The sequence below is a fragment of the Lolium perenne genome, chromosome 4, assembly GCF_019359855.2.
Source record: "Lolium perenne isolate Kyuss_39 chromosome 4, Kyuss_2.0, whole genome shotgun sequence".
Classification (NCBI taxonomy): domain Eukaryota; kingdom Viridiplantae; phylum Streptophyta; class Magnoliopsida; order Poales; family Poaceae; genus Lolium; species Lolium perenne.
In genome coordinates, this window is record NC_067247.2 from 58019572 (window position 1) to 58091660 (window position 72089).

Sequence of the window (72089 nt, forward strand, 5' to 3'; positions counted from 1 at the left end):
CGCGGAAATCCTTTTCCCTAAACCAGCGGGCTTCAAACCAACGATGCCCCGACCTCATATTCGATGCCTCCAAGTGAAATTCGGTATCAATCATGATTGGTCTATGGTCTGAGTGTGCATACTCAAGATGCCTCACCATTGCATTCGGGAATAGATGAGACCACGAATGATTAGCCACAGCTCTGTCCAGGCGTTCTCTCAGACGCTCCCTCTTCCACGTGAAACTATCCCCTGTGAAGCCAAGATCAACAAGGCCACAATCATCTAAGGAATCACGGAATGCCTGCGTCATGTTCTGGGAACGTGGGTTACCTCCATCTTTTTCATGAGAGAAAATAATCTCATTAAAATCACCTAGAACAACCCACGGCAAGTCGTATTGGCCATTGAGTTCTCTCATTTTGTCCCAAGATTTATATCTATCTTGCCATTTTGGCTCCCCATAAAAACCAGTGAGCCTCCAAACAGAATTGTTTCCATCTAGCACTTTGACATCAATGTATTTAGGCGCTGAGTAGATCTGTTGAATAGTAATTTCTCTTTTCCATAGGAGAAGCACTCCTCCACTTCTAGTTGTAGTTGGATTACAGATTTTGAAGTCCATATTCATTCTCCTTCTTATACAGTCTGCCGGGAAATCAGCTAAGTGTGTTTCAGAAAGGAACATTACATCGGGATCATATTTCTTTCGGATATCCGAAAGTGCTCGAACTGTCGGGTCGTTCCCCAAACCCTGACAGTTCATACCGAATATTTTCATTGCGACCGGACGGAGTCCTCGTGAGACTCCGCCGATCCTAGTGAAGAGGAGTTAGCTCCGTCCTTCTTTGTTCGCTTGGTTCTGTCTTTCTCATTTGCAACTTCATGGATAACAGGTGCTGCTGAACCATCTGTGACCATGGCATTTCCTTCATCTACTATGGCATTCCCAGTCTGAATATTATTGTTCTTGTCAAGTTCCATGCCCATCTCCAAGGCTCTCTTGGCGGCCGGATTAACCAGGTTACTTTTATCAAGGTCCATATCTTGCCCCTTGCCTGGGCTTGTTGCTGTATCAGTTAACTCCGGGTCGGATGCGTTCACAGTTGGTATAATTTGAGCATTGTGTCTCCAGGGAACCTGCACAATACCCCGTCCAGAAGGATCTCTTCCTCTAGTACCTCCGAAACCATCTCTGGCTCCACCAGCCCTGCCTCCACCACGACCAGAACCTCGGGATCCCACCCCTCTTCCATGCCACGTTTCTCGATCGGCCTTCAGGAAATCACCCCATTTAAGTTTTGATTCATCATGCTCTCCTGAGCCACACTCCAGATATGAGTGACCAAATAATCCACAAGACCCACAGAATTTGGGAATTTTCTCATATTGAACCAGATAAATTTCTCTTTCTCCACCTCTAGAAATAGAAACAGCACGTGCCAACACTTTCCTGACATCCAATCTGACCCTAACACGAACGAAATTACCCATGCCATTAACATCCGTTACAACCTTCAGCACCTTTCCCACCTTCTTTTCAGTTAGGTTTTTGATCAATGCCTCGTTCCGATATCCAATAGGTAATTTGTGAACTTGGATCCATGTATCAAAGAAGTTTAGGTCTATAGAATCCGGTGAAGATAACCCATCATACTCCTCTATGCATACTGCGTTTTGTCGAAATAACCATGGACCACCCTCTTTCACTTTCAGCCAATCACCTAAGCAATAGCATTGAATTGTGAACATATTACCCTCTAGATGATTGAAATCAATATTCTACGCCGGCGCCCAGGCGTTTCTCATATGTTGTTCAAAGGTAACAGGGCTAAACGGATTTGCAGTATGTACCTTTACCAAAGCCATCCACTTAATCCCGAGTTTGGGAGCCGATTCCTCCTCCTCGAAAACAAGATCGTCAAACTCATCTTCCTCAATTCCCAGGCGCTGCAGCATGTCTCTGATCGCCTCAGGTTTTTTGCTACCCGATCCGCTTGCTTGATTCGTCGAGGTCGCTGGACTCGCCATGATCCAGATAAAAGACGATAGACTTCAAAAGAAGGGCACACCCCGTGGCCTGAGAGCAAGAGACGTCCCAAAAAACGCCCAGCGAGGTCTGGACCTGCGAGAAGATTGAGCCCCCACCGTAGGAGCCCAGGGAAAAACGGATCAGAACCCCACGCCGGAGCGATCTCCGGTGGTGAGGGCGGAAAAACCCTAGGTCGCCGCAAGGACGTCTAGGTCATTGCGTATTTGCTCCCGCGATCTCACATGGATACATTCCCTTTATTTCAAGTGAAGGCGCTAAATTTCTTAGATCAATCTATTGGCCATGGTCCCACCAGCCCACCCTAGTTAATCATTTTACAGTCACAACTAAAATTTAAAGGGCCCAAACGAACTGAAGAAAAATACTAAGCCAGCCAACGGGAAAAGATAGGCCCAACATGCAGCCCATTAGAAAGTAGCATAACGTTTCGTTCGTCGTCTACGTTCGACAGAAACTTCCGTCTAACTCCAATGGCGCCGCGCAAATAATTCACATCTCCTCCGCTTCAGCATAACCCTTAGAAAGTTGGGACTTGGGGCCCCTCGGATTCGAGGGCCTAGGGCGGCCGCCCCGCTCACCCCCCCTCAGGGCCGGGCCTGAGCGCGTGCTTAGTTAACATGCGTAGCTAGATAGGTTGGAACGCGAGGCGGGAGAGAGCCTACCTGCGCGGGGCGTACGCGCGGGGCGAGAGAGAGAGCGTACCTACCCGCGGGGCGTATGTGGGCATCTTTCCGTACTCGCTCACGGACACGTGTTGGCTTATCGTACGTTTCACGGGAGAACGTTTCCCTTTATGAAAGTTGGTCTCTAGTAGTGGTACCTCATCACATCACTTTGGAGCGAATTGGAAATGCAGCAAGAGTTGGGCTTAGTAATATGGGCTGTAAATGACCCATGGGCCAGAGTAATATCAGCCCAAAACTCAGTATGGCCCATATATCACAGTACAATTCATTTGCAGTCGTTTTTGGAGGGCCAACGTGCTTTACAAATTACAATGCAAAATGAGTGCTTCCAGCAGATTGTATGCTTTCACCATGAACTTTTCCATTTTCCACGAGCCAATTTCTTATCTCTCCCGGGAAGGAAGCGGGCAGTTTCTCGGGTGAAAATCGGATGACCAGCTAACTGACAAAGTTGGTCTAATCACACCTACCATTCCAAGTTACTTTCACTGTGATTCATCAGAATTTGTGTGATGGTTAATATATACATATTTTTCTGTCATTTCTTCACTGTCATTTTCTCGTGTACGGGGTTACCTCAGTTAGACATCTGCGGTCATACATAGCGACGTCTTTTCATCTCTCACGTAAATGACACCATGAATGTCAGTAGGCCAATCCTCAAATCAATAGCCAAAAAGTTATAGTCTCAAACGTCAAAAGGAAAGCTAAAACTAAGAAAACCAGCTCTAAAATAAACGGAGATCTAAATAAATAAATAAAAACTATGTGCTTGCTTACTATAAATCTCAAACTAGCTTGCCTCACACCACCGTAATCCGATACAAGTAGAGAATAAAAATTGACTCCCAGGCAACATGATGCACCGCGCTTTAAATTGTACGGAGTGTACTAACAATTAGAGCAGTACATAAGTAATAACAATATTAAGTTACCTTATTTTTCAGATAAATACAGTAATCCATTTGATTATTGCCAGTTCATATGGTTTTCAATAATAGTGATGATTACAAGAGCAAGCTCAAACTGTTAAATATACGTATCGTCTCAAACTTCTCGCATAGTACAGACCTATAATAGTCTACACCACCCAAATAAAATCTACCCTGATGCAGGCCAGTCTACATCACCAGAGTGACACGGTAGTGGTATAAAATTGATAGTGACTGAAGAGACCAAGGGAGTCAATAGGTGACAAATGCCTATGGTTTGTTTATTCTGCAAGTATATTTCAAAGCACTTGAATACAAAAAAAAAAAGGTAAATTCTTTGACTCAATTTCGCCGCAAGTGAGTCTAACGGATGTACTACATAAAAGTGAAGGTAAAAATAAAAGAATGCTTGCAGGATTGTCCGTGCGCAACCACAAAACGCAATTCATCAAATGGCTCCAAGAATGAATTAGCTCAAGTTTTTGAAGGAGCCAGTATGAACAAAACTGCTGCCAGCAGGATTCAGGGAAGATGCAATCTGCAGATCAGATCGTGCTGCCAATTAATTATTGCATAATGTGTACTATACTACTATGTTAGGACATACAGTCATAGACGGAACTTCAAAATAAAACGACATCTGATATAGTATAAGAACAATATGATGTTGTGGTTGTTGCTAGTGTACTCTACTACAAACTTATTATGATTTTACCAAATATTTATCAAAAAAACCAGTGATGCTGCCTACATAAATAAGAGAAAGATTTACCAGTATTTTACAGCACGTCCATATTTAGAAATCTCTGATGTACCATTACGGTGTTTTTTCTGAAAATGTTATTTCAGTATGTACCGGAAAAATCTTCTAGCCATTAATGGAAAGGCATAATTTTGTATTTTATAAAGTAAAGTTAATTAACTCGAATCTCAGACAACAGAATATGCAAGTGAAATATATACCAAATGGAAACAGCGCATGAACCCATGGACCTACAGAACGGATAAGGGGACTTCAGTAAAGTCCCTACGGTTCACCAAGACCAAGTTCAAGGATGAGGCCCGCAGCAAGTGCTGATGAACGCATGATGGAGATTCTAATCCAAGGGAAACAACAATTAGAAAGAAAGCAACCCAGATCACACCACCACAAATTAAACCGTATTTTATTACCATCACAGGCGGCCACCTTTTCCCGTGTCAATAATACACCTCATCTCTCCTGCCTGCCTTTTGAGCACATAAACCCACCGCCCTCGCCATCATCATGCCTAACCAAGTTTAGGCCCTAACCAAAGCTTCCCCGCCCCCCTCACAGGAGAGCCCCCAGAGCTAGAAGAGGAGGAAAGATAGCGCCATGGGGAGAGCTCCGTGCTGCGACAAGGCAAGCGTGAAGAAGGGCCCATGGTCGCCGGAGGAGGACGCCACGCTGAAGTCCTACATCGAACAGAACGGCACCGGCGGCAACTGGATCGCCCTGCCGCAGAAGATTGGTATGTGCTTATCACACAATTTCCATGCACACGATGTAGCGATGCTGCCAGTAACTCTTGTAGTAACAGAAGGAAGCTAATTAGGTGTGTATGCTTGTTTGTCTGGTGTACAAGCAGGTCTGAAGAGGTGTGGCAAGAGCTGCCGCCTCCGGTGGCTCAACTACCTCCGGCCTAACATCAGGCACGGCGGGTTCTCGGAGGAGGAGGACAGGATCATCCTCGGCCTCTACATCAGCATAGGAAGCAGGTACTGGCACAGTTGATCTTGCCCGGCCATCCTGTCACTTGTATAGTTGTATGATCAACTCAACTGTAGGATTAGCTGCAACCTGGTAGACAGGCACATGGGTGTAGTACAATCTATGATCTAAATTCTAAACAAGCCGTGCATGCTGTGGGTGTAGGTGGTCGATAATAGCGGCACAGCTGCCAGGGAGGACAGATAATGACATCAAGAACTACTGGAACACAAGGCTCAAGAAGAAGCTTTTCGGCAAGCAGTCCCGCAAGGACCAGAGGCAGCAGCAGTTCGCACTCCAGGTAGCAAATGGTGGGCAGAAGGAAGAAGGAACCAGGGACACAAACGGAACAAATGGCTTTGCTGCTGGTGCTTACAATTGGCACCAGCATGCCATGGCCATGCCGGTGCATCCGATGTCGGGATCAATAGTGGACGGTAATCGTACCGGAGAAGAAGTCGACGAGTCAATCCGGAAGCTTCTGTTTAAGCTAGGAGAAAGCCCTTTTGGAGCCCTGCCACCTCCACCAATGTACGGGGAAACTCAAACCTTTGTGATGCCATCAGTGCACACAGCTCCGCTCACCGAAGGTGGCATCCAGTGTTCCGGCGTGCTGCCGGCGCTAGAGCTTGATGAGAGCTTTCAGTTCAATCAGGTCAAGCTGGACGGGCTGGAATGCTTCTTCGGCATGGGGGACCAGAGCATGAGGTGGAATGAGGTGAGCCCCTTGGTTTGCCCTAACACTACTATGGCATCCAGCTCCCAAGGGGTGCAGCAGTACTGCCTTGTTGAGGAGCCAGTTGACCTTGGGATGCAGTAGCGGAATAGCTATTGGTTTTTGTTCTCATGTACATGCATGATTGTGGTGTAAATTTGTAGCATTCATGGGGAATGGTGAAAGATGAGAGCTTTGGATTAAGAGCAATAACTTAATGCCTCTCACCACTCCTAATTGAGAGATGCCTTGTTTTCAGGTATCTTCATCTGAGTCATGTCTTGAAATGTTTTTTTCCCACTGCCTTACAGAAATATTATAATTTTTATATTGTTACGTTAGTTCATCTGGTCTGTATCTGGTATTAGCAGCGAGTACTAACCCTAAAGGCTAGATATTTGTTTGTGTGTTCTATAACCGCATCGACAGAGCTTACTTCCTGCATGAGCAAGTTTTTGCCTAACTATGGTCAAGGATACATCGTCTATGCTTCATGAGATATTACAGAACATTAAGGCATGTCTACAAAGTATCCAAAATTGTTGTTGCAAAGTTAAGAGAATCCAAGTATAAAGTGCTAACGGTCTTAGTTCTACACATATTTTTGGAGCCTGACGCCCATGGTAAAGAACGAATTAGATTTTTTTCTCTAGAACTTTCTCTACTTGTATGAATTCAAATTAACACTGTAAGCATGTTGGCAAAATTGTATTTAGCAAGTTAGTGGAAAAAGAATTCTTTGATGACATGAAACATGAGATTAATATTTAAAGAATGCTAGTTGATCATGTTGTGTCAATCTATTCAGATTGGCAATTGAATTTGAAGTTCAGCATTTATCTGGCCAACAAACGCAATGATCAGAAGTTTGCTTCTACTTCACCCGTTTGATTCCATGCATTGCATTTCCAGTGTTCATACTCGAAATGGGATACTAGGTACTATTTCTCGCTAGCATATTGGATGCAGCACTAAACTCCTTGCGAGCAAGCAGAAAACAACCATAGTCATAGCTTGATTTTTCTTCAAATGATTAGTTGTCAGCTTGCCACTAGAGAAAAAAAAATCTATTCAGTTATGCAATTGCTTTGCCTTATGTTCTGGAAAATAACCAAGCAATGCCAGATTATGTAACAAGAAACTTAAAAAAATGTCATCAAAATGAACTAGTATTTTAAAAAATAGGTAAAATTCAAACTGACTTCAGGATTGTTGACGCCAAATATTTTTCAAGAGATAACCTTTGTGAATGTGTACGTTGCATTCCATACAAATTAATGTTGACATAAATAAAGTAATGAGCATGCAAGTTAAAGAGTCAATAGCATGTAAAGGAAGACTCAAGATACATGATACTACTCCCTCCAATTCATATTAGTTGACTCAACTTTGTCTAGATACGGATGTATCTAGTCAACAAACGCATCTAGATACATTCAAATTGAGTCAATTAATTTGAATCGAAGGGAGTACAAGTTTTGTGTAGCTAGATTCCTCTGATGGTTGGATTGAATGAAATGATAGTGCTAATTAAGTTTTTTCTTTTTCCAAAATTGTAATTCTACAGCAGAGATGAAATGACTGATGTAAAAACCTGCCCCAAATATATGTTTGATTTGCAACGGAGTTATCAGTTGCTAACATATGTTGAGAGTTTTTGCTGGCCATATATTAATCCTGAATTCCAGAATACATTTTACCTGATGAGCAATCCAGCAGCGCCCCAAGTTTGGTTTTCCTTCAGATAATTGAAGTAGTTGCGCATGTCGATTAGATGACTTACTTTATTTTCATGGTAATTAATAAAAAAAATCAATGTTAATTGACTAGTATAAATGAATAGGAATGTTGCTTGTTTGGTAAAACAAGTTAAAAGTTCAAGTAAAATGAAGTCAAGTCTGTATAGCTATTAGGATGCTTCGGGGAGAAAAAGGTTGCAGCGTGTCTGAGAAGAGTCAAAGAGGTTAACTCGGCGTCCAAAGCAGTAGAGGAGCTTGCATATATATATATATATCTAACCTCTACCAAGAAGTCAATGTTGCTTTGGTTGCCTAACCTTCACATAGGTGAGTTATAGGCATGTTTTAAAGTGGTGGCTTGATGGGACAAAGGTCATCTCATCTGTTTGTACCAGTTGGTGTGTGACAAGAAACTCGTTCAATTGAGTTTATGACTTTGATCAATCAGCAACCAGGTTGGTACTTACTACCATTTTCTATTGTCTAATGTCAGTCCTTCACATCATAGTAATGTAAACAGTTTCACCATATTTAAGTTCGAAATATCAAGTCATTGCCTATAAATCATGTACTCGATATTTATTTCCACCATATTCCATACAGAAACGATCTTAACAGACAATATTTAAACTGAATACACTGACCTCGAGGCAACATTGTCAATGTAGACCAATGATTGGTAACTTGTTAACTTGATGTTAAGTACTGCCAAAACACATCTTTAGATATATGCCTTGAAGCCTTCTTGCCGTAACATCTTAGTCTCAATCGGCAATACCCAGAACCGAGCTTAACACCTGCACAGATGGAGCATCGCTTTGCCTTATGTTCTAACAAAAAACCAAGCAATACCAGATTATGTAACAAGGAACTTAAAAAACATATTGTTTTCAACAGTAAATATCCCATTCCCATGGTCTGCTAAGACATCATAATTTGTAGTGGAACTTTCAACCAGGTTACTTAGATCAACGGGTAGTATAATATATGCACTGAAGATGTGGTCAAGAAACCCTATATGTGTTACGTAAGCAATGACATTGCAGGAAAATCACAGACAGACATGCTGACCTAGATGACCTTCTTCAATGGAGATGGAAATTAAAAGGATAGAGAATGTGTACCTATCATTTTCAAGAAAAGAGAGTCGGAATTTTTTTTTAATGGTGAACGGCAGGAGCTCTGCCTTTGCTTTATAGATATGGGGGAAACCACAATTTACAGGAACTCACTCCATGCCTAGGGCATGCAACAGAACTGAACCCAAAAACACCCATCGGCGCCAGCACTCAACACTCTAACACCCTGTACAGCCATTACAAGTCTATGTCTCTGGTAGAACCAGAGTATCTACCAGGCCTAGGGCGGAGGTTGTAGGGGAAGGAGGGGACGGCGTGCGTGCGGAGGCGAGGGCGCCGGCGGCAGGGCGCCGTCGCGCGGTTTGGGGAGAGGCGGCGCACACGGCAGGGAGGCGGCTAGGGTTTGGGGACTCCGACTCCTGAGGGTTATAAGAGAAACTGCGAAACCCTAATCTGCTAATTGGGCTAAGCCCCTAACTATGCCTGGCCGGCCGGGCCAGTGGGCCCCCTCCGGCGGTAGACCAGACCGGTCATAACATCTCTCCCCGCCTGCGCAAACAGCTCGTCCTCGAACTGGTAGTCTGGATAATGCTGCTGGAACGCCTCGCGTGGTTCCCAAGTCGCCTCTTCCTCGGAAAGGCCCTCCCACTGCACCAACAAGTGCCAAATATCAGGACATCGCTGAGCGCGGAGCACCTTGGCCGGGCTGGGAAGCAGACGACCCTCTGCCGTCGGCGGGAGTGGTGGAGTGGCCACCGGCGGATCACCGCGATAGGGCTATGGAAGACGTCGTGGATGCGGGCCCCCTCAGGCAACTGAAGTCGGTACGCCAAGGTCCCAATCCACTCCACGATGATGAAGGGCCCCGCATAGCGTGGACCAAGCTTGCGCTTGGCACGCGGGTCGAGGGACTGGTGAGAGCGGTGCAACAGGCGAAGCCACACCCAGTCACCCACCACGTATTCAACCTCGCGGTGCCACCCGTCATAGTAGTGCTTGGCGACCTGCTGAGCCTGGACAAGACGCTGCCGCACCTCGGCCAACATCTCGTCGCGGGCGCGGATGAGCTCGCCAGCTGCCTCCATCCGCGCCGTCGCCGGGTCCACCGGCAGAATAGGCGGCGGTGGCCGACCGTAGACCACCTCGAATGGCGTAGCGCGCAGGGCGGAGTGGTAGGAGGTGTCGTAGCAGTACTCCGCCCATGCAAGCCAATCCACCCAAGCGCGAGGGCGGTCACCTGTAACACAGCGCAAATACATGGCGATCACCTTATTGACCACCTCGGACTGGCCGTCCGTCTGGGGGTGGAACGCCGTGCTGAACCGGAGTTGGACCCCGGCCATGCGGAAGAGATCCCGCCATACGTGCCCCGCGAACACCGGATCCCGGTCACACACGATGGACGAGGGAAACCCGTGTAGGCGGACGATACCGTCGAAGAAGGCGCGGGCCACCGACGATGCCGTGTAGGGATGGCCAAGCGCGATGAAGTGGGTGTACTTGGAGAAGCGGTCAACCACCGTGAGGATGACAGACTTGCCGCCCACCTTCGGAAGGCCCTCGATGAAGTCCATGGAGATGTCAGCCCACACCTGCGAGGGAACGTCAAGCGGCTGCAAGACGCCCACCGGGCGCAAAGTCTCCGTCTTGTTGCGCTGGCACGTCTCACACGAACGCACCCAATCCTGGACCATGGCCCGATCGCCAGGGACGTAGAAGTCCGCGCGCAGACGGTGGAGTGTCTTTTGGACACCCTCATGACCCGCGGGATGCGCCAAGAGCAGCACCTGGTGGCGGAGTTCATCATGGTCGGGAAAGAACACGCGGTGCCCGTGGAGGAGAAGACCGTCGACGAAGCGCCAGGGGTCGTCCAGCTCGCCCGCGTCGAGCTGCTGCCGCAGAAGCTGGGCGTCCGGCGCGGACACGATCGCCTGGCGGATGCGGTCGAAGAGGGCGAAGGAGGGCCCCGAGCAGATGCATATCAGGCGTCCATCCGAGACTCCCTCAGCAGCGTCGGTATAGGCGTCGCGGCGGGACAAGGCGTCGGCCACCGTGTTGAGGCGCCCAGGACGGTACTCCACCGTGAAGTCGAAGCCAAGCAGCTTGCTAATCCACTGGTGATGGGGCACCATCGACAGCCGCTGGTCCAAGTGGAACTTAAGACTGTAGTGGTCCGTACGTACGCGGAACAAGTGCCCCCATAGGTAGGGATGCCAGTGGCGGACGGCCTGGACCAAGCCAATGAGTTCCTGCTTGTACGCCGCAAGCTTGAGGTGGCGTGCAGCAAATGGTCGGCTGAAGTAGGCGAGCGGCCCGTCGCCCTGGTGAAGGACGGCGCCGAACCCCGCCCCGGACGCGTCGCAGTCGACGATGAACGGCCTGTCGAAGTCCGGCATCTGGAGGACGGGACCCGTCGTAAGGGCCCCCTTGAGGGCCTTGAAGGCAGCGGTAGCCTCGTCGTCCCAAGCGAAGGCATCGCACCACATCAGGCGCGTGAGTGGCGAGGCGATGAGGCCAAACTCCCGGATGAACTTCCGGTAGTAGCCGACGAGGCCCAGGAACCCGCGTAGGGCGCGTGGTGAACGCGGCGTCGGCCAGGCGGCGACAGCCGCCACCTTGTCCGCATCCATCGCCACCCCGTCGGCGGAGATGACGTGACCGAGATAGGCCACCGAGGTCGTCGCAAACGAGCACTTCGAGCGCTTAAGGTGAAGTCGATGCGCTCGAAGCTCGTTGAAGACGATGGCGATACGCTGCAGGTGCTCCGCCCATGATGCGCTATAGATGAAAGGGATTTCTATTTTCGTGCCCTCGGTTCCTTAGTTGTGCTCAGTTTTCCCCAGCTCCTTAGTTTTTCCTCAGTTTTCCCCAAGACCTTGTCTGAAACCATCACAGATGCTGTAACGGCCGGTTGCCCGACGGTTGACCGTTATCTTCTGACTAGTGGGGCCACATAGAGCCCGCAAAGACACGTCAGACCATCCATCTTTGTTTGACCGTAAGCATCGCTGTATCCCTGACCAAAACGCGCACGAGTGGGGCTTCGGTATATCGAATGACAAGTGGGCCATGGCGCTGATACAAGGGGCAATACACGGGTAGGAATAGATTTTTAAACGGAGCTCTACAGCGATGGCACGGAGGAGGTGGCCTGCGGGGTGCCGAGATGAGATCGACGTCCACAAAGAACTGCATGAGGCGAGACCAGACGCATTAGATAGATATGAACTAGACGTGTTTAACCATGCAAAGAAGAGAAGAAATGGTCGACGACATCGACGACTACCTCAAAACTTTGACTGACCGTGTCCGACACGAACGCGAGCAATGTAGAGAAAACTAGTGTCTCTCCTTTCTGGCGTGTATAGATGGGTGCTAGAAGAGTGTGGTGGCGAAGGGAAAGACCTCGCGGTGGTCTGTGGCGTCCAGCATAGCGGGGCGGCGTGGCCGTGCCCACATCGGCGTGGATGCATGTTCGGCATTGGCATCAGCATGTACGTTTGGCATTGGCCTCGGAGGTATCTCTGGTGTGTCAGTGATCGAATGAGGGGACGGGATTGAGGGTGCATCCCGACGGTGACCTAGCAGTGGCGTCGAGCATAGCCGTTCTGACCATGCCGATATCGGCATCGGCAAAGTTTGGAGGCTGTGGTGCTCGAATCAAGGAGGGATTTGTTTCTTGTACGCCAAAAGTGATTTAAAACAAGTTTCGTGTTGAAGGTTAGGTAACGAAAGTTTGTAACTAAGCCCAAAATTATACTAGCGCCATGGTGAGGTTCTTTTTGATAGAGCTATACGGTTGGGCAAACTTTTTTGACACTTTTTAGATAGGGTTCCTTGTTGTTACACGTATGGCATCATGTATGGCAAATTTGGGATCATTTGGAGATGTTCGAAAAAATCACTTTGCTTAAACGCATGCCGTTTCGTCTCACTGAAACCAGTTTTTCTAACAAGGTGATTTATTCTACCTCCTCTAAATGACCTCAAATTTCATACACATGATCTTCTATACATAGATAGATAGATTGTTTCGTTTTATATTTTTCGAACTTTTTATTTCCCTTTATAATATCCAATTGATTTTCAGGTCAAAACCTCGAAAAACAGCATCATGTATGGCATCATTTTCGCCATAAATTTCAAATTTTGTGAAACTTTCCCTTTTAGATATTCCTTGTTGTTATAGATATGACATAATGTATGCCAAATTTGGTTAGGTCCCACTGAAACCAGCTTTTGTAACAAGTTAGGTTTTTTCGACCTTCTCAAAAGGGATTTTTTTCTACCTTCTCTAAATGACCTCAAAAATCATACAGACGATCTTCTATACAAAGATAGGTAGATTGTTTCGTTTTTACATATTTTTGAACTTTTATTTCCCTTTAGAATACCCATTTGTTTTCAGGTCAAAACCTCGAAAGTTAACATAACTAGATGGTGAACCCTTCCAAACTTCAAATACAGAGATAGATAGATTGGTTCGTTTATCATTTTTACCGTGAATAGTAATGGCTACAAGAAATCGGTGATGGTCTATCATTTTTTGCGTGAAAAGTAATGGATACAACAAATCGGTGATGGTTTATCATTTTTTACGTGAAAATTAATGGCTACAACAAATCGGTGATGGTTTATCATTTGGGATTTTCGTGAAAATTAATGGCTACAACAAATCGGTGACGGTTTATCATTTTTTGCGTGAAAATTTATGGCTACAACAAATCGGTGATGGTTTATCATTTTTTGCGTGAAAAGTAATGCCTAAAAGAGTTTATAATTTTTAGCGCGTGAAAATAAATACAGAAAACCGCCCTTTAGCATACTTAGAGAGTGGAAGGTAACCGCCGACAGAGAGAGAGAGAGAGAGAGGGGTTATCCTGCCCGTTAGATCATACGATCAACGGTCGGCGAGCACGATCCGCGTGACATGGGCTAGACCAATCAGGGCAATGTTGCACGTGTGAGAGAATTTGTGGAGGGAGAGGGCAAAACTGAGTAGTATCAAGAAACCAAGGGCACCTATGTAATAAACAGACTAAGGGATTCAAATATGAGATTTAAAAAATGGAAAATGCGTGTTTTGTATAATAAAACCCATCTTGGCCTATCTCAAACTATTTGCAATACAAATATACATGAGTGTGAGAATTGTGGCCTCATTTAGACAAAGTATGTTTTGGGGAAAGCTGTTTTGGGAAGGGCTTATTGTGGAAAACCATGCACCTTCATAGCTACTAGGTGATTTGAGAAGGCCTTTGAGAAGTGGCAATTTGTGGTAAAACTTGATTTATCTATGACTTATCTATGTTTTGAGAACTGACAATTTGTGGTAAAGACTCCATGAGTATGTGCCACTATTTTTCGGAATTTTTTGCACATTAAATGACTCATTTAACTAGTTAATCCCATTTGTTGACTGTCTGTTGACCAGCTACTTGAGGGTAAAACTGAGCATATTGCACTAGCCAGTATTAGCACTCAAGGGGAAAACTGAGCACACAAAAAATGCTAGTATAATGCTCGAGGTTATACCTGAGTATATCTAAATTTCCAGGGTTAGACTCGAGGACGCATGTTGCGGTGCAGAAATGAAAGACGTGCAATTGTTGACGCGTAGACGCCGGTCGCGGTGCAGAAGTTGAAGACGTGCAATCGTGGACGCGTGGCGCATTGCAGAAGTCCAAGACGTGCAGACGTGCACCGGTGGACGCGTAGGACGCGGGTCGCATTAACCACCCCTTGCCTTTATAGACGCCTCCTCCCACTATCTCTGTCACTCTCACTCGCCTACGCAACGCCGCCTCTCTCACGTCCCATCATCTTCTCCAAAGCAAAAAAACCCTCTCCCTCTCCCTCTCCTCTGCCGGCGAGATGGACAAGGAGAATGCTAATCCCATCGTCCACGGCGCCGTCGGCTCCAAGCGCGACGCCTCCCTCTTCGACGCCGTCCCCTCAACGGACGTCGCCGCCGCCTCCGCCGGTGCATCGGAGGCTGCTGCCGCCGGTCACGGTCAGATCCCGCCGGGATGGGACCCCTACGAGCCGGTGCCGTACGTCCCGCCCCCGAACCGCTACGACACCTCCATAGAGGATCCATGGAACGAGGTAACTACGGTTTGCTTCCTTTTTTGTTCCCCATTCCTTTTTGAACCCTATTTGTGCTGGTGTAGATGGATCTGTGGATGGATGAGTATTGGGCTAATATTTGCGCCGATTTTATTCCATTTTGCTTTGATCCCTCCTTGATTTCGTTTAAGATTTGGGGTTCGGCCGTTCGGTTAATTTATGCAAGTAATAATGGGATCTCAATCAGTTAATTTATGCAAGTAATCATAGGATCTCAATCAGTTATTTTATGCACGAATCAAAAGATATCAACCGTTTAATTTTGCAAATAATCTGGAATGTGTTCAAGTTCAGATCTGGAATCTGTTTCTTTGCCTATGATGAATCGGTGGGCACAGATTTTTACAGGGAGGGTTCAGCGAACCATTTCTGTGTACAAATCTGTTATGCATGAGCTTTGGTTCGCTTACACCGTCCCTGTAGACATATAATCGTGTCCACTCTAACTGAGGCTGCCTCTGTTTTTCCTAACTTTGTTATCATGCACGTTTGCAACTCATTCACTAATAAATTCCCGTTTGATATGGATCAGCTGTCTGGCAGCGACGTCGGCAGCGACGACGAGCACCATGACGTCAAGACTCGCCAGGTGCTGCGGAGGCTGCAGGTCGGCCAGTACGTCTCCTACCTCGACGTCGCCAAGGGTGTCTACAGGTGCCCCTTCTGCACTAGGAGGCTCGGCGGCACTGACTTCAACTGCGTCCTCACGCATGCCGAGAACATCGGCCACACCAACCCCAAGGTCGGTGCGTCGGTGAACCCCAACTCCTTCCGCGCCAAGCACTTGGCGCTCGGCATGCACCTCCGCAGCATCCAGCGGGTGGAGATCTCCGGCGGGCGCATGCCTCCGCTCAAGCCCAAGGCTCCCAAGGGGAGCAACAAGTGGAGGCAGAGGCAGATGGGGTAGGCGGAGTCCTGGACGTGTGCTGCTGCTGCCTCCTCCATTTTGTTGTTGGGATCCCTTTGTTGTTAGCTAGGGATCCCTCGTTGTTATGTTGTTAGTATGATGGTGCTGTACTGCTGTGAAGAACCTCGAACCCTACTATGTTTGGCTGCTGAATGCAGCTTATTATCTATATTATCTATCCCTATTCTACTATATGACCTTGTGAATTTATCGTACATTCCCTGTAGATTTGCTTCTAGATTTAACTACATACATATGGACCAGATGGAGTACTAGATTGGGCTCCCTACTAGATTTGCTGCCATATTGGGCAAACAACGAGGGCCAAAAGGTACAAATAATAATTGAAGAAAGACAGAAATGCAAACTTCTCTAGATTTGATACTAAATAGGTGAAAAAAGGCAAAGAGAAGGAGGCAGAAAAGGTACTCTTAAAAGGGAAATGCCAATGGCCGAGAGAGACAAAACCCAGCTCCTGCTCACGTGCAACCAAACGCTATCTCGTCCTGTCCCACGCGGTCCCTTTCTACCATCCCCACGCGACGCGGGCCCACACGACGCGGCCCCACACGTCAGCACGGAGCGGTCAACTTAACGGGAATCCTGCCGTCTGAGCTGCCTTCTGCGGGTTTCAAACAAGCACTTGGGGAAAACTGAGGAAAAACTAAGGAGCTGGGGAAAACTGAGCACAACTAAGGAACTGAGGGCACGAAAATAGAAATCCCTAGATCAAAATATCATCGAAAAAAACCAGCACAAAACGGCGTAAGTATGGGCGAAGTACGTCGTTCATCAGGGCCTGGAAAGTCGCGGGCGCGTTGGTGAGGCCGAAAGGCAGCACCACGAACTCGAAGTGGCCATGGTGTGTCCGGAACGCCGTCTTGGCGATGTCCTCCGGGTGCATGCGCACCTGATGATAGCCTGAACGGAGGTCGAGCTTGGCGAAGAACCGCGCCCCGTGGAGCTCGTCAAACAGCTCGTCGACCACCGGGATCGGGAACTTGTCCTTGAGCGTGAGGGCGTTGAGGGCGCGGTAGTCGATGCAGAAGCGCCACGTGTCATCCGACTTGCGCACCAACAGCACCGGCGCGGAGAACGGGGACGTGGAGATCCTGATGATGCCTGCCGCCAGCATGAGCGCGCACTGGCGCTCCAGCTCGTCCTTCTGCAGCTGAGGGTAGCGGTATGGGCGTACCGCCACTGGCTCCGACCCCGGGAGCAGGTGGATGCGATGGTCACACGCTCGTGGGGGTGGCAGGCCCTGCGGCTCCTCGAAGATGGCGCCGTGCTGCTGCAGGAGGTGCGTCAGGAGGGGGTGCTCGGCGTCGTCGGCCCCGGAGACGAGCTGAAGCTGCGGTGCGGGGGAGGCCCCCACGAGACCCTCCCAGCGAATGTGGCGCCCTGAAGGAGATATGCCCTAGAGGCAATAATAAAGTGGTTATTATTTATATCTTTATGTTTATGATAAATGTTTATATATCATGCTATAATTGTATTAACCGAAACATTAGTACATGTGTGATATGTAGACAAACAAAGAAGTCCCTAGTATGCCTCTTAACTAGCTTGCTGATTAATGGATGATTAGTTTCATAATCATGAACATTGGATGTTATAAATAACAAGGTTATATCATTGTATGAATGATGTAATGGACACACCCAATTAAGCGTAGCATAAGATCTCGTCATTAAGTTATTTGCTATAAGCTTTCGATACATAGTTACCTAGTCCTTATGACCATGAGATCATGTAAATCACTTATACCGGAAAGGTACTTTGATTACACCAAACGCCACTGCGTAAATGGGTGGTTATAAAGGTGGGATTAAGTATCCGGAAAGTATGAGTTGAGGCATATGGATCAACAGTGGGATTTGTCCATCCCGATGACGGATAGATATACTCTGGGCCCTCTCAGTGGAATGTCGTCTAATGTCTTGCAAGCATATGAATGAGTTCATAAGAGACCACATACCACGGTACGAGTAAAGAGTACTTGTCAGGAGACGAGGTTGAACAAGGTATAGAGTGATACCGAAGATCAAACCTCGGACAAGTAAAATATCGCGTGACAAAGGGAATTGGTATTGTATGTGAATGGTTCATTCGATCACTAAAGTCATCATTGAATATGTGGGAGCCATTATGGATCTCCAGATCCCGCTATTGGTTATTGGTCGGAGTGAGTACTCAACCATGTCCGCATAGTTCACGAACCGTAGGGTGACACACTTAAAGTTGGATGTTGAAATGGTAGAACTTGAATATGGAATGGAGTTCGAATATTTGTTCGGAGTCCCGGATGAGATCCCGGACATCACGAGGAGTTCCGGAATGGTCCGGAGAATAAGATTCATATATAGGATGTCATTTTATGTGAATTAAAATGATGCGGAAGGTTCTATGGAAGGTTCTAGAAGGTTCTAGAAAAGTCCGGAAGAAACCACCAAGGAAGGTGGAGTCCCAAGTGGACTCCCCCTTAGGGGGCCGGCCACCCCCCCATATGGAAGGGGGGAATCCCACCCCAAGTGGGATTCCCACCCTAGGTAGGTTTCCTTTTCATATGGAAGGTTTTGGTTTCGGGTCTTATTTGAAGACTTGGAGTCCAACACTTGAGGTTCCACCTATATAATGAGGGGCCAAGGGAGGGGGCCGGCCACCCCAAGACCACAAGCTGGCCGCCCCATTGAAGTGGCCGGCCACCCCCTCCCCAACCCTAGCCGCCCCCCTCTCCTCCATATCTCCCGCGTAGCTTTAGCGAAGCTCCGCCGGAGTTCTCCACCGCCATCGACACCATGCCGTCGTGCTGTCGGATTCAAGAGGAGCTACTACTTCCGCTGCCCGCTGGAACGGGAGGTGGACGTCGTCTTCATCAACAACCGAACGTGTGACCGAGTACGGAGGTGCTGCCCGTTCGTGGCGCCGGAAGCGATCGTGATCAAGATCTTCTACGCGCTTTTGCAAGCGGCAAGTGAACGTCTACCGCAGCAACAAGAGCCTCATCTTGTAGGCTTTGGAATCTCTTCAAGGGTGAGACTCGATACCCCCTCGTTGCTACCGTCTTCTAGATTGCATCTTGGCTTGGATTGCGTGTTCGCGGTAGGAAAATTTTTGTTTTCTATGCAACGTTATCCTACAGTGGTATCAGAGCCGTGTCTATGCATAGATGGTTGCACGAGTAGAACACAATGGTTTGTGGGCGTTGATGCTCTTGTTATCTTTAGTTTGAGTATTTTGCATCTTCGTGGCATAGTGGGATGAAGCGGCTCGGACTAACTTTACATGACCGCGTTCATGAGACTTGTTCCTCGTTCGACATGCAACTTGTATTGCATAAGAGGCTTTGCGGGTGTCTGTATCTCCTACTATAGTGAAGATTCAATTTACTCTTCTATTGAAAACATTAGTATCAACGTTGTGGTTCATGTTCGTAGGTAGATTAGATCTCTCTCGAAAACGCTAAACCACGTAAAATATGCAAACCAAATTAGAGACGTCTAACTTGTTTTTGTAGGGTTTGGTGATGTGATATGGCCATAATGTGATGATGAATATGTATGAGATTATCATTATTGTATTGTGGCAACCGGCAGGAGCCTTATGGTTGTCTTTAAATTTCATGTTGAGTAGTATTTCAAAGTAGTTGTAATAGTTGCTACATGGAGGACAATTATGAAGACGGCGCCATTGACCTTGACGCTACGCCGACGATGATGGAGATCATGCCCGAAGATGATGGAGATCATGTCCGTGCTTTGGAGATGAAGATCAAAGGCGCAAAGACAAAAGGGCCATATCATATCACATATGAACTGCATGTGATGTTAATCCTTTTATGCATCTTATTTTGCTTAGATCGCGACGGTAGCATTATAAGATGATCCCTCACTAAAATCTCAAGATAATAAAGTGTTCATCCTTAGTAGCACCGTTGCCAAGACTTGTCATTTCGAAGCATCTCGTGATGATCGGGTGTGATAGAATCAACAAGTGCATACAACGGGTGCAAGACAGTTTTGCACATGCGGATACTAAGGTGGCCTTGACGAGCCTAGCATGTACAAACATGGTCTCGGAACACGTGATACCGAAAGGTAGAGCATGAATCATATGGTTGATATGATGAACACTTTGAGTGTTCGCCATTGAAATCACACCTTGTCTCGTGATGATCGGACATAGGTGCGGTGGATTTGGTTCGTGTGATCACTAAGACAATGCGAGGGATATTGTTTTGAGTGGGAGTTCATCTAGATTTTTAATTATGTTGAATTAAAATTTGAACTCAATTTGTCATAAACTTAGTCTAAACTTTTGCAAATATATATTGTAGAGATGGCGTCCCCAATCAATTTTAACCAGTTCCTAGAGAAAGAAAAACTTAAGAGCAACGGTAGCAACTTCACCGACTGGTTCCGTCATGTGAGAATCTTCCTCTCTGGCGGAAATCTGCAATATGTGCTTGATGCACCGCTAGGTGACCCTCCTGCAGAAACTGAAATCGATGAAGTAAAACCTGTTTACGAGACTCGGAAAACTCGGTACTCTCAAGTTCAGTGTGCCATCCTGTGCAGTCTGGAATCCGATCTTCAAAAACGTTTTGAGCACCACGATCCTCATGAGTTGATGAATGAGCTGAAAGCTATTTTTGAGACTCATGCGGCAGTGGAATGCTATGAAGCATCGAAACAATTCTTCAGCTGTATGATGGAAGAAGGCAGCTCCGTTAGTGAGCACATGCTCGCCATGACCGGGCATGCGAAGAAACTCAGTGACTTGGGAATAGTGATTCCTAACAGACTGGGGATTAATCTTGTCCTTCAATCACTGCCACCAAGTTACAAGAACTTTGTGATGAACTACAATATGCAGAACATGAACAAGGAGTTACCTGAACTCTTTGGCATGCTAAAAGCTGCTGAGATTGAGATCAAGAAAGAGCACCAAGTGTTGATGGTCAACAAGGCCACCAGTTTCAAGAAACAGGGCAAGTCTAAGGGAAAATTCAAGAAGGGTGGCAAGAAAGCTGCCACGCCTCCTATGAAACCTAAGAACGGCCCTAAGCCTGATGCTGAGTGCTATTACTGCAAGGAAAAGGGACACTGGAAGCGTAATTGCTCCAAGTATCTGGCTGATCTGAAGAGCGGCCTTGTCAAGAAGAAGAAAGAAGGTATATCTGATATACATGTTATAGATGTTTATCTCACTGGTTCTCGTTCTAGTACCTGGGTATTTGATACTGGTTCGGTTGCTCATATTTGTAACTCGAAACAGGAACTAAAGAATAAACGAAGACTACTGAAAGATGAAGTGACGATGCGCGTTGGAAATGGATCCAAAGTCGATGTGATCGCTGTCGGCACACTTCCTCTACATCTACCTTCGGGATTAGTTTTAAGCCTAAATAATTGTTATTTTGTACCCGCGTTGAGCATGAACATTATATCTGGATCTTGTTTAATGCAAGACGGTTATTCATTCAAGTCTGAGAATAATGGTTGTTCTATTTTTATGAATAATATCTTTTATGGTCAAGCACCACAAAAGAATGGCTTATTTCTGTTAGATCTCGATAGTAGTGATACGCATATACATAACATTGATGCTAAGCGAATTAAATTGAATGATAATTCTACTTATATGTGGCACTGTCGTCTTGGTCATATTGGAGTGAAACGCATGAAGAAACTCCATACTGATGGATTACTTGAATCACTTGACTTTGAGTCACTTGATAAATGCGAAGCATGTCTAATGGGAAAAATGACTAAGACTCCATTTTCTAGTATGATGGAGCGAGCTACTGACTTATTGGAAATCATACATACCGATGTGTGCGGACCAATGAGCGTAGCATCGCGCGGTGGTTATCGTTATGTTCTAACCTTCACAGATGATCTGAGTAGATATGGGTATATCTATTTCATGAAACATAAATCTGAAACTTTCGAGAAGTTTAAGGAATTCCAAAGTGAAGTAGAAAATCAACGTAACAAGAAGATTAAATTTCTACGATCTGATCGTGGAGGTGAATATCTGAGTTATGAGTTTTGCATGCATTTAAAGAAATGCGGAATACTTTCACAATTGACACCGCCGGGAACACCTCAACGTAACGGTGTGTCCGAACGTCATAATCGAACTCTCTTAGATATGGTTCGTTCTATGATGTCTCTTACTGATTTGCCGTTATCATTTTGGAGTTATGCATTAGAGACAGCTGCATTCACTTTAAATAGTGCACCATCAAAATCCGTAGAAACGACACCGTATGAATTATGGTTTAATAAGAAACCTAAGCTGTCGTTCCTGAAAGTTTGGGGTTGCGAAGCCTATGTAAAGAAGTTACAACCGGACAAGCTAGAACCCAAAGCGGAGAAATGCATCTTCATAGGATACCCTAAGGAAACTATAGGGTATACTTTCTATCACAAATCCGAAGGCAAAATCTTTGTTGCTAAGAACGGAACCTTTCTTGAGAAAGAATTTCTCACTAAAGAAGTGACTGGAAGAAAAATAGAACTCGATGAGATTGATGAATCTATACTCGTTGATCAGAGTAGCGCAGTACCGAAAGTTGTACTTGTACCGCCTACACCGGCAACAGAGGAAGCTAATGATAATGATCATGAAACTTCGAACGAGGAAACTACTGAACCTCGCAGATCGACAAGGGAACGTACCACTCCTGATTGGTATGATCCTTGTCTAAATGTCATGATTGTGGATAACAATGATGAGGACCCTGCGACGTATGAAGAAGCGATGATGAGCCCAGATTCCAACAAATGGCAAGAAGCCATGAAATCTGAAATGGGATCCATGTATGATAACAAAGTATGGACTTTGGTAGACTTACCTGATAGCCGAAAGGCTGTCGAGAATAAATGGATCTTCAAGAGAAAAACAGATGCTGATGGTAATATTACTGTCTATAAAGCTCGACTTGTCGCAAAGGGTTTCCGACAAATTCAAGGAGTTGACTACGATGAGAATTTCTCACCTGTAGCGAAGCTAAAATCTGTGAGGATTTTGTTAGCAATAGCTGCATTTTTCGATTATGAGATTTGGCAGATGGATGTCAAAACGGCGTTCCTTAATGGAGACATTGAGGAAGAGTTGTATATGGTACAACCCAAAGGTTTTGTCGATCCTAAAAATGCTGACAAAGTATGCAAACTTCAGCGTTCAATCTATGGACTGAAGCAAGCATCGAGAAGTTGGAACCGACGCTTTGATAAGGTGATCAAAGACTTCGGGTTTATACAGTGTCATGGAGAGGCCTGTATTTACAAGAAAGTGAGTGGGAGCTCTGTAGCATTCCTGATATTATATGTAGATGACATATTATTGATCGGGAATGATATAGAACTATTAAGCAGTGTTAAAGGTTGTTTGAATAATAGTTTTTCAATGAAAGACCTTGGTGAAGCATCGTATATATTAGGCATCAAGATTTATAGAGATAGATCAAGACGCCTAATAGGGCTATCACAGAGTACATACCTGGACAAGATTCTAAAGAAGTTTAGAATGGACGAAAGTAAGAAAGGGTTCTTACCTATGTTACCAGGCAAGGTCTTGAGTAAGACTCAAGGACCGGCTACGGCAGAAGAAAGAGAAAGGATGAGTAATATCCCCTATGCCTCGGCAGTAGGATCTATCATGTATGCCATGCTATGTACTAGACCGGATATAGCACATGCTGTTAGTTTGACTAGCAGATATCAAAGTGATCCAGGAATGGAACACTGGACAGCGGTCAAAAATATCCTGAAGTACTTGAAAAGAACTAAGAATATGTTTCTTTGTTATGGAGGTGACCAAGAGCTCGTTGTAAGTGGTTACACCGATGCAAGTTGGAACACTGATCCTGATGACTCTAAGTCACAGTCTGGGTACGTGTTTATATTGAATGGTGCTGCAGTAAGTTGGGCAAGCTCGAAGCAGTGCACGGTGGCGAAGTCTTCAACAGAATCAGAGTACATAGCGGCTTCGGAGGCTTCATCGAAGCGGTATGGATGAAGAGGTTCATTGTAGAGCTCGGTGTGGTTCCTAGTGCATTGGACCCATTAATCATTTACTGTGATAACATGGGTGCCATCGCCAATGCACAAGAGCCAAGGTCACACAAGAGGCTGAAGCATATCAAGCTGCGTTACCACTCGATTTGCGAGTACATCGAAGATGGAGAAGTAAATATTTGCAAAGTACACACTGATCTGAATGTAGCAGATCCGTTGACTAAAGCTCTCCCTAGGGCAAAGCATGACCAACACCAGAATGCCATGGGTGTTAGGTATATTACAATGTAATTAGATTATTGACTCTAGTGCAAGTGGGAGACTGAAGGAGATATGCCCTAGAGGCAATAATAAAGTGGTTATTATTTATATCTTTATGTTTATGATAAATGTTTATATATCATGCTATAATTGTATTAACCGAAACATTAGTACATGTGTGATATGTAGACAAACAAAGAAGTCCCTAGTATGCCTCTTAACTAGCTTGTTGATTAATGGATGATTAGTTTCATAATCATGAACATTGGATGTTATTAATAACAAGGTTATATCATTGTATGAATGATGTAATGGACACACCCAATTAAGCGTAGCATAAGATCTCGTCATTAAGTTATTTGCTATAAGCTTTCGATACATAGTTACCTAGTCCTTATGACCATGAGATCATGTAAATCACTTATACCGGAAAGGTACTTTGATTACACCAAACGCCACTGCGTAAATGGGTGGTTATAAAGGTGGGATTAAGTATCAGGAAAGTATGAGTTGAGGCATATGGATCAACAGTGGGATTTGTCCATCCCGATGACGGATAGATATACTCTGGGCCCTCTCGGTGGAATGTCGTCTAATGTCTTGCAAGCATATGAATGAGTTCATAAGAGACCACATACCACGATACGAGTAAAGAGTACTTGTCAGGAGACGAGGTTGAACAAGGTATAGAGTGATACCGAAGATCAAACCTCGGACAAGTAAAATATCGCGTGACAAAGGGAATTGGTATTGTATGTGAATGGTTCATTCGATCACTAAAGTCATCGTTGAATATGTGGAAGCCATTATGGATCTCCAGATCCCGCTATTGGTTATTGGTCGGAGTGAGTACTCAACCATGTCCGCATAGTTCACGAACCGTAGGGTGACACACTTAAAGTTGGATGTTGAAATGGTAGAACTTGAATATGGAATGGAGTTTGAATATTTGTTCGGAGTCCCGGATGAGATCCCGGACATCACGAGGAGTTCCGGAATGGTCCGGAGAATAAGATTCATATATAGGATGTCATTTTATGTGAATTAAAATGATGCGGAAGGTTCTATGGAAGGTTCTAGAAGGTTCTAGAAAAGTCCGGAAGAAACCACCAAGGAAGGTGGAGTCCCGGTGGGACTCCACCTCCATGGCCGGCCAACCCTAGTGGGGGAGGAGTCCCAAGTGGACTCCCCCTTAGGGGGCCGGCCACCCCCCCCATATGGAAGGGGGGAATCCCACCCCAAGTGGGATTCCCACCCTAGGTAGGTTTCCTTTTCATATGGAAGGTTTTGGTTTCGGGTCTTATTCGAAGACTTGGAGTCCAACACTTGGGGTTCCACCTATATAATGAGGGGCCAAGGGAGGGGGCCGGCCACCCCAAGACCACAAGCTGGCCGCCCCATTGAAGTGGTCGGCCACCCCCTCCCAAACCCTAGCCGCCCCCCTCTCCTCCATATCTCCCGCGTAGCTTTAGCGAAGCTCCGCCGGAGTTCTCCACCGCCACCGACACCACGCCGTCGTGCTGTCGGATTCAAGAGGAGCTACTACTTCCGCTGCCCGCTGGAACGGGAGGTGGACGTCGTCTTCATCAACAACCGAACGTGTGACCGAGTACGGAGGTGCTACCCGTTCGTGGCGCCGGAAGCGATCGTGATCAAGATCTTCTACGCGCTTTTGCAAGTGGCAAGTGAACGTCTACCGCAGCAACAAGAGCCTCATCTTGTAGGCTTTGGAATCTCTTCAAGGGTGAGACTCGATACCCCCTCGTTGCTACCGTCTTCTAGATTGCATCTTGGCTTGGATTGCGTGTTCGCGGTAGGAAAATTTTTGTTTTCTATGCAACGTTATCCTACACGCCCCTGGCGCCAGAAGGTCATCGTCAGTGACATAGGCATCCGAAATGGGCCTGCCGAAGATAGTACTCGGGATTTACTGAAGGCCCAATACCCGAAGAATAAGAAGATTCGGGAGCCCAAGATATATTAAGGAAAGTTAGAGTTGTAATAGGAAGTGTTATTTGTAAATCTGGCGGGATGAGTTAGAAACCGTCCCGGACTCTGTAACTTGTACAAAACGAAACCCTCGGCTCCGCCTCCTATATAAAGGGGGAGTCGAGGGACGAAGAGGGAATCGAATCATTGTTACAAACCCTAGTTTTCATAATCGTCGAGTACTTTTCGACTGAAACCTTCGAGATCTACTTGCCCTCTACTTCTAACTAAACCCTAGCCTACAATCCATAGGCATTCACAAGTTGATACCTTGTCAATTGGCGCCGTCTGTGGGGACTAGAGGCGTAAGGATCTGATCTCGATAGCACGTTCAAGATCTTCGACATCGTCAACCGCAAGCAACGCTATGGATCGAGGTAAACAGATCGCTGCTGGTCCTGTCGATTTTGTTCCTCACCCACCCTCCCGTTTGGATGCATATGCATATCTGGCGGAGCCCATGGAGATGACGTTCGTAAGATTTCACTTTCGCGTCGAGAAGGAAGGATCGTATCGTGTCGAAATTCCGATTTCGTCGGGATCGTCGGCGGTCGATTCCGATTTTTCAAGCTATACATCGTCAACCGAGTCAGGAGAAGAAGAAACTTCGTCGACACGCTACGTCAGCACCAGAGCAAGAGAGAAACTCGCCAAGATCTTCAACGACATGTCGTTTGAGTCATCTGCGGACTCATATACAAGCGATGGCTCAAGCAACGTCGACAGTTACGACTTCATCGACAAATCTATCACAGTGGGCAAGGTCTTCATCAATCTCAACGATGATGTCACCAAACCCAACATAGATCTGAGTACAAAGTATCATCAGATTTATGCCATTGAAGATCAAGAGGAAACATCTGAGGCTTTCGACGATCTGGGAAATCCATACGTCGATCCCTCCAATCTGCGACAAGGCCTGGGCAATAAATACGTCGGGCCGCAGCCGCGAGACAGAGTTTAGCTTTCGCAAGCAGCGTGGGATAGAGCCACGAGAGCTATGAACGGTTCAGAACCAATGGCCACCACAGCCACACCAGAGGAATTGCAAGCATATCAATATAGACTCGCACGAGCAGCAAGAGAATTGGAAAAACAGACAGCGGAATTAAACAGAAGAAAGGAAGCAGCTTCTGCATCTAGCAGGAGGAGGGCAGATCTAAGTCGACAATCTAGAACTTCGGGTGATAGCCACAGAGAGGCGCGGAACAGAGCAAGATCAAGGTTGCAACACATACCCGAAGCAGAAAGAGAGCACTTGGTCCAAAACCTCGATATGTCCTTCATGTCAATAGACACAAGAGGAAACATCATCCCTAAGACACCAGAGGCTGGGTATATGGCGACACATGCTTTTATCCTCGCATCTAAACCACCTCCAGGTGATCCAAGGGAGACACTATACAATATGGCGGTAGCAGGAGTTGGAGCTATGGGGACAGCGTTTGTATCAACGCCTCCCGAAGGAGCGGCAAGGCAAAATAGTCCACGACCTGCAGCAGCAACAGCGGCAGCACCTGAAGGACCAAGTGGAGCAAGAGACACGGCAGCACAAGCAAGGGTCGACAGAGCGCGGCAAAGCAGACGGGATCATCGGCAATCTCCGGAGCTTAACGACGAAGATATGTGCGGCTTGCCATGCTTCACGAGGAGAGTCCGAAAAACTCGAGTCCCCTCAGGATTCAAGTTACCCGACAACTTCAAGAAGTTCGACGGCCTTCAAGATCCAGAGGATTGGCTAGTTGATTATCTCGAGACAGTGAAGCTCACAGGAGGAACCAGGGCAACAGCTATGCAAAGCATCCAGGTGCATTTGAGTGGAGCCGCACGATCTTGGATAAAGAAACTCACTCCAGGATCTATCGACAGCTGGGAAAGTTTCGAGGATGTGTTCATCAAGAACTTCAGATCCACGTGCAAAAAACCTGCGTCATTAGAGGAGTTGAGAGCGTGTCGACAAAAGCCAGATGAGCCAATGAGAAAGTACATCCAAAGGTGGAATATCATCAAAAACTCGGCAGAAAATATATCTGACGAGAGAGCAATAGATGCGTTTGTCGCAGGAATCAGGCGTGGAGATTTTGTCGAGGACTTAGGAAGGACCAATCCAAAGACAGTATCTGCGTTAATGGAGATAGCAAACAGATGGGCAGATGGAGAAGACGTTGTCCACAACAAACGGCACAGGTCGCCAGAGGAAGACCATGGTCGAAATTATCAACCGAGGCGACGATTTCCTCGGCAGTACCCGAACTATGACGCTCCAGGGCAAATTTCGGCAGGTTTTCGGGCAAACACAGGAGGAAGCAACAGAGATGATTATCAGAGAAGCAGTGAACAGCAAGGCGATAACAGGGATGATTCTCGCAACAACAGACAAAATAGCGGGCCTAGGTTCCCAAGGCCTTTCGTGTCCCCTGAAGAGATGATGAATGGGCCGTGTCAAATGCACTTTTTCCTCGACAGCAACGGTAAAAGACAGTCAGGGCACCTGCAGAAAGACTGTCGAAATTTTCTGGCAATGCTAAGATATGCAGAGCACACTAATGCGCGGGCAACACAGAGAAATCCTCGAGAACCCAGAAGCGAGATTCACTTGCCGCCTCCTCCCGCGATTACAGACGACAATCGGCATCAGCTCAGAATAGCGGCAGCACCTCCACCACCACCTTATGTTGATCCTAACTCCAACGGAGCGGTGTCGATGATTCAGAAGGGAAGGCCGTCCAATAGAGCTCAGAAAGTAATCTCACGACAGGTGTTTATTGCAGAAAAAATGCCTCCACCAACAGTTGAGTATCTTAATTGGCCAGGACAAGATATTGGCTTCACCATAGCAGATCATCCGCAGCAAGTTCCTCGACCAGTAAGGGGCCAAGACTTATTCTCGCCAAATAGCTATCGCGGGATTTGATGTCTCCCGAGTGTTCATAGACGGCGGCAGCAGCCTAAACCTTATGTATGCAGATACATTGAGGAAGATGAACATATCCTTAGCAAACTTGAAGCCAACAGACATAAGGTTCCACGGCATCACACCGGAGAAACCAAGTTATCCATTGGGGAAGATCAATCTCGACGTTCAGTTTGGGACCCGAGAAAATTATAGAATCGAGAGGCTGGAATTTGAAGTCGTGGATTTTCCGTCGCAATACCACGCTCTGTTGGGACGACCAGCATATGCTAGATTTATGGCGGTGCCACACTACACATACCTGTTGTGGAGGTTGCCTGGACCAAAGGGACCAATCACAGTCAAAGGAAGCTTTGCCTTAGCCGATAAGTGTGATAAGGATTTTCATCGGCTATCGTAAACTTTCGGGATGCAAGCTGAGTATTTGGCGTCAAAAAGCATGACCGATTACGACGTCGCCGGACGTTGGAAGGCCAAATAAAGAATCAACTTTCAATACCAAGAAAAATTCTAAGGAGGTGCAGATTCACCCGACAGACCCGAAAAAGATGACATCTATCGCAAACGACATGGATATCGCATAGGAAAGCGCGCTCGTCGAGTTCCTCCGTGAGCACTGGAAAATCTTCGCATGGTGTCCAGCTGACATGCCAGGAGTACCCAGGGAACTTGCCGAGCACCACCTAAACTTGGATCCATTAGCGAGACCAATCAAACAACCTCTGCGGCGTTTTTCGGAACCAAACCGCAAAGCTATGCTATCAGAAGTAAATCGACTTGAGGAAGCTGGTTTTATCAAAGAGATATCTACAGAAGCCACATGGGTAGCTAACCCAGTGATGGTGCCGAAGAAACACACGACAGTCCTTCGCATGTGCGTCGACTTTACGTGTCTCAATAAACATTGTCCAAAGGATCACTTTCCCCTCCCGAGGATCGATCAAATTATCGACTCCACGGCTGGATGTGAACGTCTTTCCTTCCTGGACGCTTATTCTGGTTATAACCAGATCAGATTGAAAGAAGAAGACGAGGCCAAAACAGCGTTCATAACACCTTACGGCGTGTTTTGTTACAGAACAATGCCTTTCGGTTTAAAAAACACGGGAGCAACATATCAGAGGATGATGCAGAAGTGTTTGGCGACACAGATCGGGAAAAACGTGCAAGTATACATTGACGATGTCGTCATAACGTCAAAAGAGGGGGCAACACTGATCGAGGATCTCAAAGAAACCTTCGACAACCTCAACAAATTCTGCCTCAAGCTGAACCCGACGAAGTGTTCCTTTGGCGTCCCAGCAGGAGAACTTCTGGGATTTCTAGTCTCAGCAAGAGGGATTGAAGCAAATCCTGACAAAATACAAGCTATCATAACAATGAGGAAGCCAACAAAGTTGAAAGAAATACAGCAGCTAACTGGGCGAGTCATAGCTTTGAGCAGATTCGTCGCCAGGTTGGGAGAAAAAGCGTTACCATTTTACGCTCTAATAAAGCAAGGAGATAAATTCCAGTGGAACGAAGAGGCCGATAGAGCCTTCGAGGATTTGAAGCGCACAATCTCGACACCACCAATTCTGGTGGCGCCGAAGGAAAAGAAACCTCTCCTGTTGTATATTGCAGCCACGCCCCAAGTGGTGAGCACGGTGCTAGTTGTCGAAAGAGAAGAAGAAGGAAAACTCCACGGAGTACAGAGGCCAGTATACTTCGTCAGCGAAGTTTTATCGCCATCAAAACAAAGGTACCCTCAGTACCAAAAGCTAGCATATGGAGTGCTCACAAAAGCACGAAAATTGCGCCACTATTTTTCGGCACACCCGATCATAGTGGTCAATGAAGCTCCCTTGTCAAATATACTAAACAATCCAGAAGCTACGGGTCGTGTCTCCCTTTGGGGAATAGAACTTTCCCCTCGGGACATCACGTATGAAAAAAGAAAAGCAATCAAGTCGCAAGTTCTGCCAGACTTCATTGCAGAGTGGATGGAGCTGCAAAACACAGGACCCCCAGACTTATCGAGAACATGGACCATGAACTTTGATGGATCCAAGAGACTTGAAGGAGCTGGTGCAGGAGTAGTGCTTATATCACCTGAAGGCGACAAGTTAAAATATGTCCTTCGAATGACGTTCCCTAATGCATCCAATAACGAAGCAGAATATGAAGCTCTCATACACGGGATGAAGATGGCGAAAGCTTGCGGTGCAACTCGACTAAAAATCTTTGGTGACTCACAACTGGTGGCTCAGCAAGTTATGAACCAATGTGACGCAGTCAATGATAGTATGATGGCATACAAGGAGGTGTACAACGAGCTCGAGAAATTGTTCGATGGATGCGAAGTAAATCATATTAGCAGATTGAGCAACGACGAAGCCGACGTTCTTGCAAACATCGGGTCGCAATGCCTTGCAGTTCCACCAGGTGTATTCTGGGAAGAGATAACAGAGAGATCCACCAAATCGACAAAGTCAAAAAAGAAGGAGAAGAAACCCTCGGGGGCTACCAAGGAAGAGCAAGAGGAAGAAGAAGAAGATCAGGACCTGGTCATGGTGATACAGATACCATGGATGCAGACGTACATATCATACATCCTCAGGAAAGAAATACCCGATGATCCAGTTGAGGCAAGGCGAGTAATTCGACGCTCCAAAGCTTTCACGGTGATCAAAGGAGAATTGTACAAGCGGAGTATTTCAGGCGTCCTGCAAAGGTGTGTCACACCCGAAGAAGGAAGAATAATTCTGAAGGATGTACACGAAGGAATATGTGGCCACCACGCAAGTAGTCGAGCTATTGCAGCCAAGGTTTTTCGGGCAGGATTCTACTGGTTGACAGCAATCGAGGACGCCAAGGAAATAGTAAGAACTTGCGACGCGTGTCAAAGGTTTGCCGCAAAACCTCACTCTCCAGCAGCAGAGCTAGCACCAATACCATTGTCGTGGCCCTTTGCCCAATGGGGACTTGATATGGTGGGCAAGTTACACAAATCCTGGCCAGGAGGAAAGGAGTACATGCTAGTAGCTGTCGACAAATTTACAAAGTGGATAGAAGCGAAGCCGATAAATTCACCAGACGGAGCATCCGCAGTAAAATTCATAAAAGGCCTCGTCTTCAGATTTGGAGTGCCCCACAGCATCGTCACAGACAATGGCAGTAACTTCACATCCCATGAATTCAAAGATTATTGCAAAGAAGTGGGTATCAAGTTGCACTTTGCGTCAGTTGCACACCCTCAAACTAATGGGCAAGTCGAGAAAGCCAATGGCATCATTTGCAATGGCATCAAGAAACGCCTGTTAGGACCACTGGAAAAAGCTCGGCATACCTGGCCAGAAGAACTACCAAGTGTGTTGTGGAGCATCCGAACAACACCAAATACAGCGACACAGGAGACCCCGTTTTTCCTGGTCCATGGAGCAGAGGCAGTACTGCCAATAGAAATAGAGCACGACTCCCCCAGAGTCACAGAGTATAATGAAGAAACTTCCAAGATAGCATTGGAAGACGACGTCAACGCACTCGACGAAGCTCGAGACGAAGTACTATCAAGGGTAACCAAATATCAACAGGACTTAAAGAATTACCACAGTCGACGTTTGCGGCCAAGATCTTTTCAGGTGGGAGACCTAGTTCTTCGGCTCACGCAAAAAAGTCATGAAAAACTCGAGTCACCATGGCTTGGCCCTTACATTGTTACGGAAGTAATCGGAGGAGGAGCATACAGGATAAAGGACAAGAAGACAGGGGTGGAGGAGCAAAACCCCTGGAACGTGGCGCAACTCAGGCGGTTCTACGCCTAGAGTCGAAATATAGCCCTTGTAAAACTTCAATGTACTGAAACGCCCGCGAGTTTTCAGACGCACTCTTTTCCTTTTTCGGGGCACCGAGTGGGGCCGGGAAAGGTTTTTAATGAGGCGGGCTCGCGGTGCTGCAATATAATAAAGATAGTATCAATATAACTTTTCTTCATCGATACGCTCAAAGTCTCCGACACGACGAATTTCAATATAGTTCCTCGAAAAAAGAAAAGCCTCGCCTTGGTATTAAAATACCTCGCGAGTCAATAAAAATACAAAGTAGTACTTAACAAAAAAAGCTCGGGGGCTGATTCTCGCTAAAACTGCATATTCAATAAATGCCTTGGTTCAAAACCTCGCAATACACAAATACAAAAAATAGCCACCGAACACTCGGGGGCTAGACAAATATAGAAATATGATGATTGCTTTACAACATAATCACAATAATGGGTTACAAAGAAGAGTTATCTACCAGAGGAAAATAATCAGTCATGATTCAATATATCATCAAGGGTAATTTTATTTTCTTCAGGAGCAGCGCCAAGAAAATCAGCATAATGACCATCTGCAAAAAAGTCGGCATCCATCCGAAGAAGGTCTTCAATCATTTCTTTGGCTATAGGCGAAACCTTCGTGTTAATTCGGTCGACACCAACTCTTCGGTGCTTTACCTTCTCGTGAACTTTCGCAACAACTTGGGTCAGGTCAAGTTTCGAGTGGCAAATCTGAAGCATGATAAGGGCAAATCTGGCGCCAGCTACCAGTTGAGCTCTGACAAAATCATGGATCCTGTGGGCATCCTTGAATTTCTCCATTAACTCGGGAAGAGTTTTTGGTTGAACGTTCCGAGGAAACATGGAGTTATAAACCATAGACAGGGTCTTGGTACAGAAGTCAAGGAAGTCGCGAATTTGAGAGGTGCGATCCTGAAATCTGACAATCTGGCGGGTCCTCTCTGGGGTAGCCCAAAACAAAGAACCATGGTCAAGGGAAAGGTTCACAAGGAGGTTCGTCCTAGTATTTACCCTCTCCTCTTCGGCAACAGCATCAGTAAAGGAACCTATTAAAACAACGGAGCAGAAAACTTTAAGAGACGTAGCATGAAGACGGAAGATATTGAGGATGAAATAAGCATACCCGACATATCCGCACTGGCTTCATTCATTAACTCGAGCATGAAATTTTCTCGAGTAGTCGCCTTTTCAGCCTCGGAAGCAGCGATTTCCTTAGCAGCCACGGCCTCGCGAGCTTGTTGAAGTGCAATTTTTTCGGCTTCAGACGACTTACGAGATTTTTCCATCATCACAAGTGTTTGCTTCTTCGCATACTGAAGTTGCTGCCGAAGTTCATCCAATTCTCGCGGCAAGGAATCTTCGACAGGTGCAGCATCAGCAAGAGGTCTCCTTGAGTGAGAAGAAGAAGGCGAAACATTGGAAGGAGCGGAAGATGGAGTATAGTTATCAAATACCAACTGAAATTTAACAAAACAAGACAACATCAAACAACAAGCAAAGATAGAGTTTTCATTAATCTTTCGGAATAATTACAAAGGCCTTACAGTGGAGCTAATGAAGTACGTGTCGCCAAATAACAACTTTGGCGACAAGAGCAAAAGAAACAGAAAGAAAAACAAATAGGCATGCAACTAGACCTCCGGCCTTGATGAGCTAGGAGTCGAAGCTGGTTTGATCCCGAGATATGCCAAGATTTTCTTCGTGTTGGGCTTTGCTGCCTTAATCAGTGACCTCCATTTCGATTGCTCTATTTGATCGGTGTCGCCAACTTTCGTCCAATCAACAGTCTGTTGGCTGTCAGCAACCAGGGCAACAGTGCTTTCGACAGCAATCTTCATGTTTTCTTAACGCTTCTTCAGTCCAAGGTCTTCCGATGAATTGAAGCTCTTGGCAAGGGTAAGGAAAGTCGGGGGCTCCTCTTTCTTCGGGAAGAAGTAGGGGAACAGCGCCGACAATCCTGCATTAGCATTTGCCACGCCTTCACGAATTTCGGACCCATGAAGCTCCAGATAAGAAAGTGCATCAAGGAGAGGGTCATTGACGGGATTCTCCAGATCAAAATCTTGGTTTGTTTGGTCTGCCACAGGAAACAAAACATCGGTCAACAACAAGAAACAGCGGTTCTCATAAAAATAGAAGGGATCAATAATATTACTGTGAGTGCGTCGACTTTGTGATTTCAGGCGCTTGAGGATCCCCTGTTCACGAGAAGCTTGTGCAGCTTTATGCTCGTTTAAGGCAGATTCAGCATCCTCAAGTCTTTTCTGCAGTTCCTCGACACTAGCAGCTTTTGCTTTGGCTTCATCAGCCTCGGTTTTGGCTTCGCTAGCAACAAGTTCGGCTTTCTTGCGAGCCGCCTCACTTTGCTCAAGTTTTTGAGCAAGTGCGTCGGCACGTTTGTTGGCCTCTGCAAGTTTCTCTGTCGAGATAAAAATAAAAAGAAGAAAGATCAAAAATCGCGACAAACAACAGGAGCAAAAAGTCAAGAAAAAACGGCAAGTATAAAAATTGTTACCTTCGGTTCTGCTCGCATACTCACGGTACCCAATGAATTGGGATCCGATGCGGAGAAGCTCTTTGATCATGGGCTATCAAAGAAGAACACAGCAAGAGAAACATCGGCATGAAAAAAAGAGTGAAGGCGTGAAAAATCAAAATAGAGGAAATATAGATATCGACAAACTTACATCGTCTAAGAGCAGAGTCGAAGAGCTGCCCAATTGAGGGGCAGGTTCAACAATCGTTTCAATCCTTGTCCTTTTTGGTGAAGGAGCAAGGGGGCTTGCTGGCGGAGTTGTGGTGACGACGTTTCGTTGAGGAGGCGAGGATTCTTCTCCTTCAACTAGCGTGTCTGAGGCAAGTACAGTATGTGACGTGCTTGTCCGAGGAGCCACGTCAACAGTTGGTACTTCTTCCTCGTCATCACTGTTGATTAAACATCGACAGTATAAAAAGCAAGACAAGATAAACATTTCGAGTACAGAAGTAAGGAGAAATAAAAATGACTTACGAGCTGACGAGGGATTCAATATAAGGGTCATAAGCTGCCTTCGGATGAGAAGGAACAACTTTTTCGGCTTTAGAAGTGCCAGAACCCTCGGCGTCATTCCTTTTCCTTTTGTTCCTTGGGGAAACAGCAGGAGGAAGGGATTGCGTCGACTCGCTGGCATCAGATTCAACTTCTTTTTCATGGGAAGCCGCAGATTTGTGAGAACCTGCGACTTCACTTTCAGGAAGAGAAGAACCTTGGTTGTCTTCGGCAACGATAGCCTGTTCTTCGACTTCTCCATCCTCAGGAAGAGGAGGAAGGGAAGCCATAGTAGGATGGTTCTGCAGGAAAATAGTGACAACAGAAAAATTAATGAGATGCAGGGAAAGTTCGGAACAAGACAAAAAATTCGAGAAGACAAAATACCTCAGGGAGAGGATTGGCAGAGCTGTATGGTTCCACGCGGCAGGAGGAGGGAATAGGATCCTTCTTGGCCAAGCGGGAAATTCTTCGAATCAGCTTCTCCAAGTCCTTTGCAGAAAGATCACTGGAGAGTCTATTGGCGTCGTTTTCACCAGAATACGTCCAAAGGGGATTTTTGCGAGCCTGAAGAGGCTGCACTCTAATCCTAAGGAAGTAGGCAGTGATTTGAACACCAGACAGTTCTTTGCCTCGAGTATTTTGAAGCTGATGAATACGAGACATAAGTGCTTCTGTCGCCTTTTTCTCTTCTTCGGAAGCTTCAGCATCCCAGGAGCGGCGGCGCTGAATTTTGGCACTTCCGTCGAAAGGGACTATGTTGTGTTCCACAGAGTTGGCACTTTCTTCGTGTATGTAGAGCCACCTTTTGCGCCACCCTTGGACAGAATCAGGAAATTTGACGTCGAAGTAATCAACGTCAGTTCGGACACAGATAACAACGCCGCCTATGTTATAAGTGGCGTTGTGGGAGCCATTGCGGCGGAGGCAGAAAATGCGTTTCCACAGAGCCCAGTTAGGAGGGATTCCAAGGAAGCATTCGCACAGCGTGATAAAAATGGAAATATGGAGGATGGAATTGGGGGTCAACTGGTGCAGCTGAATCCCATAAACAAAAAGAAGGCCGCGGAGGAAATCGTGAATTGGGGCAGAAAGGCCGCGGATGAGGTGATCAACGAAACTAACCCGGTACTCCATTGGAGGGTTTGGGTAGCTTTCTTCGCTGGGAAAGCGGATGGCGTCCTCTTTCTTCATCAGGCCAAGCCTCTTCAGCGTGTTGACGTCTTGGTTGGAGATTTTAGATCTCTCCCACTCAAGGTCTTCAGCGGCCATCTTGGACTCTGGAGTGTTGTGGCGAGTGAGTCGCGTGCGCGGTGGCATCAATGGCACTGGGAAAGCACTGTTCGTGCGGAAGATCAAAGAGAGTTGGGCGCAGGGGAAGTTTTTGCAAAGAGGAACAGATGTGCGGCGCAAGCGAAGGAGTGAACGGAGGTTGAAGAAAGGTTTATATAAGAATCGGGCGAAGCAATGCACCGTTGGATGAAGAAATCGTGTGGTGAAAAAAGATCTTCTAGATAAAAGGGTAAAAAGGTATTTTTACTGAGATAGGCGTTACCGTACGTGCGCCAGGAAAAGCGGAGGACGTGTGTCCCCCACTTGCACGACGTGTCAACGTGGTGGAAGCAATGGACCCACAAGGCAGAAAAATCACGACTATTAACAGAGATGAAGTAAATTTGATTAAGGGAAGCATGCCGACAAGAAAAATAAAAGAAGATTGGCGACAGGAGAAGTTATTAAATACTTCGGGAGCCTTTGATCAAATACAAGTTTTTGCCCAAATGCTCGGGGGCTACTTCGACAAAAAGTAAAATTTCGAGTATGGCAGTATAGAAATTGCGGGAGCCTACAACCAAGCACAAGTCCTTGGCTGTAGCCTCGGGGGCTACTCCCATCGGGAGCGCTGTTCGCGCACCCGAGAGATGAAAAAAAGATCATATTGGGAAATAATGACAATATAGCGACAAGGTGGACTAAAATGTTGAGCCTACAACCAAGCACAAGTTCTTGGCTGTAGCCTCGGGGGCTACTCCCATCGGGAACGCTGTTCGCGTGCCCGATGAAATAAAAAAAAAAAAAAAAAAGATAGAAAAGCAAGAGAGTATATTTCGAGTTATAATTAACTCTACATATACTCCCATCGGGAGAGCAATATAAGTCATATTTGACTCGATAAAATGTGCCATTCCAACAGCCGGAAAAGCACTCGACAATATATTCTCAGAACGCCAAAGTTGCGATCAATTTCTGAATGCCGCAAATTTGCGAAGGTAAGACCCCAGATCCGTTCTGCTGGGCGTGGCATCGCCGAAGACTGCGCTCTGCTACTTTTATCCGTATCAATAGATACGAAGAAAAATCCTAACGGACGCGTTAGGTACTCGATAAATTTGACTGGGACTCGACAGAATGGTAAGACCTTAAGCGGCACCTGTCGAAGTTTACACCAGTATCCCGAGATCATGTCCAGGGACGTGATCTTGAAGTAGGTTTTTGCGGATTGCCACTAGAGCAGTTAACTAGTACCTGATCCGTCAGATGAACTAGCCCCAACTACCAGTATCCCTGTACAATATAGAATTTTATGTGAAGAAATATAAAAAAGTTAAAGCTCTCGAATAAAAATAAACAGTGGAGATTTTCCCTGACTCTATGATTCAAGCAAAATCTCGGGGGCTACTGACATAGGCATCCCAAATGGGCCTGCCGAAGATAGTACTCGGGGTTTACTGAAGGCCCAATACCCGAAGAATAAGAAGATTCGGGAGCCCAAGATATATTAAGGAAAGTTAGAGTTGTAATAGGAAGTGTTATTTGTAAATCTGGCGGGATGAGTTAGAAACCGTCCCGGACTCTGTAACTTGTACAAAACGAAACCCTCGGCTCCGCCTCCTATATAAAGGGGGAGTCGAGGGACGAAGAGGGAATCGAATCATTGTTACAAACCCTAGTTTTCATAATCGTCGAGTACTTTTCGGCTGAAACCTTCGAGATCTACTTGCCCTCTACTTCTAACTAAACCCTAGCCTACAATCCATAGGCATTGACAAGTTGATACCTTGTCAGTCAGGGCGTCGAAGTCCCAAAGGATGGGACCGAGCGTCCGCAGAAAGTCGACGCCAAGGATGAAGTCGAAGCAGCCCAAGTCGATGCCGGCGCACGTGATGACGAAGTGTTCGTCGCCGATGGTGAGGGGTACGTGCTGGGCCACCCCATGGCAGTGAAGGCGATCACCGTTGGCCACGGTCACGCGGAGGTTATCCCCACCCGTCGGCTGTAGTGCGAGGCGGCGCATAGTGGCGGCGGGGAGAAAGTTATGCGTAGACCCCGTGTCCAGCAGCGCCACCAGTGGCTCGCCCTGGATAGTGACCGGTAGCAGCATCTTCCGCTCATGGCGGATGCCGGCGAGCGCGTGTAGAGAGACGACGAAGGCCGTGGCAGCCGCGTCGGTCGGCTCGGCCGTCTCGGACGCGGAGGCAACCGTCCAGGTCATCGGGTCGCCCTCCTCCACGTCGACTGTCTCCAGGTAGAAGAGGCGGGGGCACACGTGGCCGGGCGTATATGGGTCGTCGCAGTTGAAGCAGAGCCCAAGGCGGCGGCGTTCGAGCTGCTCTGCCGGGGTGAGACGGCAGAACATGCGCGTAGCCGTGGGGGCGGGCCCGGTCGGTCCAGGTGGGGCGGGGGAGGAGGCTGGGCGGCGCGGGTGCCGCGGGGCAGGGGCGCTTGCTGAACCGCCTGGGCGCGACGCTCATAGGCGCGCGCGTAGTGCATCGCCGTCTGGAGGTCCTGCGGGGCCTGGAGCTCGACATCCACGCGGATGTGGTCTGGAAGGCCGCCAATGAAGAGCTCGGCGCGCTGTTGGCCCGTCACGCCGGGCGCATGGCATGCGAGGGCCTGGAAGCGGTCGGCGAAGTCCTGCACCGTGGTGGTGAACGCCAAACGCCCAAGTTCCGCCAAGCAGCTGCCGCGGATCGGGGGGCCGAAGCGGAGGAGGCAGAGCTCCCAGAACCGGTCCCATGGGGGCATGCCACCCTCGTCCTGCTCTAGGGAGTAGTACCACGTCTGGGCGGCGCCGCGGACGTGGTACGAGGCGAGCCACGTCCTGTCCGAAGCAAGGGTACGCTATCCCCGGAAGAACTGCTCGCACTGGTTGAGCCAGTTGAGGGGGTCCTCGACGCCGTCATACGTGGCGAAGTCCAGCTTGGCGTAGCGTGGGGGAGCGAGGCCGGCGGCGCCCTGGGCGGGGTACTCCGCGCGACCAGCGGAGGGCTCCGCGAAGCGCGAGTGCGTCGGGTCCGGGAAGGACGGGCGCGGAGGGTCCCCGGCGGCCGTGTAGACGGGGGAAGGCGCCGGTGCGGCCGAGTAGACGAGAGGGGGCTCCGTCGCGGTCACCCACGCCGGGAGCCGGGAGGGTGACGGCGGGAACTGTACCCGCCGGATGGGCACGCCCTGGGGCAGCGAGGCGGGGCCCGCGCTGGGGCCGGCTGCCACGGCGCCCACGGCGGCGGAGGCGGTGGAGGCGACGAGGCCGAGGGCGGAACGAGGCACGCCCTGGGCGGTGGGGCTGCCGGCGCTGCCGGGTAGGCGGCGAGCGGCGGCGGGGGTGGCGAGGTCATCCCCTGCGTGCCGATCAAGTAAAGGCGGATGCCCTGGACGGCGGTGGCGAGGTCGCGGATGGCCGTCGAGAGCTCCTGCTGCGAGAGAAGGGGAGCGGCGTCGGCGGCATCCGCCAGGGGCGCCGCGTCGCCCGTGGAGGGTGGCGGCAGGTGCGCGGCGGCGGTGGAGGCCGGCGGCGTCTCGGAGGTGGCGGCGGTGGTGGCGGTGGGCTGGCCCGAAGACATGATCGAAACTGAGGTCTCTGATACCAAATTGGTAGAACCAGAGTATCTACCAGGCCTAGGGCGGAGGTTGTAGGGGAAGGAGGGGACGGCGTGCGTGCGGAGGCGAGGGTGCCGGCGGCAGGGCGCCGTCGCGCGGTTTGGGGAGAGGCGGCGCACACGGCAGGGAGGCGGCTAGGGTTTGGGGACTCCGACTCCTGAGGGAGTCGGCAACAAAAGATTGTTTATTGCTTGCCTGATCTTGTCTATTACAACTTGTATTTATAAGAGAAACTGCGAAACCCTAATATGCTAATTGGGCTAAGCCCCTAACTATGCCTGGCCGGCCGGGCTAGTGGGCCCCCTCCGGCGGTAGACCAGACCGGTCATAACAGTCTCTTTGCTAGACAATAGTAAGAACTGGCATAGGAGATAATGAACATAAATGTTTGTTTCACTTTGCTAGAAAATAATTACCAAGAGGAAACAAAAAGATAAAGGTGTTCAGTGAATAGAGAACATCTTGTCTAACAAAACAAGCTTAGGTGAGAAAGCTGGTTAGGTTAATGCGCTTGCAGTGGAATTTGACAACCAAGTATCTGAGGGTATTTTTTTCAGTCAAAGGTGAGTTAAAACATCAACTATCCAGAAAATCTGGAGGTTGATACAAATCCAAACACTACTTAATTTGGTAAAGTCAGGCCTTGTTTTCTCTTATATGGCCTTACTGTCAAGCTAAGCTCTTTCAACACGAGTTGGCCTAAATTTACAAAGTTTGAAAATAACTTATCATTCGTTCCAAAGTTATCAATTGCTTGCTTAAGCAAAGAGCAATTTTCCCATAAGAAAAGGAAGTGAATTAATTTCTACAAACGCCATGGATAATGAATTACACTCATCTGTAATCCCTGCAGATTCAAACATATATATGGCATTTGTTGAATGAGTTACTTCTTCTGAAGTCTCATGGAGTCAATTCAGCCAAATGTTCAACTTTTCTAAGGAATTAGATGCCTCCTGTATAGTAGAAGAGGGGGCAATACAAGTTGCTTATAGGAGCATATGCTCCTAAGTTCAAAAGTGCATATCTGGTGGATGCTTGGCTGTTTATTACGACAATGCTTCACATAACCACTAATAGGGAGATGGTAATCAGTTACAAAGATATTTTAAATAACAATGGTAAATAATTTGAATAACATTATAAGTAAGAATCGAATTATTCTGAAGAGCGTGATAAATGGAAAAACCAATTATATCAATCAATTCGTGAAAGCAGCATGTGATTTGCACAAACACAAAACAGTCCGTTAACAAATCACGAGCCCTGAAATATATAGCAAGAACCTCCCCAAACAGGAACGTACAACAAGATAAGGTACACTCATAAAAAAAACACGCGAGCAACCTAAATTCCAGTATATAAACCATGTCTGCTGCTGTAAAGTGGTGAGAATATCCCTGCCCAACTAGGTTTCTGCTAGAAAGAGCGCCATGCAAAACGTCAAACATTCACAACTTGATGGCACATGCCATCAACACTGCTTGAGTTAATTTATTTCTAGGTAAGTACTGCCTGCACCTGAGACAAGAGGTAAGCAACCAACACTGTGATGTTAAAGAACTCAGGAAATCTGAGAAGGGCTCGTTGTTTATTGCATGACACAGACAGTCACTAAGATGGATTGTGATGATGCTCTAGCGCGAAACAAAAGTATTTTATCTACCCCCCTCCCTGCATAGTCTATTGTATATATGTAGGTCGTAATTAATTACTGGCTGGCAGAGGGAGCATGCTTTTTATTAACTTGTTCATTATTCCATTACAAGAAGAAGATGTCAGGATGGCTCTGATTATGTTGTCCAGCAAAGAACAAAGGCATAATCATAGTAGCCTCACTGGCTATCTTCTTCCTTGTGACTCTATCCTTAATATTTAAGTATGCAAACTGCTTATTTTTTATTTGGATGACAGCAAGTTTATTACATCACAAATCCCAATCAATTACCTCTTGACATGAACGAAAAGGCTGGTTTGATTGTTATTGGAACATCACATCATATATAAAGATAATTGGAAGAAAAAGTGAGACACAACATTATGCAGCATATGAAACAAAGAAGTAGGATGCATGCAGTAAAGTTCAAGTAATACAATCTTGTTGACGTAATAGGAGATACACATTACCTTTACAGCCCTCACAAGTTCCACGAGGGTCGAGGCCTTGAGGGGGATATATTGCGAACGGCAATTGTTTGTACAAACAGAAGAGCTCTATCCTCAGTTCCTACAATAATTGCAACACATATGTGAGTATGATTCATGTCCAGGAAGCTGATATGCATGGAGTTCATAATTGTGACAATTTCATAAGTATTAAAAATACAGAGCTCAATTTTTTTTTAAAAAAGATAGCTGCAGTACACAGAATACATATTTCAATATAAAATAGTCTCTGATATTGGGAACTGGATAAGAAAAGCAGTATTGTTCCACAAAAGAATTACAAAACCAATGCTTGCCTTTTTTCTAACTGGTATTATGAAAATATTGATAATGAAAAATGAGTTATCTTTACATAACTTTAAGCATAATAATATCCATCCCCGAATTTTGTTAATAGTTTTGGAACAATACATCATGCACATTTTGCTACTTATACCAACCATATTTCCATATAAATACTTAGAAATATGTTTTAGTTATAAAATAATAATTAATTGTTGCTCTAGTGTGCCTTTATTGTCGTTCCATGCATACTCATAAAATTTCGACAAGAGGCGGATTAGACAGCGTGACACCGAACTGAACATTCGATGCATTACAGAGAGATATCACTCAACAAAATTATGATTTTATATTGTTCTTGCAAACTCAAGATATGATTAACCATGTTGAACATGCTTGTGCAGCCCACCCGTTGGTCTGAGTTTTCTTATGCTGACTTCATGGCTTCTCTGATAGTCTGATGGATTAATATAACTACCCGCTGGACTCTCATTGTTCTACCATGTGGTCAAGAAAATTGTGCCAATCAAGTTCTGAATGTGAAGAAATGGAACAAAAATGCACTCTCATGCGTCCTCACTCGATGTCACCAATTTCCTCTTTAGAGCACACGTTTTACAATTGCTGACATGCTAGAATAGGGCCATGAGCTACCATTTGCTCTTTCGGCAGAAGATGGGTAACCTTTTTGAGGATCTAAGATAGAAAGATGGCCCCTACCCGTGAAAAGATAAAAGGGGGAAACAATTGCACCTTAACTCAATAAAGATGTTCCCCAACATGTACCAATTGCTGATTCGCAATTTGAGTTCAAATTTTTGGTTTTCCTGATTCTCAAAGTACTTTCGGCAATTTATTTAGAGCACAGAAGTAATGAGCATTTATGAAATATAACATAACAATGTAAACCTCCAAATATGGATACATATCCTGGTGCACCATATGGATACTGACAAGTTGTATTGCGGTGGTGTATTGATTGGATCAGGGGATTCAGAAAGGTACGTAGTTAGGCTCTACAAAAAATTCTTTTCAGCCGAATTGCAGGTGTTGTACTTATATAGTGAGACACTGAAACTTGAATCCGGTCAACTAAGTTAAAGAGCTAAAATAGTCTGCAAGGAAGGACATATAAACGTAATCTACACTTCAGTTCATCTCACGAGATGACTGAATATAGAACAAGCATTGCCAATCTACAAAAACAGGTACAGTTCAATCATTTGCTTCGGTGTAGCATCACGGTGTTGACTGAATAAGGAAAAACCCGAAGTTAGATTGCACTGCCCTAGTTGATAACTTCACGGTAGCCGAGTCACCCAAGCTATGAAATATTCATAAACAAGTAAGATGATGGTATTGTTATGGTCGGTCTGACCTATACACGTAGGAAGCCCACTAGTGGCTAGTTATGGGCTTAGCCCAAGTAAATTAGGGGCTTAGCCCAAGTAAATTAGGGTTTCGAGGAGGCCGTCCTCCTATATAAACACTTGTATCCCTTCAAGATTAATCAGACAACCCGCCGCACCAACCCTAGCCGCCTCCTTCTTCCTCCGCGACGGCGCCCAGCCGCCGGCGCCGAGCTTCCCAACCTCTCCGCCCTCACTTCCACCCTTACAACCTCCGCCCTAAACCCGGTAGAACCCTAGTCTCTACCACTTTGGTATCAGATTGCCTAGGTCTCATGGGTTCCAACAGCCCCCCGTCGACACCATCGCCGCCACGTCCACCGCCGCCACCAACATCACTTCCGCCGCCATGACCGGCGCCCACGCGCTGCAGGGGGCCACCGCCGCCGCCAACGGAGACCAGGCCGCCGCCGTCCCCACGGGCCTCGACCTCCTGCCCGCTACTTTGGCGGACCTCGCCGACAGCCTCCGCGCCATCCGCTTCGAGCTCGCGGAGATCAGGGCCGGCCAGCACCCGCCGCCCCCACCGTCCGCCGTTCCGCCGCCGCCCCACCGACCGCAGTTCCGCCACCGCCGCCACCGGCCGCCGCTACGCCGCCGCCCCACCGACCGCCGCTACGCCGCCGCCCCCACCGCCCGCCTCCGCTGCCAGCCGAGGGACGGCCCGCGTGGTGGCCGCCGTCGCCCTCGCCGTTTCCCACGTGGACCGACGCGGCGCCCGTCTACACCCATCTCGCGCCGCGGACGACGGTCCAGCCGCCCGCCCATCGCCCTGGCGGTCCTGGCGGGTTTGCGGGGCCCTTCGCCGCAAGCACGTCCGTCAACCCAGGCCGCCAGGCGGACACCCCCGAGGTCCCGCCCGTGGCACCGCAGCCGCCCCGCTTCACGAAGCTGGAGCTCGCCACCTACGACGGCGCCACCGACCCCACAGGCCGGGCGAACCGGTGAGCAGTTTTTCGGGGCAGCGGACGCTCGGCACCGACCGCACATGGATCGCCTCCTATCACCTACGGGGCGCCGCGCAGACTTGGTACTACGCCCTCGAGCAGGACGAGGGCGGGATGCCGCCTTGGGAGCGTTTCCGCGACCTGTGCCTCCAGCGGTTTGGGCCGACCCTCCGTGGCAGCCGCCTCGCCGAGCTGGGACGCCTCGCCTTCACCACCACGGTCCAGGACTTCGCCGACCGCTTTCAGGCGCTCGCGTGCCATGCCCCGGGCGTCTCGGCACGCCAGCCCGCCGATCTCTTCGTCGGCGGCCTCCCCGACTACATCCGCGTCGACGTCGAGATGCGCGAGCCAGCGGACCTGCAGACGGCCATGTACTACGCACGAGCCTACGAGCAGCGCGCCCTCGCCATGCAGCAGGTCTACGCGCAGCGTGGCAGCGCTCGTCCCGCGCCCCGCCCCGCTCCGACGCCCACCGCCCCGCCACGCCCCGCACCGGCCGCTGCGCCCGCAGGCCCTCCTGCGCCAACTCGCCCCTTCAAACGGCTGACGGCTGCGGAGCAGCTTGAGCGGCGCCGCCAGGGGCTGTGCTTCAACTGCGATGAGAAGTACGCGTCGGGCCACACGTGCGCCCGCCTCTTCTACTTGGAGACCGTCGACGACGCCGACGTTGAGGCCCTCACCGCCGAGCTCGCGGCCGCCACCATCACTGAGGCCGGTGTCACGACCTACGCGCCAGTCGACGCGTCCGCCTTCGTCGTGTCTCTCCATGCTATGGCGGGCATCAAAACGGCAAAGACGATGCTGCTTCCGGTGACGATCAAGGGGGAGCGTCTCACTGCACTGGTGGACACGGGCTCCACGCACAACTTCCTGTCCAACACCGCCATGCGCTGCCTCGCTCTCCAGCCGGCGGGATCGGAGAAGTACAGCGTCACCGTCGCCAACGGGGATCGTCTTACGTGCCAGGGCGTGGCGCGACAGGTTCCCGTGCTCGTAGGCGACGAGCCGTTCTCCATCGACTGCGTCGGCATCGACTTGGGCTGCTACGACTTCATCCTCGGCCTCGACTTCCTGAGCACCTTAGGCCCCATCCTGTGGGACCTCGACGTGCTGTCCCTCATCTTCTGGCGCGAGGGCGGCCGCCGTGTTCACTGGACGGGCGTGGGCAGCACTGGCACATCCCCGCAGCTACACCTGATGGCCGCCGCGCTAGACGAGGCGCATCCGCTCCTAGCCGCCCTACTGCAGCAGCACGGCGACCTCTTCGACGAGCCGCAGGGCCTCCCTCCCTCGCGACCCTGTGACCACCGCATCCACCTGCTGCCGAACACGGCACCCGTAGCTGTGCGGCCGTACCGGTACCCCCAGCTGCAGAAGGACGAGCTCGAGCGCCAGGTGGCGGTCATGCTAGCACAGGGCATCATACGGATCTCGACGTCACCATTCTGCGCCCACGTGCTCCTGGTGCGCAAGACCGACGGCACGTGGCGTTTCTGCATCGACTTCCGCGCCCTCAACACCGTCACGTCCAAGGACAAGTTCCCCATCCCCGTCGTGGATGAGCTCCTGGATGAGCTGCATGGCGCGCGCTTTTTCACCAAGCTCGACTTGCGCTCGGGCTATCATCAGGTGCGCATGCACCCGGACGACATCGCCAAGACGGCGTTCCGCACTCACCATGGCCACTACGAGTTTTTGGTGATGCCGTTCGGCCTCTCCAATGCGCCGGCGACCTTCCAGGCTCTGATGAACGATGTGCTCAGCCCCTACTTACGCCGCTTTGTGCTTGTTTTCTTTGATGATATTTTGATCTACAGCGCATCCTGGGCGGAGCACCTGCAGCACGTGGCTATCATCTTCAACGAGCTTCGAGCGCATCGTCTTCACCTCAAGCGCTCGAAGTGCTCGTTTGGCACGACCTCCGTCGCATACTTGGGCCACGTCATCTCCGCCGACGGTGTCGCGATGGACGCGGACAAGGTCGCTGCCGTCGCCGCCTGGCCAACGCCCCAGTCGCCACGAGCTCTTCGCGGATTTTTGGGCCTCGCCGGATACTACCGGCGCTACATCCAGGACTTCGGGCTCATCGCCGCACCCCTCACGCGCCTGCTTCGCCGCGACGCTTTCTCCTGGGACGAGGAGGCGGCCACGGCTTTCGCCGCCCTGCAGCGGGCACTCATGACGGGTCCCGTTCTTCAGATGCCGGACTTCGATGAGCCGTTCGTGGTGGACTGCGACGCCTCCGGCATCGGCTTCGGCGCCGTCCTTCACCAGGGCGAGGGTCCACTCGCCTTCTTCAGTCGCCCCTTCGCCGCGCGCCACCACAAGCTCGCCGCATATGAGCGCGAGCTGATCGGGCTGGTCCAGGCAGTGCGCCACTGGCGGGCGTATCTTTGGGGCCGGACATTCCGTGTGCGCACGGACCACTACAGCCTGAAGTTCTTGCTGGATCAGCGCCTTTCCACCGTGCCGCAACACCAGTGGATCAGCAAGCTCTTCGGCTTCGACTTCACCGTCGAGTACCGCCCCGGCCGCCTCAACACAGTCGCCGACGCCCTGTCCCGCCGAGACGTTGACGATGCTGCGGACGCACCCACAGTCGGTGCAGCCCTCTGCATCCACTCCGGGCCATCTTTCGCCTTCATCGACGAGGTTCGCCGCGCTACTGCCACGGCTGCGGATGCGCAGCAGCTGCGCCAGCGCCTGGCCGACGGCGAGCTGGCCGCGCCCTGGCGCCTGGACGAGGGACTACTCCTCCATGGCCGCCGCATCTTCGTGCCGGATCATGGAGACCTGCGCCACCAGGCCTTGTCCTTGGCGCATTCTGCAGGTCACGAGGGCGCCCAGAAGACCCTGCACCGTCTCCGCGCTGATTTTTACATTCCAGGGGATGGCGCCCTGGTGCGAGATCGGGTGCGGGCGTGTGTCACATGCCGGCGGAACAAGACGGAGACGCTCCGTCCGGCGGGCTTGCTACAGCCCATCGGACGTGCCGTCCTGTGTGTGGGCGGACATCTCGATGGACTTCATTGAGGGGCTGCCGAAGGTTGGCGGCAAGTCCGTCATCCTCACGGTGGTTGACCGCTTCTCCAAGTACGCGCACTTCATCGCCCTCGGCCATCCCTATACGGCGGCGTCCGTGGCACGCGCTTTCTTCGACGGCATCGTTCGCCTCCACGGGTTTCCATCCTCCATCGTCAGTGATCGTGATCCTGTGTTCACGGGTCACGTCTGGAGGGACCTTTTTGGGTTGGCGGGCGTGAAGCTCCGCATGAGTACGGCGTTTCATCCTCAGACGGACGGCCAGTCCGAGGTCATCAACAAGATCATCGCCATGTACCTGCGCTGCATCACCGGGGATCGTCCACGAGCTTGGGTGGACTGGCGGCGTGGGCCGAGTACCGCTACAACACGTCCTACCACTCCGCGCTGCACGCTACTCCCTTTGAGGTGGTCTACGGGAGGCCACCACCGGCGATGCTTCCCTATACGGGCGGCACGGCCCGTGCGAGACGGCGGATGACCTGCTGCGTACCCGCGACGAGATGCGGCTGAGGCGCGCCGGCGACTTCTTCGAGGCTCAGCCAGCTGGCCAGGAAATACTATGATGCACACCATCGCGAGGCGGAGTTCGCGGTGGGCGATTGGGTCTGGCTACGCCTTCTTCACCGGACGACCCAGTCCTTGGACCCACGCTCCAGGCGCAAGTTGGGACCTCGTGACGCTGGTCCTTTCCGTGTGCTGGAGCGCATCGGCACGCTCGCCTACCGCCTTGAGTTGCCTGCAGGCTCGCGCCTCCACGACGTCTTCAACGTCGGCCTCCTGAAGGCCTACCGGGGCGACCCTCCTTCTGCACCACCAGCTCTTCCACCTACTTCGGATGGGCGTCTAGAGCTTGCCCCGGCGAGTGTGGCTCGCGTGTTGAAGGCCCAGCAGCGCCGTGGTGTTTGGCACGTCTTGGTGCATTGGACCGGCCTGCCCGAGGACGAGGCGACTTGGGAGAAGCTTGAAGATCTCCGCCAGCAGTTTCCAGAAGTTCAGCTCGAGGACGAGCTGTTTGAGAAGGCGGGGAGAGATGTTATGGTCGGTCTGACCTATACACGTAGGAAGCCCACTAGTGGCTAGTTATGGGCTTAGCCCAAGTAAATTAGGGGCTTAGCCCAAGTAAATTAGGGTTTCGAGGAGGCCGTCCTCCTATATAAACACTTGTATCCCTTCAAGATTAATCAGACAATAATTCAGTATCATTACTGTCTCGTCTCCTGAAGGGAGACGGGAGAACCCTAGCCCCCGCCGCACCAACCCTAGCCGCCTCCTTCTTCCTCCACGACGGCGCCCAGCCGCCGGCGCCGAGCTTCCCAACCTCTCCGCCCTCACTTCCACCCTTACAACCTCCGCCCTAAACCCGGTAGAACCCTAGTCTCTACCAGGTATACTGTAGCAACCAAATCTGACTGGAAATAACAAAAATTAAATGGCACTATGTGTAGTATATTAGCAACCAAATCTGACTAGACAAATAGTATGACTTCAATACAAGCACTGTTCTAACCATAGAATGGAAGTCCTCATTCAAGTAGGAGGAGCCAAACAGCCTGACGTTGTTAGTCGCACCTATAGGCCTGCCCTATATATACCTGCGGCACCTAACAGCCGAGCTGACTCTGAAACAGACAAATTTACGTCAAATCCTGATTCTCAAGCACCCACTATTGCACGACTGAGAAGTATAAGAACATGTAACCGCCGTCCTGGAACCCACAATTTGGTTGACTTGAAAACTGAAAATAGAAATGACGCGCATAGAATTTCTCCACCCCAGTCTTACTTGATCTAACGCCGCAATATCATTATCATATCATAATCGCGTTAGGCCGCCCCCTCTTCCCCCGCCCTGATTGCCTGATTGGGCAGCCGGCTACCGCCATTGTCCCTAAACACGACGTCATTTGCGGCTTAAACTACAACTAAGGGGAACCGACATTGCTTCCAAATCAACAGTAATCGGAAAGAACATCTACCGCGCGAGCGAGCGCGCACGTGAGCTGATATTTCGAGGAACCGCTCGGACCATGCGATCCATGAATGGGACTGGAGGAAGAGGGCAGATCATCGGTACCTAGATGAATTAGGGCGGAACGGCGCCACGGGTTGGTACGATCGGAGAGGATCGAAGAACCCTAGAAATTGGATTCGGGTCGGTCCGCCTCCGCCTATCCGAGTCATCGTCGCCCCGATCCCCATGCCTGCTGACGGGGGAGGAGAAAATTGGCGGCACAAGGAGGCGGCACGCGGTTGCGTTGGAAACGCAGTGGGGAGTGAGGAACGGTTGCATGGGCTTTACAGGCCCATCCACGGGTGGTTTCGCCTACAAGGGCGAGCCCGGGTACTCCGGCTGATTGTGTCCGTCTGCTAGATTCTCCCGGCTTGGGCCAGCTGGGCTGCATGTGTAAGTCTTGAGAGTCCCACTAATGTGTACGGGATGATGCATTTTGTTTCAGTTGAACGCCCATTTTTCTTTTAGGATAGTTAAGTTTTGAAATAAGCAAATCCAGAAAAAAGAAGCCAGCCGAAAACACAAGCAGCGTTGCTGCGTGCAACAAAGCTAGTATTATGTCGTCGGTCAGCCTTTTTGCTTCGCTGTTAAGTATCTGTTTTTCTTATACGTCCCTGTAGCCGCCGCCTCTTGAGAAAAGCTCTAGCCGCTCCGACTCAGCCTCCTCCATAGATCGGTTCCCCCTCCTTCGGCTGGCTTTGCCGGCGTTGAGAGGAGCGGGGAACCCGATCTATGAGTGGAGTTTTCAATAAAAGTAGTCTTTTCAGTAGTCTATGTTAGGTTTTTAGTCGCCGTTTTCTTGTTGGTTTCCCCGCAATGGAGATGGCATCGTCTGCAATAAGTGATCTTCGGCCTTTCGTTCGACGATGAGATATCCTTCCCGACGTCAATGGTGCTACCGAAAGATTACAATTATCTAGGTATGGGTGTTCAGATCTTACTTCGCCAGATCGATCTTGGATCTTTTCTCATGGTTGCCGCGAGGACGATTATCCTCGCAGTTCTTGTCCCGGGTTGCTACGTCCTCGACAATGGAGATTCGTATTCTCGGCTCTCCATCAACGTCGACAAGGCAGATCGGTTTTTATTTCCTGACATACTGGTGTTGGTACTCTTGCCGATGTTGATTGACTACTTTAATGGTTGCATGCGTGCACGCAGCCTTGGCATTGCGGCTCAAATTAAAATTATGGGAGAACCTTCGTTGGTATTTACAGGTCTATGGTTTGTTATCTATCTTTGGTTGCCTTCAGAAAAGTACAAGATTATATCTTGGAAGAAGAAAGAGTTTGAAGACCTCGAAGATTTGCTAGTATCTTTTAGACTTTATTTTGTAATCGCTGGAGACAGCTCGTGTATCTCTACCATGTATTATTTGTTATTATGAATATATGTGGTATTGATTGTCAAAAAAAAAGCTAGTATTATGTCGTCAATATTTACTGTTCAATTTTGGTAATTCTGATTGTTCTTGTGCTTTCTTGGTGAGAAAATTATTTTATTTTCTGAGCTAGTCTTCAAGCAGTAGCAGCTCCAGGTCACCCATATCTCTTCGCTGGGAAAGCGAACCAGCCAACTATATCGTGAGTTAGTTTCTTCTTGTGCGTGTGCATATAGATGTAAATTGTCAAAGTAAACATTAGCTTATTTGATATTGTAAGCACTATATAAATTGATTGTTGCAGCTACAATAGAGAGGACTAAAATAAAAAATTGGTTGCTCCAGCTAACGTACGATTGGTCGCACAAAAACGTGCCTAAATCTGATAGGAAAGAGGAGAGATACAATGCTTGCCTGAAAAGTTTCAGACTACACGCTAGTTACAGTAGTGAACGAACAATAAATTACTGGAACTAATTTTCTATAGTAAGTGAAACAAAACTTTCTAAACGAAGGAACAAATAATATACACCAGTGAACAACAATACTGCGTCTGGGGGACACAACTTATCTACTCAGGGAACACATCTCGGCTACTCGAGGAAGACAACTCGTCTACTCGGGGAACACATATAGTCTACTCGGGGAACACGTCTCGTCTACTTGGAGAACACCTCCCATCTAATCGGGGAATAAGAATATTGAGCCTGAGGAACACATCTCGTTTATGTAGGGAACAGAAATATTGCTTGAGGGGAACAAAATCTCGTATATAATCTGAAAATGCTAATGCCTTTTTTTTGCACAACAGGCTAAAGAGTGTCTGGAGGAAGCCCTTCAAGGGATCATTGGTATTTTTGTTGAAAACAACCATGTTTTCCAACACCAGAGGAAACTAAGACAAGCCTTTCTTCATGGGGGACTTCATCATAGTGGCCTGGACTATTTGGAAGCAAACGAATGCAAACAATGGCGGAGCTTAGTGAAGTTCAGGGGGGCGACTGCCCCCCCCCCCCCCCCCAGTGAAGCATACTTGAGTTCCTTAATATATGAAAAATGACGCGTCTTTTCTCATTTATTACCTATACCAACTTTGCACTTAAATTTTGCACATGTATTTATTGATCATGAGATGGACTAACATTTTGTTGGTTATTATTTCCACCTGAAGCTTCCCCGTGCCATGAAGATAGCAGCTCTGGCTGCTATGCTCAGTTCCACGGCTGCTGCAAGCCAGATCCGATTCTTGCCTGGAAAAGTTTCAGACTACACGCTAGTTACAGTAGTGAACAAACAATAAATTGCTGGAACTAATTTTCTATAGTAAGTGGAACAAAACTTTCTAAACGAATGAACAAATAATATACACCGGGGAACAACAATATTGCGTTGAGGAACACAACTTATCTACTGAGGGAACACATCTCGGCTACTCGAGGAAGACAACTCGTCTACTCGGGGAACACATATAGTCTACTCGGGGAACACGTCTCGTCTACTCGGGGAACACATCCCATCTAATTGGGGAATAAGAATATTGAGTCTGAGGAACACATCTCATTTACGTAGGGAATATAAATATTGCTTGAGGGGAACAAAATCTCGTCTATAATCTGAAAATGCTAATGCCTTTTTTGCACAACAGGCTAAAGAGTGCCTGGAGGAGGCCCTTCAAGGGATCATTGGTATTTTTGTTGAAAACAACCATGTTTTCCAACACCAGACGAAACTACGACAAGCCTTTCTTCATGGGGGACTTCACCATAGTGGCCTGGACTATTTGGAAGCAAACGAATGCGAACAATGGCAGAGCTTACTGAAGTTCGGGGGGGCGACTGCCCCCCCCCCCAGTGAAGCATACTTGAGTTCCTTAATATATGAAAAATGACGCTGTCTTTTCTCATTTATTACCTAGCTGGACTAACATTTTCTTGGTTATTATTTCCACCTGAAGCTTCCCCATGCCATGAAGATAGCAGCTCTGGCTGCTATGCTCAGTTCCACGGCTGCTGCAAGCCAGATCCGACTCCATACTTTCTCTGGTGGAAACTACAGATCAGCAAGTAGTTACCACCAGTCATTGGAGTTTCTGGCTGCCAGGCTGCCGCAGAAGGCGTCGCTGGCTCCCAGTTTGTTCGCCAGGAACAACGTTGTCATAAGTTTAATAAATACTAACTTCTTTATTTATTTATTTAAGACATTAATTAGCCGAGCAAGTTCCTTTCACAAACTACAAGTGATCATGGTGAAGCATCGTATCATTGGCGATCTATTTAATTTTGAATGTGAAATAAAACATTCTGATTTATTCATACTGAACTATTAATCCAAGAAGATGAATGTGTTGGGGTTGTGGAGGAAGCGTGGAACTCGGCGTTTGAGGAAAGAGTTAATTTTGTAAAGGAGGTAGTAAAAGGGTGGGTCGGAAATTGTGGTTGTGGGATAAGGAGGTGTTAGGTGAGTTAAAGAACCGTATAAAAAAAGGCAAAGACGGAGTTGGAAAAGTGTAGAAGAGGCCCAATTGATGAAGAACAGATGTCAAGGGAACAAGTTCTGAGATTTAAGTTGGGACGTCTAGAAGACCAACATAATTTGTACTGGAAACAAAGAGCCCATGCAAACTGGCTGAAGTTCGGAGACCGCAATACAGGTTACTTTCATGCCTTTGCTTCAAAAAGAAAGAGAATGAATGTTATTCGTAGGTTGAACAGGGAGGGAGGAGGAGTAGCGGAGAGGAAGGAAGAAATAGGGCCTTTTATTGCTAATCATTAGAAAATTTTGTTCACGTCTTCTGTAGGTATGATAAATGATGATCTCTTACGCCATGTACCTCAATCTGTCACGGATGAGATGAATATCTCTCTCACTCGGGAGTATACACCAGATGAAATTACAGAAGCTCTTAATTCTATTGGTGATTTAAAGGCTCCGGGTCCGGATGGTATACCTGCGATTTTTAATAAGAAATTCTGGTATATGGTTGGTCCAAAAGTTCAAGGTGAAGTGCTTAGTGTTCTTAATGGTGGCCAAATGCCTGATGGATGGAACGAGACTAATATTGTCCTTATTCCAAAGGTCAAGAACCCTGAGAAATCACTGAATTCCGTCCTATTAGTTTGTGTAATGTTCTTTATAAATTTATCTTGAAAGTGTTAGCAAATCGGTTGAAGATTGTGTTTCCATTCATTATTTCACTGGCACAGTCCGCGTTTGTACCGGGTCGTATGATTATGGACAATATTCTTTTGGCCTATGAAATAACTCACTCGATGCATCGCAAGAAGGGAAGAAGAGATGGTTTAGTTGCAGTTAAATTGGATATGAGTATGGCATATGATCGTGTTGAATGGGTGTTCCTTGAGAAGATAATGGACAAGATGGGTTTTGCTGCTCAACGGGTCAAGGTAATCTTGAACTGTGTCCAGTCAGTATCATATAGAGTGAAAGTAAATCGTAATTTGATAGAATCATTTGTAGGGAGCGAGGACTAAGACAAGGCGATCCATTGTCACCATATCTCTTTATTTTGTGCGCTAAAGGCTTATCTGCATTGCCTTAAAATGTGGAGGAGGAGGGTACAATCCAAGGTATTCAACTTTGTTCAAATGCTCCAAAGAATAACCATCTTTTCTTTGCTGATGACTCGTTGATTGTGATGTGGGCAAACGGTAGTAATGAGGATAAGCTCATGTAGATTCTTGCATTATATGAGCACCATTCAGGGCAAATGATAAATAAAAATAATTCATCACCTTTTTTAGTAAAGGAACTTCACAAGCATCAAAGCAGACTGTCCTAAATACTCTTGGTATACCACATGAGTCCCAAAATGAAGGATATTTGGGTTTTCTTGTTCATCTTAGAGCTTTAAAATATAAAGAGTTTGAGTATTTAAAAGAGAACGTTTGACAGCGGATCGAGGGTTGGAAGGAGAAGCTTTTGTGAAGAGCAGGTAAAGAAATCATGATAAAATCCATCCCACGGGCTATTCCTACTTACTCTATGTCATGTTTTGATTTAGCAAAGACACTTCGTGAGGAAATTAGTGCCATGATATGTCGTTATTGGTGGAGTCAACAAGATGAGAAGCAGAGATGTCATTGGATAAGTTGGGAGCAGATGACAAAAGAATAAATAGGACGGTGGGATGGGGTTTCGAGATTTACACATTTTTAACTTAGCAATGCTTGCAAGGCAGGGTTGGAGAATGTTGCAGAATCTAGATTATTTGTGTTGTACTGTTTTGAAAGCCCTCTGTTGTTCGATTCTAGAAGCAAAACCTCAACCTGGTATGTCTTATACATGGTATAGTATTTTAAGGGGTGTCAAGCTACTAAAAGAGGAAATTATCTGGAGAGTTTGTACGAGAGATTCTATCGATGTGTGGAGAGATCCTTGGTTACTAGGAGGATCTATTCGATGACCTAGAAGTCTTAGTCCATATGTTGACTAAGAGGATGGTCTGAAAGTTGCTGAATTCCTGCACTTGGTCGATCTGCTTGAAGCCCAACAAACTAATTCTGACAGCGAAGATGTGTTCGCCTGGCACATGTCCGCATCTGGAGAGTACTCCTCCAAGTCTGGTTACAGATCTTTATTCGAAGGAACGGTGATCTCACCCCAGCACAACACAATTTGGGACTGCTGGGCACCCCTTAAGTGCAAGGTTTTTGCCTGGCTCGCCTCCCTGAATCGGTGCTGGACGAACCAGCGGAGATTGCGCCATGGACTGTCAGTAACGACACCTGTGAGCTATGTGATCAAGACTCCGACCATTACTCATCTCATGATACAATGCTCCTTCTCGCAACAAATCTGGTTCGACGTCTGCAGCAAGCTCAACCTTCTATCTTGCATGCCAGATCGCAATGATGAGTTCAACAATTAGTTTGCTACAACTACTGCGAATGCACAATCTGTTGTCCAGAAGGGTGCCAAATCTATCATCACCCTTACCCTGTGGAGGCTTTGGAAGGCCAGAAATGATGTAGTCTTCAAGAACACAACTCCCAACAGACATATGTTGGTTCAGTCGATCCTGGATGAGGCCAACCAGTGGTTGTTGGCTGGCGCCAAGGCGCTCCGTCGGCTACCTTTACATGCTAGACCTCTCGACGATAGCTTAGACCAGGGATATAAGTTAGCCTTGCAAAGTTCTTTTTCGTTTTCTCTGAACTTATTGTAGCTTTGCTACACTTGTATGCTCCTGTCTTCTCGACGGCTTCTTCTAATATATAATGACGCATGCTTTGGCATGTGTTGGAGAAAAAAAGTTGCTGAATTGATGGGCCCTATCACAAATCAGTGGGATACAGTCTGTATTCAGTGTTTGATCCTGAAGATGTTAACGAAAATTTGAAAATCCCACTTAGAGGAGGAATGGAGGATATGGTAGCATGGAATCATGATAATAAGGGTATTTTTCAGTTAAATCTGCTTAACGCCTTAGTGTGTATCTACGAGATGTTAGAACAAATAGTGATTTTGTGAGAAGAGATGTTTGGGAGAAGCTGACTAGGGATTTTGTGAAGATCAATTTTGATGCAGATTTTGTTGAGAGTTCAGGCGATGGTGCATGGGGTTTTATAGTCAGATCAAACACAGGGGAATTCATTGCTGCAGGTGCTAGGAAACTTGGACATCTTCGGAGTGCATTACAGGCAAAAACTGAAGCATGTGTTGCAGCAATTGATGGTGCAGAACGTTTGGGTATTAATAGGGTTGTGTTTGAATCTGATTGCCAAGTTTCAGCGCTGAAGGCAAAGTCTCGTGAGCTGTCAGAAGTTGTGTTTTGATGCGGGAAGTTCCTAGCAAATGCATTCAGGAGTTTGATGTTTATGATTTTATCCATTGTTGTTGTGGACGTAATAAGGTAGCACATGCTTTGTCCCAATATGGGTATAGAGCTGAGATCGAGTGTTCGGGTTGGGTCGATGTGGCTCCTTTTGTATCTATTTTGGTTGCCTGCGATATTGTTGAGCACCACTGTTAATGGAAATTACATCCCTTTTCAAAAAAAAGGTCCCCTAAAAATACAAAAACAATACAGGAAGGATGGAAATAGACGAGTTCGATCAAGACACCCAGATTCCCCATAATTTTCGACAACCGTATGGTTGCTTGGTGTTCTGTTTGTGTGTACTATTACAATACAGCAAATGGGAAGATGCCCTGATGGGAAGGGACGAAACTGACTGGGCTGTAGCAAGAATCAGGCAAGCGTTTCCAGGCCCAACTCAGCGGGTGGAATTCAGAAACACGGTTGATGCATTGCTGATGGGTGCACACTGTATATTCAGAAGAAACAACGCACGCGGACTGTTCCGAGTCGGCTATAATCGTTGCGAGTGGCATTCGATGCAGCAACGAGACCTTCACTGACGAAGGGGAAAGCCGTCGAAAAACCACACAGAGTTGCAAGGGCAGCGTCATCAAACAAGAAGAGCCAAGATAAACAAGGTATGATGAGTTCATCACATCGATTCCTGAATTTAGCGTCAGGCAATCTTCCCGTTTCGTCCCGTATAGTGGTTTCGTTGCAAATCGGAAACGAGAGCTATACCTCGGTGAAAACAGCCGGATCCACGGGCTCCAAGCTGCAGCAATTTGCCTGTTCGTTGAGATATGTCTATCTACCGCGGCATATTTGTTCTCTGAATTTCTATTAGCAGGGTGTGCACTGACGTAGTTCAGCCCAAATACTCACACCATCAAGGATCCATGCTAGCGCTAGTCCCATGGAGCTGGTGTGGTGGATGAAATCATCTCGTTCTGTACCATCTTCAAACTTCACTAGACATCATATTCTTGTGTAACTAAAAGTCCTTGATAAATTTTAACTTTTGGAGTGCACTAGAGGCCATGGTTTCTTACTGCTAGTTCTGCCGTGCCCGTGTAGCTATGGCCTATGGGTCGACAATTTGGCACCATCCAAATTAAGCCAATCATTGCCCAGTTGGTAAATGAAAATACAAACTGAGCAGAACAGATATCAGCATCTGAGAGGAGCGTATAACCCATCGCCCTGATAAACCAGGAACAACAAAACGCTGGTCCCTCTCCACGTCCATGCAACCTCTCCACGTGCATGCACGCACACGGCACACAGGACAGGAGAGGAGATGCGTCTCACGAATCGACGATCCGCACTCTGACACGGTGACACCGATCAATGCCGCGATTGATTAGTCGATCTGATGAGGGGTCCCGGCCTCCCGGGTGAATAAGTGTGCATGAATTACTTACCAGCAACTGATCATCGATCGCTCCGCCAAGAGGACACGCATGCCATCTCCATAGGTCAACAGGAGGGACATAGTCACCGAATCGTAAGAGCTTCAGTTGGTTCTTCTGTCTTCAGCGTGTCCCCCAAATGGACCGAACAAGAATCGTTCTTCTGACGCGGCAGGTTGTTTGGAAGAACACATTTGTTCCTAGCCACGCACGTCCAGGTAGCTGGCTGTACTAGTGTATACAGCGTATACGTCACGATTGATGCACCTGTAGCGGCCTTACCAGGTTAAGCCGAAGAGAGACGTACATTTGCAGGGTTCAGTTAGCCATCAAGCATCAACACATGCGTAACCTACGTTCATAACCAGCTAGTGGTTGGGCGACAGACGCTCGAGTCTTGGTTTGGCTGCAAACATTCCAAGGCTCGCCCGCCTCGAACCTGGCAAACAAGTGTGTTCTTTCTAATTAACAAATCACGAGCATAATAGTGCGAGTACAAGTGTATGACTACTACCTCCGTTCTGAATTATAAGACCATCACATACCAACATCATCATTTTGACTAACATAATATGAAATGTACAAAATAAAAATTATATCATTAGAAAGTAAAACATCTAAACTTTCTCATGACATATATTTTGAAATATATTTTTTGTATTATGGTGATTAAATTTAGAATCTAGAAATGCGTGCAGGTCTTATAATCTCGCACAGAGGAAGTACTAAGTACTAACAGCAGATTATTCCCTCGGAAAGCAAGTACTCTCTTCGGCCATAATACTTGTCGTTGAAGAAACGAGTAAATATATACATTAAAAATGTGTCAACATACTCCCTTTGTCTCAAAATAACTTGCTTAACTTTATTTAGATACAAAAGTGTATAGACATATATTAGTTGTAGGTGCATTTGTATTTAGAAATTTTAAAATGGTTATTTTTAAAAATAGATAAAATTCATGCGATTCAGCGACAAATAATAGATCAAAAAGATTACATGATAAAAGCCTCTAAAGTGAATGGTGCTCGAAGAGCCATGCAAATACTCATCAGCAAGGCTGGGTTAATTTTTTTTAAACGAGGGCAAAAACATTGCTCCATTCGATTAATAAAGGAGAAAGTTTACAACGTTGTAATGGAACCGTATTACAACACGCATTACTCTCCTAGTACTAAATAACTCATACGTCTCGCTTCCGCCAACACCCCGCTCCCTTTTAATCTTTTCAAGAATGACGTGGGGGGTGGGGGGAGGCATGGTTGTTCTTGAAAACCCAACCTATTCAAACTTAACCATATAGTTTTGAATAGAATGACCACATAAAGACCAATCATCTAATGAACTTATGCCATCATCTATTTTCTTTTATATCACTTTAATTCATTAGATACAACTTGAGGGACACAACAAAGAAAGAGATGTTGTCGTCCATCACCGGCCGGTAAGACTACCCACTACGCTCCAAGAAAGAGCTCCGAATTGGTATTATTGGAGAGTAGGGACAGCCTGTTAGAAGTGCTCGGTTCGCGCACAAGAATCTACCGACAAAATGGTCGCGGGGTATGTGAAAGCTCTTTAAGGTCTGGAATTATGAGTTGGCCCATGAGAAACTTGAATCTCGGGGGGCGAGATTCCATATAAGGGGGGAAGAGAAATTTTGGACCTTATCAATTTTTTCTAAAACAAAAAACTTTTGCTAGAATTCCAAATTCTTAACTGAGTTTTCTCCTACTTCTTCCATTTTCAAAACCATGGCCTGGTTTAAAAATGTTTAAATTGAATTTCTTATTGTTTTGAGACTATGACATGGGTTGATCCACTTCCAAAATATTCCACCCACCAAATATTCCAAAAAGGATTTTCTTTTTTCCAGTAAAAGAAAACCCTAGCTTTCCAAAGGAACCACTAGGAAGAAGCTTCTGAAATTTCCCAAAAAATCGTGAGTGACCCCTACTACCCCCACACACCAAATATGCAAAATCAAATTGCCTTATTATCACTTTGGACCAACTCCCTGAAGATGTAGCACACTATTCCTGCCTTTTTCAAAATTTGAACCAAGATGGTTTACCAACTATTTCTCCAAGATGATCCAATGCCCAATATAGACCCCTATGGAGTAAACACACATCATACCGAAGTCCCAGGATCATATTGTTATATTGTGATCCAAATTAATATAATAAATGGAGGCTAACTTCTGACGAGCGGAGCGAGGCCCGTCGCCGGAGGCTTGGGCCGAAGCGTGCGGTACGGATCGTTGGCACCGCCTATATATACATCTTGTAAGCCGCCGGCTAGGGTTTATCAGATTATAAGATAACCCACGGCGTTTGTAAACACTCCCCGATACAGCGACCCAGCGACCTCTCAGCGATGCGAGTTTCCCCGACGTCAGCGACCGGCGATCGGCGGCGCAGTGCAGGTCCGACCCTTCTCCTCTTCTACCTTGCCTCACCTCCCCCTACATGGTCTCCACCGCCGCGCGTCCCACTGTCGCCGCCGCGTCCTGCAACCGCGCCGCGCGTCCCTGCAACCGCCGCTGCGTCCTGCAACCGCGCCGCGCATCCCTGCAACCTCCGCCGTTTGCCCCTGCAGTGAAGTCGCCTGGAGGAGATCTGGCCGACTCTGGCCCGCCCCGACGATCCACTTGGTGGCCGCCGCAGTGACCGGATTCCCCTCGAGAGTAACATGTGGATCCCGGCCACATCCGGCCGATTCCTGCCACCACCGGCTCGAGCCATGGCGGAGGGTCCAACTCGAGCACGCCTCTGGGGCGGGTGCCCCTTTCTCCGGCAAGTGGAGAAAATTCAGAAACTGAAAAATACATCAGATTCTATAGTTTGTTCATCCAAACAGAATTTGGAATTGTTTACACCTTTCAAATCCCACAACAATTTCTGAACACGTCCAAACAACATAATCGAATTAGAAACAAATTCATTTCCACCTTAGATTTGGAATTTTAGTCCAATTCAATTTCATGCCAACTTTCTATGCATCCAAACACAGTGTAAAAGAAAAATATCATTTTCTTTTGTTACAGCTGTTTCTCGCTGCTAGATTCGTTGCATTCGTGTCTCTATCATCGAAGATTCACTAAGCCAATCATTGCCCATTTTGGTAAATAAAAATCCAAACTGGCAGAACAAATATCAGCATCTGAAAACGTGGCGAGGCGGTGTACGCATAAACCCATCGCCCTGCTAAACCAGGAACCGAAAAACGCTGGTCCCTCTCCACGACCATCCAACCGCCCATGTACCTGCGTGCACGAGCAGGACAGGACAGGAGACGAGATGCGTCTCACGAATCCACGATTCGCGCTCTGACACCTCCGATCAATGCCGCGATTGATCAGTCGATCTGATGAGGGGTCCCGGGGGTGAATAATTGTGCATCAATTACTTAGAGCGGCCGATCATCGATCGCTCCGCCAAGAGGACACGCCATCGAGCTTCAGTTTGTTCTTCTGTCCCCCAAAATAAATGGCCGAACAAGAATCGTTCTTCTGACGCGGCAGGTTGTTTGGAAGAACACCGTTTGTTGCTAGCCACGCACGTTCGGATAGCTGGCTGCAGTAGTTGTGTAGTGCAGTACTACTAACTAGCAAAAGATGGCGCGGCGGCACGCCGCGCCGATAACGTGGTTGCAAGTTGAGGAATGAAAGATGGTACTTTCCTGGAGTGCGTTTCATAGTTTCCTGAATGTCAGTTCATCGTTTTCAGTATTATTCAAACATGATTGTCAGGGAAATCATCTACCAGGCAAGGGTATATGCATGTGGTAAATGTATAGGTGATATGTCTCAAATTTCATTACACCCTTGAAAATAAACAAAATGATAAAAATCCTGGATTCAAGAGCTTGACACACACTTGGTAACCGGTGAACGTCTTGGATGAGTATATATGTCGCTTAGGAGCTGCACCATAGGAGACCCGACACCAAGAACTCCAAATAGCAATGACTCCAATTCAGCTCATATTCTTATTGGATCATCACACCAAATATGTAATGATTGAAATTTGTATAGAAAAAAAGGCGGTTCATCCTGTAGAAGTAATAATTGGAAGCAAACAACATTATTCTTCAAGTTAAATCCATTGGCTGCACCATCTCTTTACTAATGAACGATTAAACAACACAAAGTCAGTACATAGTTTTGTACTTGTACAAACAAAGCATGCCATTACAAAAGCCTTCGGTACAGAGTACAAACTGTGTGTGTTCCAAAGCTAGCTTCCAGCATATACCACTGATAATTCAACACCAACCACCGCTATAACAATAAGCCTCAGTGCAAGCCACAAATAAATAGCAAAAGAAGCCCTGAACCATCTGATGTCAGCAGTACAAAATGCACCCTAAAAAAAATTAAGCATAAATCATCAGTAACTAACTGGATGTACAACATACATATACTGGAAGCATGGGCATGACACTTAATATAACATACTTGAAAGTGTAAATTGCTGTATATATCTCTACAGGTAGTGCATAATTCCTAGTATATAATCCCGATGCCTACTTCGTCTATTTTTAGTCAGCTCAATCTGGATCTCCATCTCTGAAGAAGACGCCACCTGTGGCACTGTCAGGATTCTCCTCTAAGGCAGCACTTATGTGCAAGCACTAATAATACCTAGCTGGCTCATGATGACAAAGTAAACAAATGTACTTAGTCGTAAAGTGAACAAACTTCACTTCAACTATGACTCAAATAAGGACTCTCTTCTCACCTATACACCTATGCCTAGTGTAGAAAACAAACCAAGCAATCGGAAATATTCATGGGACAGTGAACAAACTACACACTTATTTTCCTTACATTTTCCTTGTGTTCAAGTGAGACTGTAAGAGCAATCATTTAAGTTCGATGTTGTTGCATTTCCAGCAGCTGCTAATGGCACCAGATGATTGACGAAGATTCATCAGTAATATCCCACCTTTGATGTGAATGGACCATGTGGTAAGGAAAAAATGGACACCAAGTCAACAAACAAATTACATACGATGTGCAATGAGAGACATGATAACCTAAAGACCTATGTATAATGAATCTACGATTTGGTCCGAATGCATGCCCATTCACCTTTTGAGTAACTTATTTTCTTTTCTTTGAAGCACATAAACTTTCTTTTGAAATTTGAACAACTGTGCATAAAAGAAATTGCAAATTATGTTTGTCTACTCCATGTGCAGTTGGATGCATGTGTTATCTAGACAGCGGGATGATTGTTAAACATAGAACTCGCAAAAGGAGTGGCAGGTTGTCAGATTACTTGGTCAATTCAAAAGCAGAGTGGCAGGGTGCGAATTTATTGGCCAATGCAAAAAAAAAACATTTATTTTATGTGACAATATCAGCGAGAGAGACGTATCACTATGAGCATCAAGCAAAAGAACACATTTCTAAAAATTTAGAATAATAAGTTCAGTTGGAACTATATATACTTTAACTAAGAATGAAGCGATAGCATAGCCGGAAAACAAAGAATGCATACTTAATTAATTTTTTACTCCTGCAAATCAAAAGTTGAGGTTCCCAAAAGAATACAAAGAAACATGTGTAGAATGCAAAATGAATGTAACCACTCAATGACCACACGAATATGTAAAAATATTCATTCAGAGTTACATGTGAGTGATCAGGAATCAATTTAGATACATTGTGCATGAATATGAAATAAAATTTGTACTGCACAGACTAATAACTGTAAAATGATGCCGGCCATGAACTAAATATAAATATGATGATTCTCCTAATTTTCTCACCCAAAACACAGTAAAAAAGAAGTTCTACATTATTGTCTAGTAAAATTGAAGAGGTTTCAAGGCCCTGTACTTGATCATTTTATTCGCAAATGGTATCAACCTCCGGTCTGCATTCTGTTATTTGCATGTAAAGTATCTCTCAGTCATGAGCTTTTAAATATAATACAGAGAATGATATGTGAGCACGATGTACAGAAGGGTGTGGTCAAAGGGTCTATGATAATTAATATGTAGCATTATTTTTTTGTCACTAAATATTTAACACACAAGGTGCTCGAATTTTGCCGTATCAATAAGAATTCGAAAGCATATGCTTGCAGTTAAGAAGATAAGTCAAGCTATAAAGTGCAGCGGTCAAAAGAGAGATCAATAACAGTAACTGAATCTTGATGTGGGAAATGAGCGACCCAATTAAAAATAATGTTATGGACCACAAATAATATGTACAATACATCTAAGGACTAACTGCATATGTAAGAACTAACTATACCTTTGCTGCCACGCAATGGCAGAGTAAAAAGTAGTTGGCAAAGTGAACAATATCCACTACAATTGAAACTAAAATAGAGACTTCATCTCACCAAGATACCCATGCCTATTGTAAAAAAAACGAAGTCGTCTTACATTTACATAGTTCAATCAAGAAACTGCAATTATAATGTGAGAACAATTATGCCTGTTTGATATTGTTGCATTTCCATATGCTAATAATTATGGGCAATCCATGAAAGGGAGATCAAAATAAATTGCTCTACTTAGAGTCATATCCCTTAAGTAAAGCCAGTTTTCAAGTATGTAAGCTTTACTGGGAAAGCCAAGATTCATGAATCCTAAAGGAAAAGGTTACCCACTGAACCATGTGGACAGTCCTACCTATGCAGCTCGGGTTCCGGCGATTTACCAAATAGATTCTAATATCATCTCGCTGGTTGAGGACGACAAACTGAACCTCAACGGCAGCCCGAACACAATCTCGGGAGTGGTAGTATCCACGTACCGCATGACTCCACAAGTCTGAAATCACCATATTTTTTTTTGCATAGGTTAAATAAAAACACCCAAACAAAAATCTCAAGAAAACTCAAAAGATCAACCTGTACAATACCCGGATGCCGCATAAAGCAAGACAAAATAATAATCCATCCGCGAAAGCACACAGACCACCTCAGCCTCCTCTCTCCGCTCTCGAGCAGCCTTTTTTCCTGGAGGCAGCATCAACACTGCCGTGCCCTTCCTAGCCCACATCATCACCCGTGTGGCCAGACCTAATTTCACAATGTCCCACAAGTCAGAGGAATGTTGCTTAACCCATATACTAAAAGAAACCAAAGAAGAGAGGGAGATTTACAGAGAGATCACACCAGGTACAGCAACATCATGCAAGCTCCACTCACACAGAAGAAAAATTCAGAGAACGACTATTTCCCGGGAGATATAAAATATAACTCTTATTGCAGCAAACACACATACATCTCGGTGGCATTAGTGTCAAAATCAATTTGGAAATGAGTAATTTGGTTGAAAATAGAGGAAAAAGTAACCACACAAAACTGAACCTTAGCACCTATCATGCATTCCATCGAACATGTTGAAGGCAGGTTGATGCTGTCCAGGACTGGCGCGTGGTTTGACGAGGGAGGAAATTCCTGTTGTGTAGCTTTCTGGTCCCCGGCAACGGCGCCAGAAAATAGCTTGATGTCTACTTCCCCCTCCTTTTCCTGTAGACAGTGTTGGGCCTCCAAGAGCAGAGGTTTGTAGAACAGCAGCAAGTTTTCCCTTAAGTGGATCACCCAAGGTTTATCGAACTCAGGGAGGAAGAGGTCAAAGATATCCCTCTCATGCAACCCTGCAACCACAAAGCAAGAAGTCTCTTGTGTCCCCAACACACCTAATAGGTGCACTAGTTCGGCGAAGAGATAGTGAAATACAGGTGGTATGAATATATATGGGCAGTAGCAACGGTGCCAGAAAATAGCTTGCTGGCGTGTAGTTGATGGTGGTAGTATTGCAGCAGTAATAACGCAGTAAAACAGTAAACAAGCAGCGATAGCAGTATTTAGGAACAAGGCCTAGGGATTAGACTTTCACTAGTGGACAGTCTCAACATTGATCACATAACAGAATAGATAAATGCATACTCTACACTCTTGTTGGATGATGAACGCATTGCGTAGGATTACACGAACCCTCAATGCCGGAGTTAACAAGCTCCACAATTTGTTCATATTTAGTAACCTTATAGTGTAAGATAGATCAACAGACTAAACCAAGTACTAACATAGCATGCACACTGTCACCTTCATGCATATGTAGGAGGAATAGATCACATCAATATTATCATAGCAATAGTTAACTTCGCAATCTACAAGAGATCATGATCATAGCATAAACCAAGTACTAACACGGTGCACACACTGTCACCTTTACACACGTGCAGGAGGAATAGAACTACTTTAATAACTTTGCTAGAGTAGCACATAGATAAATTGTGATACAAACTCATATGAATCTCAATCATGTAAAGCAGCTCATGAGATCATTGTATTGAGGTACATAGGAGAGAGATGAACCACATAGCTACCGGTACAGCCCCGAGCCTCGATGGAGAACTACTCCCTCCTCATGGGAGCAGCAGCGGTGATGAAGATGGCGGTGGAGATGGCAGCGGTGTCGATGGAGAAGCCTTCCGGTGGCACTTCCCCGCTCCGGCAGCGTGCCGGAACAGAGACTCCTGTCCCCCAGATCTTGGCCTCGCGATGGCGGCGGCTCTGGAAGGTTTCTGTGGTTTTCGTCGAACGCATCAGGGTTTTCGATCCAGGGGCTTTATATAGGCGAAGAGGTGGCGCAGGAGGGTCGAAGGGGCGACAACACCATAGGGCGGCGCGGCCAGGGCCTGGGCCGCGCCGGCCTATGGTCTGGGGGCCCAGTGCCCCCCCTCTGGTCCTTCCCGGGTGTTCTGGATGCTTCCGGTGAAAATAGGAACTTGGTGACAAGGTATCAACTTGTCAATGCCTATGGATTGTAGGCTAGGGTTTAGTTGGAAGTAGAGGGTAAGTAGATCTCGAAGGTTTTAGCCGAAAAGTACTCGACGATTATGAAAACTAGGGTTTGCAGACAATGATTCGATTATTTCTTCGTCCCTCGACTCCCCCTTTTTATAGGAGGTGGAGCCGAGGAATTCGTGCTATACAAGTTACAGAGTCCGGGACGGTTTCTAACTCATCCCGCCAGATTACAAATAACACTTCCTATTACAACTCTTAACTTTCCTTAATATATCTTGGACTCCCGAATCTTCTTATTCTTCGGGTAGTGGGCCTTCAGTAAACCCCGGGTACTATCTTCGGCAGGCCCATTTGGGATGCCTATGTCACTTGGGCGTTGATTTCGTCCGATTCCGAGAATATTTCGTTACTAGGATTTCTGAAACCAAAAACAGCAGAAAACAGCAACTGGCACTTCGGCATCTTGTTAATAGGTTAGTTCCAGAAAATGCACGAATATGACATAAAGTGTGCATAAAACATGTAGATAACATCAATAATGTGGCATGGAACATAAGAAATTATCGATACGTCGGAGACGTATCAGCATCCCCAAGCTTAGTTCTGCTCGTCCCGAGCAGGTAAAACGATAACAAAGATAATTTCTGGAGTGACATGCCATCATAACCTTGATCATACTATTTGTAAAGCATATGTAATGAATGCAGCGATCAAAACAATGTATATGACATGAGTAAACAAGTGAATCATATAGCAAAGACTTTTCATGAATAGTACTTCAAGACAAGCATCAATAAGTCTTGCATAAGAGTTAACTCATAAAGCAATAAATCAAAGTAAAGGTATAGAAGCAACACAAAGGAAGATTAAGTTTCAGCGGTTGCTTTCAACTTGTAACATGTATATCTCATGGATATTGTCAACATAGAGTAATATAATAAGTGCAATAAGCAAGTATGTAGGAATCAATGCACAGTTCACACAAGTGTTTGCTTCTTGAGGTGGAGAGAAATAGGTGAACTGACTCAACAATGAAAGTAAAAGAATGGTCCTCCATAGAGGAAAAGCATCGATTGCTATATTTGTGCTAGAGCTTTTATTTTGAAAACATAAAGAGAGCATAAAAATAAAGTTTTGAGAGGTGTATGTTGTTGTCAACGAATGGTAGCGGGTACTCTAACCCCCTTGCCAGACAAACCTTCAAAGAGCGGCTCCCATTTTATTTTATTTTGGGTGGCACTCCTTCCAACCTTTCTTTCACAAACCATGGCTAACCGAATCCTTCGGGTGCCGTCCAACAATCACATACCATGGAGGAGTGTCTATTTTTGTTAATTAATTTGGGACTGGGAATCCCATTGCCAGCTCTTTTTGCAAAATTATTGGATAAGCGGATGAAGCCACTAGTCCATTGGTGAAAGTTGCCCAACAAGATTGAAAGATAAACACCACATACTTCCTCATGAGCTATAAAACATTGACACAAATCAGAGGTGATAAATTTTGAATTGTTTAAAGGTAGCACTCAAGCAATTTACTTTGGAATGGCAGGAAATACCATGTAGTAGGTAGGTATGGTGGACACAAATGGCATAGTGTTGTTTGGCTCAAGGATTTGGATGCATGAGAAGTATTCCCTCTCGATACAAGGTTTAGGCTAGCAAGGTTATTTGAAACAAACACAAGGATGAACCGGTGCAGCAAAACTCACATAAAAGACATATTGAAAACATTATAAGACTCTACACCGTCTTCCTTGTTGTTCAAACTCAATACTAGAAATTATCTAGACCTTAGAGAGACCAATTATGCAAACCAAATTTTAGCATGCTCTATGTATTTCTTCATTAATGGGTGCAAAGCATATGATGCAAGAGCTTAAACATGAGCACAACAATTGCCAAGTATCACATTACCCAAGACATTATAGCAATTACTACATGTATCATTTTCCAATTCCAACCATATAACAATTTAACGAAGAAGAAACTTCGCCATGAATATTATGAGCTAAGAACACATGTGTTCATACGAACCAGCAGAGCGTGTCTCTCTCCCACACAAGCATGATGTAATCCAATTTATTCAAACACAAACAAAAATAAAAGCATACAGACGCTCCAAGTAAAGCACATAAGATGTGACCGAATAAAAATATAGTTTCAAGAGAAGGAACCTGATAATTTGTCGATGAAGAAGGGGATGCCTTGGGCATCCCCAAGCTTAGACGCTTGAGTCTTCTTGATATATGCAGGGGTGAACCACCGGGGCATCCCCAAGCTTAGAGCTTTCACTCTTCTTGATCATAGTATATCATCCTCCTCTCTTGACCCTTAAAAACTTCCTCCACACCAAACTCGAAACAACTCATTAGAGGGTTAGTGCACAATAAAAATTAACATATTCAGAGGTGACACAATCATTCTTAACACTTCTGGACATTGCATAATGCTACTGGACATTAGTGGATCAAAGAAATTCATCCAACATAGCAAAAGAGGCAATGCGAAATAAAAGGCAGAATCTGTCAAAACAGAACAGTTCGTATTGACGAATTTTAAAATGGCACCAGACTTGCTCAAATGAAAATGCCCAAATTGAATGAAAGTTGCGTACATATCTGAGGATCATGCACGTAAATTGGCTTAATTTTCTGAGCTACCTACAGGGAGGTAGACCCAGATTCGTGACAGCAAAGAAATCTGGAACTGCGCAGTAATCCAAATCTAGTACTTACTTTTCTATCAAAGACTTTACTTGGCACAACAAAACACAAAACTAAGATAAGGAGAGGTTGCTACAGTAGTAAACAACTTCCAAGACACAAATATAAAACAAAATACTGTAGCAAAATAACACATGGGTTATCTCCCAAGAAGTTCTTTTCTTTATAGCCATTAAGATGGGCTCAGCAGTTTTAATGATGCACTCATAAGAAATAGTAATTGAAGCGAAAGAGAGCATCCAGAGGCAAGTATGAAACAAATTTAAGTCTAATATGCTTCCTATGCATAGGAATCTTGTAAATAAACAAGTTCATGAAGAGCAAAGTAACAAGCATAGGAAGATAAAACAAGTGTAGCTTCAAAAATTTCAGCACATAGAGAGGCATTTTAGTAACATGAAAATTTCTACAACCATATTTTCCTCTCTCATAATAACTTTCAGTAGCATCATGAGCAAACTCAACAATATAACTATCACATAAAGCATTCTTATCATGAGTCTCATGCATAAAATTATTACTCTCCACATAAGCATAATCAATTTTATTAGTTGTAGTGGGAGCAAATTTAACAAAGTAGCTATCATTATTATTCTCATCAAGTGTAGGAGGCATAGTATTATCATCATAAAAATTACTCTCCATAGTAGGCGGCACTAAAAGACCAATATCATTATAATCATCATAAATAGGAGGCAAAGTATCATCAAAGTAAATTTCCTCCTCAATGCTTGGTGGACTAAAAAGATCATGCTCATCAAAACCAGCTTCCCCAAGCTTAGAATTTTCCATATCATTAGCAACAATGGTATTCAAAGTGTTCATACTAACATGTTCCATGGGTTTTTTAATTTTTGGATCAAACCATCCATGTCTTAAATCAGGAAATAGAGTAAAAAGCTCATTGTTGTCCATTATGCCAAACTAGTGTAAACAAGAAACAAAAAGTTGCAATTGCAGGATCTAAAGGAAATAGCTTTGAGTACTTACAATGCGGAAAATAGCTTAGTAGCCGAGGTCCGGAGTGTGAGTACCTTTTACCTTTCCTCCCCGGCAACGGCGCCAGAAAATACTTGATGCTGTCCAGGACTGGCGCGTGGTTTGACGAGGGAGGAAATTCCTGTTGTGTAGCTTTCTGGTCCCCGGCAATGGCGCCAGAAAATAGCTTGATGTCTACTTCCCCCTCCTTTTCCTGTAGACAGTGTTGGGCCTCCAAGAGCAGAGGTTTGTAGAACAGCA

General features: G+C 46.7%; 2 protein-coding genes across 3 annotated transcripts; one reads left to right on the forward strand and one right to left on the reverse strand.

Annotated features, from left to right (window-relative positions):
- The first annotated feature begins 4894 nt into the window (after positions 1 to 4894).
- Positions 4895 to 6425, forward strand: LOC127348386 (uncharacterized). 2 transcript variants are annotated; one of them, XM_071819645.1, is made up of 3 exons: positions 4895 to 5143; positions 5258 to 5390; positions 5548 to 6425. In XM_071819645.1, exons 1-3 carry the CDS (start codon positions 5008 to 5010, stop codon positions 6200 to 6202), a joined length of 924 nt encoding a protein of 307 aa, XP_071675746.1. In that variant the 5' UTR covers positions 4895 to 5007; the 3' UTR covers positions 6203 to 6425. The 2 variants fall into 2 exon arrangements, with proteins under 2 accessions (XP_071675746.1, XP_051230387.1); XM_051374427.2 differs by having other exon boundaries at positions 5261 to 5390.
- Positions 6426 to 16675: 10250 nt separating this feature from the next.
- On the reverse strand, positions 16676 to 45073 carry LOC127346816 (uncharacterized). The gene is made up of 5 exons (XM_051373076.2): positions 45010 to 45073; positions 40135 to 40606; positions 39647 to 40089; positions 39046 to 39599; positions 16676 to 17368 (listed from the first exon to the last, which is right to left on the reverse strand). Exons 1-5 carry the CDS (start codon positions 45071 to 45073, stop codon positions 16676 to 16678), a joined length of 2226 nt encoding a protein of 741 aa, XP_051229036.2.
- Positions 45074 to 72089: the final 27016 nt, after the last annotated feature.

Bases quoted from the DNA above. Each gene is read 5' to 3' on its own strand.
- LOC127346816 (XM_051373076.2), bottom strand. From the start codon at position 45,073: ATGGCGGCGGAAGTGATGTTGGTGGCGGCGGTGGACGTGGCGGCGATG. The intron at 40,607-45,009 runs GTTGGAACCCAT...ATCGGCACGCAG, and splicing joins GATGGTGTCGACGGGGGGCT to GGGATGACCTCGCCACCCCC. The intron at 17,369-39,045 runs GTATCAACTTGT...TATTGCCTCTAG, and splicing joins TCGACGCCCTGACTGACAAG to GGCATATCTCCTTCAGGGCG.
- LOC127348386 (XM_071819645.1), top strand. From the start codon at position 5,008: ATGGGGAGAGCTCCGTGCTGCGACAAGGCAAGCGTGAAGAAGGGCCCA. The intron at 5,144-5,257 runs GTATGTGCTTAT...CTGGTGTACAAG, and splicing joins CGCCCTGCCGCAGAAGATTG to CAGGTCTGAAGAGGTGTGGC. The intron at 5,391-5,547 runs GTACTGGCACAG...CTGTGGGTGTAG, and splicing joins TACATCAGCATAGGAAGCAG to GTGGTCGATAATAGCGGCAC.